At 33.2% G+C, this 59,675-nt stretch overlaps 3 protein-coding genes and 1 long non-coding RNA gene across 4 annotated transcripts; 1 reads left to right on the plus strand and 3 right to left on the minus strand.

The window, feature by feature from the left end:
- Positions 1–7,445: 7,445 nt before the first annotated feature.
- Positions 7,446–9,540, minus strand: LOC129881521 (uncharacterized). Its single transcript, XR_008765602.1, has 3 exons — positions 9,468–9,540; positions 8,929–9,005; positions 7,446–7,705 (listed from the first exon to the last, which is right to left on the minus strand). It is a non-coding gene; the product is annotated as an uncharacterized LOC129881521 (long non-coding RNA).
- A 4,137-nt stretch (positions 9,541–13,677) lies between these two features.
- LOC129882355 (protein DEFECTIVE IN EXINE FORMATION 1) lies at positions 13,678–21,523 on the plus strand. Its single transcript, XM_055956609.1, has 13 exons — positions 13,678–13,985; positions 15,685–15,795; positions 16,225–16,307; positions 16,564–16,681; positions 16,771–16,928; positions 17,613–18,160; positions 18,246–18,316; positions 18,939–19,195; positions 19,668–19,849; positions 19,929–20,212; positions 20,347–20,464; positions 20,545–20,727; positions 20,831–21,523. Exons 1-13 carry the CDS (start codon positions 13,852–13,854, stop codon positions 21,146–21,148), a joined length of 2,565 nt encoding a protein of 854 aa, XP_055812584.1. The 5' UTR covers positions 13,678–13,851; the 3' UTR covers positions 21,149–21,523.
- Positions 21,524–23,906: 2,383 nt separating this feature from the next.
- Positions 23,907–24,966, minus strand: LOC129882356 (uncharacterized). The gene is made up of 2 exons (XM_055956610.1): positions 24,306–24,966; positions 23,907–24,233 (listed from the first exon to the last, which is right to left on the minus strand). Exons 1-2 carry the CDS (start codon positions 24,388–24,390, stop codon positions 24,052–24,054), a joined length of 267 nt encoding a protein of 88 aa, XP_055812585.1. The 5' UTR covers positions 24,391–24,966; the 3' UTR covers positions 23,907–24,051.
- Positions 24,967–42,534: 17,568 nt separating this feature from the next.
- LOC129882358 (probable anion transporter 3, chloroplastic) lies at positions 42,535–49,763 on the minus strand. The gene is made up of 8 exons (XM_055956611.1): positions 49,236–49,763; positions 45,562–45,788; positions 44,798–45,149; positions 44,627–44,671; positions 44,229–44,375; positions 43,670–43,807; positions 43,486–43,519; positions 42,535–42,991 (listed from the first exon to the last, which is right to left on the minus strand). The coding sequence occupies exons 1-8, from the start codon at positions 49,650–49,652 to the stop codon at positions 42,822–42,824; spliced, it is 1,530 nt and encodes a 509-aa protein (XP_055812586.1). The 5' UTR covers positions 49,653–49,763; the 3' UTR covers positions 42,535–42,821.
- Between the last annotated feature and the right edge of the window lie 9,912 nt (positions 49,764–59,675).

Here is a 59,675-nt window from a genome sequence, read left to right on the forward strand (position 1 = left end):
AACATTAAATTAAAATATCACAGGAATAACAAGTTTATCATTAAGTATACTTGATACAATAATGTATGTGTAAAACTAATGTATCAATCAAAGGATAATATGTATCATTAATTCAAACTGATACAAGACTTGATCAGAAGGACAAGATGAATATTGCATCCTACTATAACTATTTATCAACATAAATGTAGCCATGCATTAATCGGGTGTGATTAGTGTATCAATATACATAGCCTCTTTGGCATGTTGCTTGGCAATATGAATTAGTGTTTCAGCCTTAACAACAACCACATCAATGAACTCATTATTAGTAAAATCCATTACAATGGGTGAACTCGAATCTTCAAATAATTGATCAGTACAGTGGGAAGGATCAACATAGAATTCTCGATCGGAATGTTTCATTGTATTTTAAATATTTATGTCATCAACATCCTTCATGTAGAAAAATGATACGTAACATAGATGAGCCTAAATAATGTCAAAAATACTTGATAAAGTAAACTACTACCTTCCAGACTTGATTATCTTGCTTTCGAACAGAGTTCATCAACTCAGTGTGATTTATTTGTATCAAAATTTGAAGATCTTCAAATTTTTGTCAACCTAAGAAAATATAAAATAATTTAATAAGAATTTGATTTAAACATATATGTGTGTGTGTAAAATAAAGTTGAAAATTACTTACGTTTTCTTCAAATATTTTTTTTTACTTTTTCAATATTTAAATTGATCGAATGTTCTTGCGGATTAAATAAAGGAGCATGAACATGAGATACACTAACAGTGGTAGTCAATGGTTCATTCGAAATTGAAAATGCTTGATTTGGTGGAATTAGAGCTTGTTCAGATTGTTTATTTTCATACACAGTTGGCTTAGGTCGATGAACTTTCTTTCTTCTCTTTCGTGGCGGTGTAGAGACTGAACTAAAAACACATCTTGATCTCCTTACCAGCTCCTCCGAATATTTTGTCAAAAAATTCTCAAAATTCGAGAGATTTGTGGTATCATTCTCTTCGCCTTGGCAAGATATTGTGGTTGCACCTGCTTTGGCTTAGCAGTTGATGTAGAAGGTTCAAAAGGTGAAACACCAAGAGTACCAGCTAAGTCAAGTACTGCCAATTCCTCCAGTGTTGATGAGTATCAGTGCACATATTCTGATACACAAATATGAATGATCAAACAAAAAAATAAATATGTGTATCAATAAAAGATAGAAAAAACTAAAATATGAAACTGAAAGATAATATATACAAACTTTACTTTGTAAATGAAGCAGAACATAATTAAATGCTTAATTTCAATAGCAAACAAATAGATTATGAAAATTACCTCGATAAAAATGCTCGACATAAACATATCAAATTTTGGCTTGACATCTATGACTCGCCAATTGTATATCCTAGAAATATAATTTCCCTCTTTGATTGCAATTTCTTCATTGATTTCAGAAGCACATTTGTAAATTCAAATATTGAGTGCATAACACCCCTCAAACCTCTTGTTATGAGCTGGTGGCTTCGCAAGTACCGCACAGAAGCTCACAAACTTATCCTCCATTCCACCCCAATATTTATATGTTGGAATTTGTGGAAGAATAGGTGCGCGAGCAAATACGGGGGGAAGAGTTCTAGCTTGGCGAGAGTGAAATTTGCAGTTTTCAAGGACATCTCAAATCTTCTTAGAGTCGCGTACCCCTATATCCATTGGCCCTCGAACTGGATCCACACCATCTCCTACATAGATAAGTGTACTCATGAGATGAAGATCACCCAAGTCTCGTGGATTAAGCCACAACTCGATTTCGTGCTGAACACTGACGGCAGCGCGTTGGGTAATCCGGGGGCAATTGGGGGGGGGTGGCATCTTAAGAGATCACATGGGTAAATTCATCTTCGCCTACGCCATACCGTTAGGGGAGGGAACCAACAATCAAGCTGAACTAGAGGCGGCAGTTTATGGGCTTAAATAGTGCATTCAACAGGGTTTTCAGCACGTTATCTTAGAAGTTGACTCGGAGTTGCTCACTAAATGGATCAATCATCAGACTAAACCTCCGTGGAGCCTTCACCAGGTAACTCAGGACCTTGTTGGTATTTCCAAATTATTTGTTCGCTTTTCTTGCAGGCATGTATACAGGGAGGCAAACTTCACTGCGGATGCTCTCTCCAAGCACAGTCATACTCTTACCACTCCAGGCCACTACACCACCCTCCAGCAGCTACCTCGTGGTACTCGAGGTTACTACATGCTAGATAGAGTCGGTCTGCCCAGCTTCAGACGGAGGAAGACCAAACGGATTAAAAAGCCTCCATGATCTACTATTTAGTGTTGCATCCTTGGATTGAGCACCCAATTGCAGTGTTTGTGATTTTCCATGTTATATCTTAGCCATGTTATTTGATGTTCATCGTCTATGCTAATTTTGTTGTATATATAGCATTTATGAGGATTCATCCCCATTTTTATTTAGATTTTTCCTTTATTTTATGTAAAGGGAGAGTCTCCCTTATTTATGCTTTCCTAGTTTCTTTGTATCGAGAGGAGTCATTTTCTTTAGGTGCATAGTTTCTAGGTTTTCTTTTCATGTGCTTGTATCGGGGATGAGTTGGCTGCCCTTAGTAGGATGGTCGGCTTATGAACCACCATAGGATTGGAGGTTAGGTCTATGTCCCCCTCCGTGTATTTTTCTGTTTTTATGTATAATACAGCTTGGGGGTGAGAGGCTCAACCCCTGGCCGCGCACGAGAGGTGGGAGCCTCGTGTAAGGTCTGTTCCCATAAAAAAAAAAATAATAATAAAAAAAAAAAAAAAAAAATATTGAGTGCATAAGGCATGCCGGCTAATCGATACACCTATTTTTCTTTCGTGAACTCTTGCCTCAGTCTTTTGATCAACTTGGAGAAAGTAAGTTGTCCTCAAAAAAACTGTTCATACCTACCATCTTCAACCATTGAAAAATCATCAATAGATATTGATATATCACCAAGTTGAGAAAATATGAATGTGTGTATAAAGTATAAGATTGTCATTTGAACGACATTTTGATTGTTTTCCCATCCGTCCATTTCAAATCATTGAGCCAAACGTACCTTGCTTACACTAGTTCTTGCACCCATGAAGTACATTTCAAACAGTCTGCTCAGAGTGGATTTCAGACATCTAAAATCATCAGCATTGTCTGTGCATTTGAGTCTTGTTATGATAGCAAATTCTTTGATACTAAAATGCAATATATTTCCTTTTGCATGACGGATGTGAAGCTCATTTGTATTATTCTGCTCCAACTTAAGAGGCAACAAACACTTTGTGATTTGACCTTGATAGTTATAATTAGGGATATTGAGGTATGACCCAAAAATAAATTCTTGAATAATTCAATACCTTCAACTCCTATGGAAACTTGAAATCACCTATAAAACTCACGTTGTAAGTTGAACCAAACTTTAATGAGTGAGCTGAAATTTTATTTTATAACATATTTCATAGACTGCAATGAAAGAATGTAAACATCAATTTAAAAAATAAAAAATTATATGGCTGACACATACTGACTAAGACACCACTAGGACTTCGCTGATGTATATGCGTGCATGATACACATAGATCCAGTCATAAGCTCAATATATCTATGTATCTAGTACATTATGTATTTGAAAGTTAGGTTCATTTAAAATTAATACAATGTTAATTTATCACTAATATTATGATGTATCAGGTACATCATATTTTGTATCTGATGAAATAATTTCAAGAATACATATATGATGAAATTTATAATTTGATAAAATGCATTTGATACATTTTGTTGATAATTATATATCAGCTAAATACGAATTTAACATTAAAAGAACAATAAATTGTACAAATAAAATTAGAATTTTATATATCAAATGATGCAGTTTAAATAACATACATTCGAATCTATGAATCATTAATGTATTAGGACATCAAAAAATTAGAATTTTATGTATCAGACGAGATCATTCAATTTAAAGAAAATAGTTGAATGCAATGAAAATTTATACCTTGGGTAGCGTTGAGCGAGAAATTGCAGATCCAATTTTTCTATCCCCTTTTAAGGAGTTTTTTCAATATTAACTTTAGAAGAGAATACATCCTCCTTCGACTTCTTTTTATCACATATATCCTTCAATTTCGCCATTGCTAGTTTATATAATTGATCGTGCACTTGTTTGGATCTATTTTCAGCCCATCCAACATCTTCATAGTCATAAACACATTCAATATTAGCTAATTCTAAATGGGTATTACCAATGCTAAAAGAAGGAGCATCATTCATATTTATCAAGACTTTGAATATGTAAAAACAAAAGTAAAATATGAACTATAAGTTGAAAAAAAAGAAAAACTACTATTGAGGAAGATGATATAGATTAACGGGAAAGAGAATTAATTTGAAATTCAAACTTGTAATCAACTGTTAAAATTGTGGGAATGAAAATACGAAGAAATTTGAGGAGTGGGGAACGGGGAGAGGAAAACGTGGGAATGAAAGAGGAGAGTGAATGTACCCGGTGGAATGGGATTTTTGGGTAAAATAAGAAAATTTTAAAATATTTTAAAATGTTAGAGAATAATGAAAAATATGATAAATAAAGTAGAATATATAGTTAATTTTTCCATAACATTAAGAGAAAATTTCACAAATAGTGGCATGCAATAATTTGACTATTTATCTAATGTAATAATAATTTAAAATTTTGTGTAGTTTCACAGTTCTCTAAAAATTATGTTGTATCATTTATGCATCTCTTTGAAATTCGCATCATAGCAATGATATACCAATTCACTTTGTATTAGGTAAAGGTTCATGTATATGAAAATGATTAAAAATAAAAAGATATAGACAATTAGAATAAGGATAAAAATTTTCCTTTTTTTTAATTTAAAAAATAAGTACCTCTAGACAGTGAAGTATTGATAAATTCATATTAAATTTATGATACATTGATCAAGTTAAATCATTGGTTAATAAAGTTGAATTAATATTTAAGTTAAAATTATATTACTTAAATAAAGTTCAAATTACATTGAGTTAGTCTGTTAAGTTGACAAGACGAGTCCAACTCATGTTCTTCAAACCTAAGGTCCTCTAAAGTTACTTTGAGATCAAAATACCCCTAAAACCTTAGTTCACACCTATATAAAAGGATTCATCAGATTAGAGAGACACACATAAATACATAGAGAAACATGGTTCTTTAATGGTGATCAGCAAGTCTTTCACATACAAAGAAATCTTCGTCTTCAAGGGTTGAGCTGCAAGTATATCTTCAATTTAAGAACAAAATAAAGCTCTTAAGTAGACAATCATAAAGAGAAGAATCAGGAGATTACATCTTTTTCATTAGATTTCATAAAGATCGTAACCTTCGCATAAATTATTGAAATATAAATATTATCGTTCAATGCTATTTTTCTTTCTTGATTGTTATTTTTCAGGAATGAAATTTCGTCACTTACAAATTGGCACACCCAATGAGACAATCTTTACCTCTTTTCTCTTTCTCTTATAAAATCAAAGTTCAAAATGACTGTCAAAAAGGTCAACTCAAAATCCACATCCGCAAAAACTATCGGATTCAAAAAAACATTTGCGTGAAAAACATTCTAGATGTTGCTGTAGGAAGCATGTGACCCATCACGAGGAACCAAGCCAAATTTATAGGACAATAAGCCTCACAAATGCAATCTAAATCTGTTGTTGTTTTTGGTTCATTTCCAAAAAGTGTGAAGTCTCCCACAAACATCGCAAAGAAAGGCAACGACATCATCAAATGATTGAGAGGCTTCTTGCCAAATTGAGCTTATCTACGTTCAAAAAGTCCTTCACTCTAATTTGCGATGATGTCTTAAGCACTGAATCTACCCCACATAATATATCTGCATTTAATGTTTGAAAAAATCGATGTTATTCTCCATCATCTATGATGGTGATGCATGCGATGGTAACTAACACTTTGTCCGTAAAAGAACAACTTGCGATCTTCACAAGAGCTATTGAAGGTTTGACCAAATATATTGAAGATCAAGATGCTCAAATCAGGCAAATTGAAAAGCATTCGCAAATACAAGAGACAATTATCATTCCGCAAAGCAAGTAGAATATGCTAAGGAGATTGAACTTAGGCCAAAACTCTTTTTGATTCAATATGTTTTAACATATATTTTATAAAAATTAATCCAACAATATAAATTAAACATAGATGTCAAAAATTTGGAATATGAGAAATATAAAAAGATACATTAAATATAAATATAAAAATACAAAATATGTTACAATATGAATATATATATCTTTTGCTTCATTCAATAATGAAAATGTATACAACAGTTTTTTAAAAAAATAATAATATATAAATACAATGTTGAAAGTATGATATAATGCTTCTTTTTTCAGATTTCTCTATTCATTTGGACATTTTTAATGATTTCGAAAGTTCAATGCTTTTTTTTCTTTTGACAGACCTTCACCCTTGGCTTGATCAAGTTGTTGCATTGATATGGTTTATCGCGAATCTTTAATCATATGTCGATTTTCAATACTGTAACATAGCCTATATTTTTTGCTTGCTCTTGTGTTATACACAAATCAAAAGATGATGGTTCATCTACAATTTTATCAAAAAAATGATATACCTTATGTAATTCTCGATCTCTTTGAAGAACTATTGTCCATCATTGTATTAGCAAGTACAGGTTTTTAAAGAAATCCTAAAAAATGAATGAAATAGATACACTTAAATAAAATACAATTTCAAAATGAAGTGTACAAAAAATACAATTAGCAGTTACCTAATGAAAATAAATCACGATTTAAAGGTTGAAATCGTGTATGTAAGGAGATTTGAAAAAAAATTCACTATTGCAGATAAAGAGAGAGAAAAATCAGAAGTATTATTGACAATAAAGAGAGAGAAAGATCAGAGGTTGGCGTGGATATAGTTATAAATGTGCGTCTATAATGACGTGTAAAATTGTATTTGCTATTTATTATTGAAATATATTCTTGTATGAAAAATATTTTAAACTATAGCTAGATAGATTGAATATATATATCACTGTTTGTTATGACACATAGTTTCTCCTTTTATTTTTGTCTGTTTCTTGTTTTTAATAGAATGAGCACACTCTCCATACCACTAGCATCAAAGGGTGTATATATTACAATTTAAAATAGTTTAGGGGGGTCTTGGAATTAAAAGAGACTTTTGAGTTATCTATTTGAGGATTTAGGACACAAGTTTTAAAAATTAGTGTCACGACCCAATTTTTTAGGTCATGATAACACCTACTATAACCCTCTAGTAGGTAAGTCAACCCGTCAACCCGGAACTTCAAGTAATGTGTTTGAGGGCAGAAACTATATAAGAGCATCGAATTATAAAAGTAAACAGAATGAATAAGCGGAAGTAAACCAAAACATGTTTTAAACAACTAAAGATCCCTCCCAGAACCTGGAAGTCACAAGTACAGAGCTGCTACAAAATAAAATACGAGTACAAGTCCCGAAAGTGGACCAAAAAGATACAAAATAACTGGCTAGTCTCAGAAGGCAAAAGACGGGCCATCCATGCTGAAGGAGACAAGAATGATCTAAAAACGCCAAGTACTCACCCTAGTCTCCGAAGTTGACTGCAACAAGCTCGATTTATCCACGGCGATAGCTGGTGCTCAGTCCTGCATCACGAAAGTAGATGCAGAGTGTAGTATGAGTACCAAGACAATAGGTACCTAGTAGGCATCATAGGCCGACTGAGCAAAAAAGATAAAAACAATATGAAAAAGAAGAATAACCTAAATAGGAGTCAACATAAGTATCAAAAGGGAAAAGAGTACTACCTATGAAAACTACAGCTAACTATACCCAACTGGGCCCCCATAAGCCCAACCGGGACACTCGTGCGCAAGTTAAATAAAAACTCGGATGAACCCCCATAAGCCCGCCGAGTACACAGAATAGCTACAACTACCAAGGCTAGGAACCAAGAATCTGCGATGTTAGGAGCCGAAGTATTATATCATTTCCAAACCCAGAATCTCTAAAAGTCAATCGATCTAGTGGTGACTTAGGGGTCGAGGCTGGGACTAGGACCCAGAGGCTCACCCGAATGTTCAAAGTGGTCAAGGCCGGGACTGGGTACCCGGATGCTTGCCATAATACATAAGTGCGGTCGAGGCCGGGACTGGATACCCGGATGCTCGCCGTAACACATCGATATGATCGAGGCTAGGACTAGATACCCAGATGCTCGTCATACTAGCAAGTCGGCGAAGGCCGGGGCTGGGTACCCGAATGCTCCCCGATAATTCAGAATGGAGGCCAGGATTGGGTACCCGGATGTTCATAGATATTTTATTCTATAGTGCCGAATATTCTCCTTTCCAACTAAACAATAATAGTACCGAGAATTTCCTTCCCAATGAGTCAACCAATATGCCGCCAAAACTAAAATCGGAGCCAAATTCAACGATCACGAAATTTAGTATTGCCGACGCATCACGAAAGTCAAGATTATACTGAGTTATAGATGATGGTATTTTTAAGAACAAGAGTAATGCCTAGCTAAGGCCAAACTGTCAGGCACTAGCCCGCTACACCATTCTACAAGGATCTAAGTCTACCAGAGCGATGCCGGAACATCTAAAGCAAGTTTACATCCTATACTAAGGCCAACATACCCTACCGTATCAACAACATGCTCAGTCAACTCTACTTATAATACTAACAAATAACAACAAGATATACATGTTTCTAAATATCCGAAAACCCGATAATACGCCTAAAGCATGATTTCTAACACCTAAGATATACAATCAAACTACCCAACCCAAATTCCAACTATTTCAATATGCTTTCACATATTCTGGCTCAATCTAAAGAAAGGTAAACCGTAGCCTACCTGTAGGCCAAACACGCGGGCTCTAAATCACTGTGCTAGAGCTTTTCCCTTTCAAACGGCCTCGGAACGCTGCCAAGCTGTCAAAAATAGAACCACAACGTCGATACGGTCGTTTACACACTAATTTCATAATTTTTGGAGACGGACCAATTTTGGGGTCGAAAATGGGAATTATGGGACCCACATACGAAATTCCAGATTTGACCCCCAAAATAGGTTCTAAACGTCACCCCAAGCACACAAATCAGATTTATAACATAATTCGGGGTGGAAAATTACGTAAGACGATCAAAAATCAATTCCCACATTTTAAAACTAAGAAAACGATATAAGGCAGCTTCTTTACACGTCGATTTCTCAAAAACGAAAATCTGTCAATCAAAACAAATTATACCATGATGTTCCTTGCGAAAAAACCCATAATCTAGCCTCAAGAATCACTCAAAATGGAGTTATAATGACCAAGATACACTCTTCCAAAATTCCACAAAATTTTATTCCGAAAATGACTAAATCAGTAACTTAAAATGCATTTTTACCTCGAACGAAGCTTCTCCTCACGTTTCTGAGATTACCACAAGATTCCTCACGAAATGCTCTTGAATTTAGACCCTTGAATCACCAAAATCGGGTTTATATAGGTCAAGAAACAATTACTCAAAGTTCTTCAAAAACTAAATCCGAAAATGGACATAGCTGCAATCGAAATCGCGATTTTTACCTGAATCAAATGCTCCAAATCAGTTTTCAATCTATCCAATGCGTTCTCCATAAAAAAACTCACAATTTTGCCTTTTGAATCACCCAATTTGGAGCTCTAGAACTCAAGAAATGAGGATTCAAAGTTGACGAGAAAATCTGAAAAAAAATCTGCACTCTTGCTGCAGATTTTCTGATTTTTGCCACAATTTAAAGTCTCCAAACAAACCTTCGGAATTCGTTCGAAACCCGATAAAAATAAAATGAATATGCTAACACACTAAATTCGACGTTCCGGACTCAATGGCGTATTCAGAATTCCCATACGAGATCATTTTAATAAAAAGTGGGTCCCACACCCAAGAGTCATTTTAAGTCTCATTCCACAACGAGCCTCGATATTAGTCCGGAAGCCTCGAAAAATGAACGAAGGGTCGTTATAGACCAAAATCAATATTTCGGAACTAACCACGCTGTCAAAATTTTCATTCCAGCGCGTTTTCCAAGAATATTGACCAAAGTCAACCATAAGCTAAGTTTCAAAATCAAAAGCGCCAAATGGCCCCAAACTCGTATCCATTGCCTCGATAGTCATTCCAATAGTGCTACTAGCCTAATTTGGTCATTCCGGAGCTGATAGAACCATCAGAATTTGAATTCGAGATCTTGTTGACCCAAAACTCGAAAAGTCGCAACTAAACTAACTTAGGCCTTCAAAATACCAAAATGGACTCGGGACCTCTAAAAATTCAACCAACACTTCTTCTAGACCAAAAACCATCTCCTGAATCCAACGGAGTTGTCGGAATTCCATTCCGAGCATCGGAACTCCAAAAGTTGACCAAAGTCAAACCTTGGCTTAAAGTTCCTCAAATTCTCAACTCAAGGCCTCAAATCTTCGTTACAGCTCCAAAACTGATTCCGTAAAATCTCTTAAGCCTATTTCGACATTTTGAAGCTGCTGGAATCGACGGAATTCCATTCTGAGACCTGTAGCTCCAATTGACCCCAAATACCACTTTTTAACACTTAAAGCTTATGAAACTCAAAATTTCCAAGGACTTAACTTTTCATAGGATTTTTTAAAAATCAACACCCGGTAACAATTAGAAATGACTCGGGGCATCTAAAGGGATGGGTAAAGTGGTTATTTTACAAAAATTCTAAAAAAATGACCTTGAGGGTCATTACAATTAGGTAAAAGGGACTCTTCATTAATTAGTGATAATGACACATATTTTAAGAACCCACAAGTTTTTTTTTTAATTTACAAAATACCCCCTCTTTTTTTTCCCTGCTCCTCATCCACCCCTCAGCCCCATCCTCCCCCAACCTCCCCTCCTCCACGTCATCATCACCCCCAAACAACTAGCAGATGTTTAAACATTTATCTAAACAACTAACAAATATTTTCATATTTCGATCTCCAAAATAATTAGCAAATATTTTCATATTTCTCCAAACAACTAGTTGATATTTAAAATATTCTCATTGTTTTAACTAAAGAATCATAAAAAACACTTAAACAACTTAGAGTTGTTTAAATATCTTCTGGTTGTTTGAACTAAACAACTTTTGGTTGTTTAAACAATTTTTGGTTGTTTAAACAACTTCTGTTGTTTGAACTAAACAACTTAGGGTTGTTTAAACAACATCTCTTGGTTGCTTGAACAACTCCTGTTTATATAAACAACATATCCTCTCTTCTCTTCTCTTCTCTTCTCTTTTCATCAATTTTTTTTTTATAATTTTCACAATCAAATCGAAGTGAAGAAAAAAATGAGAATGACCACATCCGAAGAAGAAGAAGATGAAAACACAAAAAGTTTGAAAAGAAAGGAAAAACGGGAGAAGAAAAAAGGTAAAGAAGTTAAGGAAGAAGAAGATGAAAGGATAAAGGAAGAATAGCGTTTAAAAAAATGGAGAAAAGAAAAGAGAAGAGAAGAGAGGAGGGAAATGGAGAACAGAAGTTTTAAAAAATGGAGTAAATGAATGGAATTTAGAGTTTTATTAAAAAAATTTGATTTTTTAATCTTTACCCTAAACTTTTAAATATTCTAATTCAACCCCATCTCTTCATAATTAACCTCTAATTAAATATTTATAATAAAAGAAAAGGAAAAAGAAATAGAAATCCCTATCCTTCATTGCACTCTCAAAGATCCCTTTTACCTCATTTTTCCTAGTTTAGGAGATAATAAACCTTGTAAAAAACAGACATATGCTTGAAATTTTGATTTAAATTCAAAAAAATACTTGTTCTTTTTTTGAAAATTTTAAGAATTTTTAACATATTTTAGGAAAAATTACCAAATTACACACCTTATATTCTTATATTTTTAATTATTTTCTGCCATTTGTAAAAATTTCAAAAATCCCTCTTCTAATATAGAAATGATACTGATACATCGCGATTTGATACATAAGTCATTTTCATTATACATTGCTAGTTGATACAAACCAAATACAAAATGTATCAGTAAAACATAAGTTTTACTGATATTTTTGTTGTGTTTATGATATAATAGGTGTTATAAGCTGATTAATAAGTTTTATTGATATTACAATGTTTGGTTTGTATCAACTAATGATGTATTATGAAAAACTTATGTATTAAATCGCGATGTATCAACGTCATTCGTATGAATCAGAAATCTGAAAAAAAGGGAATTTAGGTAATTACCAAAAAAATCAGAATAAATTGTAATTGGACTTTTTTACTATGAAATTTATGTAAAATACCCTATTTTTAAATCATTCTTTTTGTATCAACGAGAGTATGGTTATTTGTTTTTGCTGTCTTAACCTTTCTTTCTTTTTATTTAGTGAATCAACATGTAGGTTGCATAATTTTTCTTAAATCTCTGTACTTTATACCTTTAATCTTTTAATTTTATTGGTTTTTTTTTATCAAGTCAATATGATCCAGAAAAATCTTGAGGCTAATAAATAAGTGTTATTTTATATATATATAGAGATATATTGATAATTTCTATGCCTATAACATGTTAGTATTTTTTTTTATTTGTATTGTAAAAATTTATTTTTTTGATTAAAAAATATTTTAAAAATAAATATAAAAAATTAATGTTTATACCTTCTATTTTGTTTTCTCTCTTTTTTCCTTCTCGCGTTCTTCTTTAGAATAGTTTGTTAACTATAATCACGAGTTTCTTTTTTTTTTTTTTCCGTTTTAACTATCTTTTTTCTTTATGTTTTCCCTTCCTCTTTAAAATAACAAAATCATCGCCAGAAAAAAAAATACTATGAATTAATATTCATAATTTTAATACCTCTAATATTTAAACATTTTTTTCTTTAAATAATTTAAATAGTAAAATTTGCCTTATATATTTTTTAAAAATAATTTGACACTTAAAAAATTCTTTTTGAAAAGATTAATCGAACACAATTTGTTTATTAAATACTAAACACTTCTTAAATAAAATTGTCAAATTCAAACTGATTTTCTCCAAAATTATTTTTCTAAAAAGTAATTTTGTGACCTCATAAATAATATGACTTGTTTTAAATTATAAATTTTAAAAATATTTTTTCTTATTTACTGTATTCTTTAAATTTAGTGTCAAGTCAAATATATCGCCTAAAATGAAATCAAAAGAAATATCATTTTTGTTGGTTCAAATTTTATTATCATGTCTAATTTATAGTAACTGATAAATATTAGTTAAATTTATTAATTGTTACTTAAATTTTATTAGATTATCTCATTTAAATTTATTGTTAGGTAATGAGGAAATTTTTAATTTTGTTTAACGATCAATTCGATGTAATCGCGTCATTACCTTAATATTTTTTTCTCATTTTATCTTTATTTATTATTTAATAATTTTATTTTAAGCTTTACCCTACATATTGTATTCATTAGAACATTATAATACGATACAATATAACACAATATAATATAATAAGATACGTTATAAAATAATATCTAAGGACAAAACAGAGTAAAGAATTAAAATTTGTATACTACTAAAATTGCAAATATATTAAAATTAAGGGTTAGCTCTGCAACTTCCAGATTTCAGCTCCAAAATTCTTCACTCTTCAATCTCTCGTAAATCCTCTGGAAAAAAAAACCCTAATTGTTAGGGTTTTAGTAAAACTCTTCAATTCTTGTCAAAATTCACTTATTTTTTTTGGCATTTTCGAAGTTTTAGCGAATCAAAATTGCGAAAATTGTGATTCAAATCGACGATCTAGATGAAAACTAGGGTTTTTATACTCTGTTTTCTCATCCTTTCGTCGAATTTCTCTCATTTGCGATCAGAGGAAACGAAGACTAACAAATTCCGAGAACGCGAAGCTACAGATGATTCCAGTGCTTATCCAAATATGTAATACTTCGATTCACTCCAATCTCCCTCTGTGTTTACTTGCCAATACTGTGGAAAATTTGTTGTTTTTGACTTAATTTTTCTGTAATTTTAGATGCATTTGTATTCTCTAGTGTTTAATGAGTATTAGTTGTATGTATTAGCGTGAATTTTTATCAATCTCCTATTTTGTGTAGCTATGTTTGGAGTTTAGATGATTCAGTTTTACTAATTTTGTGTATTTCGTACGTTATACAATCTCTTTTATATTGGATTAGACGCACCGTGGAAAAATTCTTGTATGCTGATTTGATTTTGTTGTAAGGGAGATCTTTGTTTCCAACTCTTGCTTCCTTGGTATTTTATACTCTCTCTATTTTAATTTATACGACATAGGTTGACTGGCTACAAAGTTCAAGACAAAAGGAAATACTTTTGAAACTTGTTGTCTAAAATATGTCAAATTAAATATGCCATAGCATTTGTGTGGTTATAAAAGCTTCTCATTAAGGGTAAAATGAAAAGTGCAAGTTAAATTTTTTCCGAACTTAGAAATGTGCCTTTCATTTTGGAATAGACTGATACGGAGTTGTGCCATTCTTTTTGGAACGGAGTGAATAGTAATTATTGGAAGTATTTCTGCTTATTTTTCGTGATTTTCTTTTATCAGTGCTTTGTTTAGTGATATTTGCAGTTAGTTGATGATAGACTAAGAAAGAGATAAGAGATCTTGAGAATAAGAATAAAGTTGAGACTGTATCTTTGAGGAACAAAAAGGGTAAAAAACTATGTTGCTCGGACTCTTCAAAAATGTCTATGGGTGCGTATCGGATTCTCTAAAAGTAGTGTATTTTTGGAGAATCTAACACGGGTGTGGCATCGAAAGTGAAGAGTTGCCCTCCTTCCACCTATTGGATGAAATTTGCCCCTCTTCCACCTAATGGATCAAAAATATCCTTAACGTAGTAGAAGTGTCTCAAAAAGGCCTCCTTCCACCTATTGGATCAAATTTTTCCCTAATGTTATTTTCAGGCTTAATTGTACAATTATATGCATTAGTTACATTTTAACTAAATACGTGGCCTTCATTAAATACGTGCCCATGTCCTTCACTAGTTCTCACAATGAGATGAATTTAGTTGATAATCATACTACCATCAACTCCCATGAAAAATTGAAGCTTATGGCTAGCTCTCAAGTACTGAAATGACTGTGATATATACAATATATACTTTTTTGGTAAACATTAAGCTTGAGGTAAGCAACTCTGCAATTCTCAACATTGTTGAAAGAAATGACATAGCAATATATGCTAGTTCAAATTTTATGGGACCAATAAATAAGTCCACGTATTTAATTAAATTTCATATAATTGTGTCGTTAATCAAGGGTCAATTTTAAGCCTGAAAATAACTTTAGGGGAAAATTTGTTCCAATAGGTGGAAGGACAATATTTTTGAGCCATTTCTAATACATTGAAGGCATTTTTCACCCAATAAGAGGAAGGAGGACATTTTTGAGCAGTTTCTAATAAGTGGGGCACATTTTTTTTTATCCTTTTCCGTTCGAGGAATATGCTCTCATTCTTATTTCTTTTTGGTGGACCTATGAAGTTCCAGTTTGTATGGAAATTCTTCCTCTTCCTGTTAAAAAAGCTTAAGCTTTTCTACATATCAAAAAGACAATTTTTTTTTTAAGTTTTTAAAAATATATCCCGCAGAGATGAGGATGAATTGCTGAATACACAATGCCCCCAGCATTTGGAACTAAGATGGCAGACAGAAGTTAGTTCTAGCGTGTATGCCTCGCCCTTGATAGCTGATATTAACAGGTAACATGATACAAGCTTCTGATTTTTGTTCTGTAATTAATTTTGTTTTACATGTTCTGTATTTGTTTCTTGGATTGTACTTCTTTAGTGGTGAGAGTTCTGCATTAACTTACTGTCACAAACTAGTTTAATCAATGGAACTGCGATGAAGAGAAAAAAGAAAATTAATCATATTGATTTTCTTTTTTCTGGTGGCTGGAACGTGTAAGAGAGATAACCAGTTGATTTACAAGATAATGAATGTGTCTTCAAGAACACTCCCCTCTCATCAAAGAGACAAATAAAAGCAAAATATACCATTATACCAGTTCTACCAAATTTGACCAGTATGAGTTCTTGAAGTTTAACAATATCATTGCAATGTTTTCTTAATCTATTCCTTTTGGCTTGTTTATTCATCCTAACAATATTCTTCAATCTCTATGTTAGTGATGGGAAGCTTGAGGTTGTAGTTCCCTCTTTTGTTCATTACTTGGAAGTTCTGGAAGGTTCTGATGGAGATAAACTGCCAGGTATAATTTGTGGGAGGCTGTTAGTGAGAGTAAATTCAAGCATTTTTATGAAAATTTAAATGAAAACTATTTGGTTGGCTACAGAAGACTGGAAACACCCCTTACCCGGTGCAGTCACCCAAACTAGCTTATAAATTGGATTTGAATTCAAATTTAGCATGTCGAAGGACAAAATAATGCGTTATATGAATATTGTTCTAGATGAATACTCATGAAATGTGACATTTCTGTTAATTATATAACTTCACCTTATCAGGATGGCCAGCTTTTCATCAATCTACTGTTCATTCCAGTCCTTTACTGTATGACATTGACAAGGATGGAGTGAGGGAGATAGGTTTGGCCACCTACAATGGTGAGGTGCTCTTTTTCAGGTAATGCTACAGCATCTTTCTTTATATTGTCTTTCTTTAGTAATCAGATATTTTCTCGGTTTAACATGACATGGTTAGCATCTAAATAGGGTGTCAGGATACTTGATGTCTGATAAACTTGAGATTCCCCGGTTGAAGGTCAAAAAGAATTGGTATGCGGGTTTGAGTTCAGTCCCTGTGGACCGTTCTCATCCGGACGTCCATGATGACCAACTAATCCAGGAGCATCTGATGGAATCTGTAGCCCGTAAGTATTTCCCTTTTTGCGTGCAAGTCAAAAGGGGCATAGAAATTCTTGGATTTTTCTGTTGATACATCTTTCTTTCCTCTTCTAATGCCTAATTGTTTTTCTTACATATACAAAACTGAACCAGAATAGGATCTCAGTGATCTTTTCTCTTCCAAGTGTGCTGTGACACTTGTTAGAAGTATGAAGCAGCAGCAATTGAACTTCCTTCATTAATTTCATAAGTTAATGTGTAGTAGTGGAAATCAAAATTTATTGCCTCTTAAACTATGAATTATCCAGTTTGAATTCTTTCGTCTGGTATGTGTTGTGGTTTGTCACTTGTATTTTGGTACCTTGGGTAACATTGCACATATAATTGGGCATCTTATCATGTTTCATGGATTTTTTTAAACTTATAGAGAGAGTCTGCGCTCCCTGCTTATATATTTTGTCGGATTTAAGTGTTTTCCAGTGGGATTCAGCCTTCTGTATCTGCTTAGATTTAAAAAGCTACTATGGAACAACTAGTTTCTTGAAGTGATCATATCTTTGTGTTTCAGGAGATACTCATGCATGTCAGTTAATTAACATTTCCCTTCCTATGATAATCCCTTTGGCCTCTTGAAGTGGAAAGCCATGGCTTTGACCTGCATCAACTTTTACTATATCCTATGACATCATAGATCTGAATTTTTATTTTAGGTCATAATGCATCTAGTCACGGTGGCAACCATTCAGACTCTACGGCATCGGCAGTTCACAATGAGACACATTCTGTTCTGGAAGAAGTCCACCATGATGCATCTAATGCTTCAATATCTTTGCCATCAGAAGTTTCACATGACAACTCTTCTAATTTAGAGGACCAAAAGGGAAAAAATAACAGTCTAGGTGATGCAGAAACTAACATGGTTAACTTGAACAATAGTATTCTGAGTTCTGAAAATGAGAAAATTAGGAATTTGGAGAACGGAACCAATACTGTAAGAAGGCTTCTTGAAGATGATGTGTCAAAAAGATCTGAGGAAGATGTTCAAGCTGCAACTGTGGAAAATGAAGAAGGTCTAGAAGCAGATGCTGATTCATCTTTTGAGTTATTTCGTGACAGTGATGAGTTGGCAGATGAGTATAATTACGACTATGATGATTATGTTGATGAGCATGCGTGGGAAAGTGAAGAATTTCAGGAGCCAGAACATGAGAAAGTAGAGGATTATGTGAATATTGATGCTCATGTTTTATGTACCCCTGTAAGGCTTTTGCAAGGTTATAATATAGATATTTATTAAGATCCTGATGGTTTTAAACTTTTAAGGGTCTTATCATTTGTATCAGGTCATAGCTGACATTGATAATGATGGGGTGTCAGAGATGATTGTTGCAGTTTCCTATTTCTTTGACCATGAGTAAGTTCTCTCTTATGAGGTGCTATTTTTGTTCTCAATGCTGTCTTCCCTCTGCTGACTATGTGTCACTGCTGATAAGCTTTCTTTATTGTGTCATTAGAAAGTTACCAATTTTTCCTGGTGCAGTGCATGCTTTTCACACTTGCAACACATTTTTTTTTATGGTCACTTACAGAACATGTTATTTTTGGGGAAAATGGTTCTTATCTATCATCCGATAGTTGCTAGGGTTGTTGAACATGCTGGAATTAGGTTGTTACTTATCTTGAATCGGCTCTGCATTGGATAGGTTTATTCTTTAAAGCATAAATTTGTGAGAGCTGACCTGTGAGCATGTTGTTTAATGACTTTTGATTATATATGCCAGCGTACATCCTTGCAAAATGATGATGCTAGTGCTATTAGTAGAGTCTAAGATCTTTTGAGTGGTTCCTATTTGTCTCAGCCCTCTGCTTCTTGATGTCTCTCATCTTTGCTAATTGAGGACACTTAAATTTCTTATGAAAAACACATATGCTTTGAAGTAACTCATGTGTCTTAGTTTTATGTTGAAAACAACCCCTTTGTTTGCTTCATTTTAGGCGTCTACTAGCATTAACAACTATTGATCTTTAATCAACAGGTACTACCAAAATTCAGAGCATTTGAAGGAGCTTGGAGACATTGAAATTGGAAAATATGTATCTGGTGGTATTGTTGTTTTTAATCTAGATACCAAGCAAGTTAAATGGACTCAACAGCTGGACCTAAGTACTGACTCAGGGAACTTCCGTCCCTACATACACTCTTCCCCTACGGTAGTTGATTTGGATGGTGATGGAAATTTGGACATTCTAGTTGGGACCTCTTATGGCTTGTTTTATGTCTTGGATCACAAGGGTAATCGGCCTTCAAGTGTTTTATCTTCTTATTCTTTTTAAGCAACTTAAAACTTTCAAAAAGCAAAATATTTGTTCTATGTTTGCCCCCTGCCCCTCTCTGGGTGTATGGGATTCTTTTTCCATCATGAGAGATAAGTCGACCTGTAAATACCCCCTTTTATGCCATGATATTTATACTTTGTGCCATTTTCTTCTGAAGCTTGCATGTGCCCTTTCCCTGCTAGTTTCCTTTTAGATTGACTAAGCCCATGAGTTTGAGGTCCTGGATGAAACCAATAGGATGTTGATTGGTGCAACTGTATTCTATTGACTTGTGTTGTAGACATGTCTATCATGGAGAAGAAAATTAGCAAGAGCGTCCTTTTGTAGTCTGATCTGTTTATATTATTGTGCATCATAGCCTTTACAAAGCAAAAATATTATTTGTGCATCGTCATAATGTTTGAAGGTTGAAAGATTTACTGTGTCAGGGAAGGTGAGGGATAAGTTTCCTCTTGAAATGGCTGACATCCAAGGAGCGGTAGTTGCAGCTGATATAAATGATGATGGCAAGATTGAACTAGTTACTACAGATTCACATGGCAATGTTGCTGCATGGACTGCACAGGGCACAGAAATTTGGGAAAAGCATCTTAAAAGCCTTATTCCACAGGTACACTACAGTTTCCTGTCTCCTTAAATTTTCAACTAGGCTGAGTGTGATTTGAATGCAATACTTTTAAAACCCCCAGGGACCTGCCGTTGGTGATGTGGATGGAGATGGCCATACCGATATCGTTGTTCCAACAGTTTCAGGGAATATTTATGTTCTGAGTGGCAAGGATGGCTCCATTATACGCCCATATCCTTACAGGACTCATGGTAGAGTGATGAATCAAGTTCTTCTTGTTGACTTGACTAAACGTGGGCAGAGGAAAAAAGGGCTTACAATCGTCACTACATCATTTGATGGTTACTTGTACCTCATAGACGGACCTACATCATGTGCTGATGTTGTAGATATTGGTGAAACATCGTAAGATATATCCTTAGATTCTCTATTTCTTTTTCCTGCTGTTCTCTTTTAAAAGGATAAAGTCTTTTTTTTTTTAAAAAAAAATAATAAAACAAAACATATTTGGACATTTGTTTCTCTGCTCTTGTTCACAGATACAGCATGGTCTTGGCTGACAATGTTGATGGTGGAGATGACCTCGATCTTATTGTGACTACCATGAATGGCAATGTCTTCTGTTTCTCGACACCTTCTCAGCATCATCCCCTCAAGGTACTCAACAAAATCATCCTTTTTGGCTTTTGCTTAGTTAAGATCTTTGATTAGTAGTATCTGCATGATATCAACTGCAGTCATGGATATCAACTAACCAAGGGAGAAATAATGCTGCATACCGATTAGATCGTGAGGGAGTCTATGTTACTCCATCATCAAGAGCTTTCCGCGATGAAGAAGGCAAGAGCTTTTGGGTTGAAATAGAAATATTTGATAGGTACAGATACCCATCTGGATCTCAAGCTCCATATAATGTCACGGTAAAAGAGCTTTACCTTGTAGTCAAGTTTGCCTTCTATTAATATATCTCTCATTGCTCACTAGTGAGTAATGTTCCTTTTTTATTTCTCCATTACTACACAGGTGAGTTTGTTAGTACCTGGCAATTACCAAGGTGATAGAACTATTAAGCAAAATAAGATATTTAATCAACCTGGAAAACATCGGCTTATGCTACCAACTGTTGCTGTGAGGACTACTGGTACAGTGTTGGTGGAGATGGTTGACAAGAATGGGCTATATTTCTCTGATGATTTCTCCTTGACATTCCATTTTTATTATTATAAGCTGTTAAAATGGCTTCTGGTTCTTCCTATGCTGGGGATGTTTGGTGTGCTTGTCATTCTTCGTCCGCAGGAGGCCATGCCATTACCATCATTTTCACGAAACACCAACCTCTGATGTTGCATTCACATAAATCACAACTCATTTCCATCGGGTTATAGAAATGAGGCATCTTCTCCAGCTGGAACTTTGAACTGACAACAGCTTTGTGGCCATCAGGAATGTTCAGCAGTTCAACTGTGAGTAGATGTATGTTGAACTGTATAGGAGAAAGGGACAATCACTTTTGATCCTACCTGAATCTGAATTGTGAGTATACAAGTCAGTTTGTGACATTGTACCCTTCCCCGGGTGTAACGTACTGATAATTGTTGACACATTCAAGTGAACAATCAATGATTATTTATGGAACCACAAGTTTGTTCAAAGGTGGATACTTTTACTTATAGACTATAGTATGGTATTGTAACAACTGAGCTAAGTTCGAGCCATCTTATTGAACCACATTTTTTTCCTTCTGTGAGATGGTTCCTGGCAATGTTTATCGCGTATGTTCGAGTTCACTATGTTTTTGCCAGTAAAATTGATCTTTTTATTGTATTACTTTCCTCATTACAATTGAAGAGAACCAGAACCGAGACGCTGGAACCGATCGTGGATTTCTTGAGCTGTTTATATTCCCTCACCAATTTCATTAATTCATCATTTTCCCTTCATTACAGTTGAGATTTCAATTGATGGTGCCAACATTTTCTAATCAAGATATGGAGGTTATACGATCTTGTGTGAAGATGAAACATAAATTTCAATTCTAATATAATGAACTTGCTTCTTTGCCCTTTGCAACATAAACTAAACCCGTAATGTACTCAACCCACACTGCACGTGCTATGCTTGTAGGCTTGTAGCACTGGACCAAAGCCCTAGGTACCTAATTTAACCTCTACAATGGCCAAGGTAGACATTGAGTCATGAAAAAACGAAGATTTTGACCTTGAGAGTGCATAAACAAGTGTCAATGGAGAATGTAAGATAAATATTGGTCGATTTACATACATCTTTACAAACAAACTCTGTCCATCCAACATTGATCTGATCAGATACCACATGAATACGAAAAGCAACAACGAGTGGAACAGTTCTCCAAGGACAATGTTCCAGCCTGTATTTGTTTTCCTAGTTCCTAAAGTGATAATGTTGATGACTTATGCAGAGACCTCCTACAAGAAGATAAATCCAATACGGAAAATGATCTTATCATTCACAATGAGTTAAATTGAATCGAGAAGCTCGTAATGGACAGGTTTGAGTTGTCAGTTAACTGTCAGCTGACCCAATTATGAAGCTATAATAAGGGGTAATTCGAAGTTACAAAACAAGTTTTGAGCAGATACTGGCCATGGGTTGAGAATGGGAACTGAACTCTATGAGATTGAATCTCGTGAACCATCAGCTTTCTGGCTTATTGGTAAGGTGAGAGCTTCAAGCCCTGTTTTTCTAGTGACTTACCCTCCACACAAGGTCCACCTGACGGATGGAAAAGACTATCCTACGACAAGGTTTTACATAGGCTATGATGGATACATTGGAATATATCACCAACCTTAAACATGTATACATTTTGAATTCTTCAGAGTGGGCCGGTAGGCCGGGAGTGCCATAACATGCAACTATGTTGCCACAAAATGTAAAATTGGAGTGACTGAACTAATAACCTGTTAGCTGCACATCATTCTAGTGCGCTAGTGTCTACCCTAATAGCTTATCCTGCATAGCTAACCAACTTTGGCAAAAAGATACTACAACACCTTGAAGTGAGTGAGAAATGCTTGATAAGAATTGAACATGGAGTCCATGTACTTGCACTAGTAACCTTTCCCATGTAAAAAGGACAAGGCATACACAGTATTTTAGATATTAACTTTAAGATGTTCAAGAATGTACTCCAAGGATGAATAAGAACAAATATCTAATACTTCCTACTAAACAAACTGTTGAAGTAGAATTTAAAAGACCAAATGGAATAACAAAGGTAAAACAACTCTTCTGCTGATTTTGGCCATCATGACTCAAAAGCTATTTCCAATTATAACTCAATTAGATACAACAGAAGATTTTGCAGAACCATTGAGGCGGGAATTTACCTTAGTAGAGGTTCTAAGCATTCCACAATCAGGTTGGTCAAGCGAAGGGAGTAAGTGAAAACTGCCATACTGTGGCTGAGCCACCTTCCCCCAAAGGATGGTAAATTGAATCCCCTTTTGACATAGGTAAGTGTCTAGCATAGTGGCAAAGGGGTTCCAAAAAATGTTTTAGATCGTTGATTCAACTCCGAGCTATGACATTTTAGCCTTTTTTTAATCTCCTTCCCTCTAACCCTAAGCTTCATCCCTGCTTCCATAGTAGGAGCAATCAGGCTTAAATGTGAAGAAGAACAAAGCAATACCTCATAGTATAATCCTAAGCTCACAATCATACTCATCTTACATTTCGCCACAACATATACCCACGAAAACACAAGGCCTTTTCTTTTCAAATTGACAGTGAAATTCTAAACAAAATCAAATCACATACTTTTTGTTATAACAAAGGTGTCGGGGGAAACTTGTGGTCATCTCAACTATTCCACTAAGTATCTGCTACCTCCCATTGGGTATCATGTACCTTTCCCCAGCAAAGCTTAGGTAGATGGGAAGAAACACTTAGCTTTTTATGTCTCCACTGGGATTTGAACCCCGATCTTTGATAGACAATCAAAATCAAATCATCTGTGAGTAAGAAGAGCTACACTCCCTTACTTGGTAGCATCAGAAAATTTAAGCCATGCATAACATATGCTTAACAATAGGTTTGTATCGTCAAGGAAACAACACTAGTATAGCAAAAAACATGTTCCATTGCAAAGTTAACAAAAAACAGTAGATTTATATACAAATCTAGACAATCCAAAATCAGTATGTGAATTTGATCCAATTACAAGTATATCCAACAGAAAAAAGACAAGAGAGCTTACTAAAGCATTAATAGACCTGTAAAACAGGCCTTTTCCCAAGCCTTTTGATTTCTCTATCCATTTGACCAGTGAGCATTAAACCAAACATCTTGAAATCACATAACAAAGACCAAAAAGGGTGTCTAAATGTTGCAGGAACATTTCCTTCAACAAAAAAATGACTATACCAAGCCAAGCCATATCCAAGAACTGGCACAAAAATCACAAACCATTTATTAAACAGCACTGTGTAAACCAAGCATAAGATACTGCAAAGTGTACCAGCAAAATGCCAACGCCTTGTTGCTGGTTTTGAGTGATGATTCATGTAGTAAGGCCAAAACTCCTCCATGCTTCTGAAATTCATAGCTCCCCACAACTGCAAACTTAATCAAACAAACAAGAAAATTGGAATTCTTGATTAAAAATCAGATCTTGGAACTAATCATTAATAACCCATAAATATTTTATCAAGAAAAACAGTTCAAGAACCCCAAAAATGTTTTAGTTGAATCAATTTTCTTGGGGTTTTCAGAACCAAAAACCCAGAAATCTATTCAACAAATTAAGGCTTTGGGTACGACAAAAACCCAAAGTTTGGTTGCAAGATCCAAGAAAAATTGGTGTGGTTGACCAAGTATGTGGTTTTTTTTAAAAAAAAAGATGTAAAATTGTGGGCTTTGCTAAGTAATATATTTGTTTGGGAAAATTAAAGATATCAGAAGGAAAAAGTGGGTGCCTGTAGTTTTAAGTTTGGAGGCTAAGTGATCAAGAGGAGGCTTGAAGTTATCATCTTCAAAAAGTGATTTTGTAATAATGTTCCTTATCAAATTCTAGATGTGTGATGGACAAAAGAATTTATGAGATTTCAGAATTATGTTGATTGGTCCCATTTTTATCTTGTTCTCCATGTTGAGTTGTTGACCAGTGTCATTTTGTCCTGTTGGCCTCTGCTCAAGGAAAAAAAAAAGGAGAATAAGTTGAATGTTATATAGGGGTGTGATTGGTCGGTTTGATTCGGTTTAATTTTATATATTATTGATTTAGTTTATTGATTTTTAATTTTTAAATATGCTAAATTAATAACAAATCAATAAGATATTTCTTATCGATTTTCGATTTTTGATTGTTAACGGTTCGATTTTCAGTTTACCCAATAAAAAAATGACCATAAAATAAATATATGACTTTTCACTTTTCTAACAATTTGGCGCGATGTAGTGAAATAAGCAAATCAACTGTAAATGTTTTGATATAGTGAAACAAGAAAGATAATGAGAAATTGCATCAATAAGAGCAGACGCAGTACGAAGGCTACATCAATTACATGTTACATCCAAAACATAATATGAAATTTTTGATGTTAATTAAATTACAAATGTTTACAAATTTGCAAAAGCTACAATTACAAACTAATCTTTAGGTTATGAGAAAAAAGAGTAAAGACTTAAGCGGTGCGAAGTAGTACTGTAAAATGGGTAGACCGTGTAGAGTAATAATATAGACATATAGTGTCTAGTTAGGTTAATATTTAATATTGGCGGAACCCATCGATGGCCCCCTAAAGTTGACACCAACTTTCACTTAGATACCTCAACTAGGCTTTGTTCCTTTTAGACACCTCAAGTAAGGCCCCGATGTGTCATTTTGATACTTTTTTGACAATCACCCAAATATATAAAGTGTATGTAATGCACTCGCCGATGATGTGTCAAAAGTGATGAATTAAACGAAGACACGTGACATATATATATATATCAAAAATAATTCTCAAATAATACTTTTGAGTAGAAAAAAATGATCAATAACTTGATGACATGCTTGCCCAAATGACTGTATGTTATATTTTGGGAAAGATGATGAAGGCTTGCAAGAATGCAAAAAATGCAAGATATCTAGGTGGAAAGATAATAAAAAAAAGCAACCTGCAAAGATTTTACTCTACTTTCCACTAAAGCCGAGGCTACAAAGACTGTTCATGTGCTCTAAAACTGCTGAGTCTATGAGATGGCATTCTTTAGGGGGTAACCAAGATGGATTGATGAGGCATCCTAGGGATTCTCAGGCTTGGAAAACGTTTGACTTGCTTCATCCTGAATTTGCTGCTGCCCCTAGAAATGTACGACTAGGCCTAGTTAGTGATGGTTTTACTCCTTTTGGAGCAATGACAACAACTTATAGTATCTGGCCAGTGATTCTTATTTCATGCAACCGTCCTCCTTGGGATTGCATGAAGCAATCTTCATTCGTCCTTTCAATGATCATTCCAGGAAAAAAGATGTCAGGAAATGATATAGATGTCTACTTACAACCTCTTATCCAATAGTTGAAGGAATTGTGGTTTGATGGAGTGTAGACATTAAATTCTTCAAAAAATGAAACATTTAAAATGCGAGCAGCTTTAATGTGGATGATTAGTGATTTTTCTAGGGCTTGGTAACTTATCTGGATGGAACACATACACTCAATTTGCTTGCCCCATATGTAACTTTGATACAGACTCTTACAGGTTGAAGCATAGTAGAAAATGCTGTTTTATGGGTCATCGTCATTTTCTTGAAAGTGGCCATTGATTCAGATTACAACGTCTTTGTTTTAATGGAAAAATCGAGCAATGGGAGCCACCAATTACATTATCGGGATCAGACATCTTAAAACAAATGGAGGGCATTCATGTCAATTTTGGAAAAGCATCCGAGAGTAATAATCGTAAAAGAGCTCGAGGAAAAACTGTTGTTGAAGATGAATCGAGACAATGGAGAAAGAGAAGCATATTTTTTGACCTTTCTTATTGGGAATCTAACTTGTTGCGTTATAATCTGATGTTATGCAGATTGAGAAGAATGTGTGTGAGAATGTGATATACACTTTGCTTAATGATTCTGAAAAATCAAACGACAATCTTCAAGCTCGAAAGGATCTTAAAGAAATGGGTATAAGACAAGAACTTTGGCCAGATGAGAATGGAAATTATCATCCATCTTAGTTTACTATTTTGAATACCAAAAAAAATGGTTTTAAGAAAGATGAACATTAAAGAAAGTCAAAATGCCTGATGGATATGCGAGCAACATTTTAAGATGTATCGACTTGAAACAATGAAAGATCTTCAGAATGAAGAGTCATGATTTTCACATTCTCATGCACCACTTGTTACCAATTGCAATACGTAAAGTTTTGCCTGATAAGGTGGCTGCCGTGCTAATAGAGTTGAGTTCATTCTTTCGAGAACTATGTGCCAAAAACTTAAGTCTCTGATCTTGACAAGCTCCAGTCTCAATATGTTCACACTATTAACCACTTAGAGATATTATTTCCTCCCACTTTCTTTACAATCATGGTTCATTTGACTCGTCAGCAAAATTTGGGTGTTGAAGTCCTTTGTGCGGAACATGTCACAACCAGAAGGTTGCATAGCTGAAGGACACGTCGCTGAAGAGGCTCTTACCTTTTTTTTCCCAATATCTTCAAGGGGTCGAGACAAGAATTAATAGGCCACAACGTGTTAATCATCTGGTATTTTTCCACCAGTTGCTAAAGGAGTAGGAGCTGAAACATTTGAGTTGTCACCTATGGTGAAACGTCAAGCACATCGATATGTGGCACTCAATTGTCCGCAAGTCATGCCATTCAGGACTAGCCCTTTGGTATGGTATTTGACTATATTCTATTCTGCTGTTGGTGAATTTTTACATTTTCTTGTGGCAATTAGCAAATACTAACTGTTATATAGCTAATAAGAGTAAGAGTGTTCATTGAAGATTAGATTCACTTCTGCTTTAACAGTCATGATGCCTGAAATATGAAGATGCTCGAGTTTTACGCATTTAATATTGTTGACACTCAATTTTATCCCAACTTTCTTTCAAACTATTTCTTTACACGTCTAATGATTTTAAGAACTTGAGAGCGCAGTAGCTATTATACTTATCCTTAATTTTTATTAAACAAATTATCAACATGTTTATTATATGTTATATCGCTATCTTTATTCAATTTATTATAATTTTGCAAAAAAAATGTCATATTTATTGTATCTAAGAAAGTATTTTTATAAGTTTTATCGCTTAATTTTTGTGATGTCATGTAACTTTATTTGAGTATGGATGATTACCTTTTAACATAATATTCATTTACTTAGATGCGTATTAATATAAATTTTAGGAAAAATTACTTAACTACACTTCATTACTTACTATATTTACTATTATTCCCTACCATTCTAAAATATTTCAAAAATCTCTATTTATATTCAAAATCCACCTTCATCCAGATACATCACTCTTGAAACCCAAGACATGATTTTCTTTCCTATTTTCACTCCATCTCTTCCTAATTTCACTTCCTCAAATCACTGCAGTTAATTATCATTTTGAATTTCAAATTTTGTTCTCTCTCCACTCAATCTCAACTTCCTTTTACTCTATAGGTAATTTTCGTTCTTCTTCATCTTCAGTTATTTTATTTTAATTTTTTTTTGTATCTTCTTACTTCTGATACATATGGATGATGCACCTTTATTTAGTATTGGTATTATCCAATTAGACATGCATAATACTGATTGTCTTCATAATGTTGTTGAAAATGCTTTGACACCAATCAGATTCGAACCAATAAAGGATCAATTAAATATGGCGAAGCAGAATTCTAAGAAGGGGAAGTCGAAGAATGATGTATCTTCGTCTTTCAAAAGAAATGTGAAAAAAAAAAACCAAAAAGGGTAGAAAAATTGGATCCCAGATTTTTCGACCCACATTACCCAAGGTATAGATTTTCATTGTAAATTTCTTAATTTTGATTTTTGATTCTATAATTGTAGTTCATTGAATGTTGATAATTTTTTTTTGATGTATCGTGTTCTAAATGGTGTTTGTTGATACATAAAAATCCTAATTTTGTTATTAATTTCGGTTCTTATTACAAGTCGAACAACATAAGGATATACAGAGTTTAAAGTTTTAAAGTGCATCTCGAAATGTTTGTAATCAAATTTATGTACTTTATACAAAAAAATAATACATGATACATTTGTTTAATTAAGGTCTTAAGGAGTATCAGGTATATTTTTTGGTTTGATGTGTATCTGATACATTGGAATCATCATTATGTATCAAATTTATAAACTGGTTATGATACATATTTTAGCTCTGTTTATCTGATATAGTTTGATCTATTTTTTGATAAATAATTTGGACTAGTGTTTATGTATCAAGAACATTACTTTTGTATCATTGTAGGAGGTTTTGTAGAAAAATCCTCAAATCCCGATATCTCTTGTTGTTGCATTGGCTTGGACTTAGCAGATGATGTGGAAGGCTCTGAATGTGAAACAAGTATATTACCATGTATACACCTAAATTAAAGATGGCTGAAGAGAAACAACCTGAAACATTGCCTGAGCTAACTAAACTTCCAGTCCCAAGTTCTGTTTTACCAACTTTTTAATCTTAATGTTCATGGATTTCAAGAAAATAGGTTCATTCCGAGGAATAATTTATTAGGGACAACAAATCTGCAAATGGCGAAGAGAAAGAATGTTTAATCTTCGAATTCTGGGTCGGAAGTTGATGAACCTTTTGAAAAAACTTTAAGAAAAGAGGGAAAAAAGTTATTTCTGTAACTACACGCCCAAAGTTTATGTATCAGAAATCTTAATTATTTTTTTTGAATTTTGTAGTAGTAGAATGTACAATTTTATTTTTGTACCAATAGTAAATATTTTTTTTAGATATTCAACAATTTAGCAGACTATTATCATATTCGAATTTAAGATGAAAGTTTATGTATCAGATTCTCATGTATCAAACTTTACTGTTTCTGATACATCTACAACCTATATCAATACAGAATGTTATGTATCAACCACAATTCAGTTGAAAACTGAAACAATAATATATCGAATGTATCAGCTATTCTCATGTATCAGTTTGTGTATCATATTCTCATGTATCAGAAGCTTTACTGCTTCTGAAACATCTACAATCTATATCAATATAAGATGTATGATCAACCACAATTCAGTTGAAAACTAATATAACAATCTTCAATGTATCAACCCTTAATCTATCGAATGTATCAAATATGGTTATGTATCAACTATTCTTAAGTATCAGCTATTCTCATGTATCAGTTTGTGTATCAGATTCTCATGTATCAGAAGCTTTACTGCTTCTGATACATCTACAACTTATATCAATACAAGATGTTATGTATCAACCACAATTCAGTTGAAAACTAATAAAACAATCTATCGAATGTATCAACTATTCTTATGTATTAACTGTTCTCATGTATTAGTTTGTGTATCAGATTCTCATGTATCAGAAGTTTTACTGCTTCTGAAACATCTACAACCTATATCAATACAGGATATGATGTTATGTATCAACCACAATTCAGTTGAAAATTAATACAACAATCTTCAATGTATTAACCCTTAATCTATCGAATGTATCAGATATGTTTATGTATCAGCTATTCTTATGTATCAGTTATTCTCATGTATCAGTTTGTGTATCAGATTTTCATGTATCAAAAGCTTTACTGCTTTTAATACATCTACAACCTATATCAATACAAGATGTTATGTATCAATCATAATTCAATTGAAAACTAATACAACAATTTTCAATGTATCAACCCTTAATCTATCGAATGTATCAGATATGGTTATGTATCAGCTATTCTTATGTATCAACTATTCTCATGTATCAGTTTGTGTATCAGATTCTCATGTATCAAAAGCTTTACTGCTTCTGATACATCTACAACCTATATCAATACAAGATGTTATGTATCAACCACAATTCAGTTGAAAACTAATACAAAAATCTTCAATGTATCAACCCTTAATATGTCGAATATGTCGAATAGAGCAATACAAGTGTCAGATAGAGCAATGGTGGGTGAAGAAGAGAGTACACTGGATGGAGGAACCTATTCAGAACTACTATTTGTCGGCGACGATGATGGCGGCCTAGCAGGATGTTTCAGTTTCACTACTTCATCTTCCCCAAAAATGCTCTGTTTTGGTAATGATACTCCGATACTTGAAAATTATTCTGTACAAACACAAGAAGCAAAAACCCAAAAATCTGGACTCACATGCAGTGGAGATTCACAATCTGCTTGTTCAAGTAGCAACATCAGCCAACCCAATGTATGTAAACAATTTTAATTTTCCTTATTTTTGTACTAAATCTGTCGAATGGTCATTATCAGTTACTCTCATGTATCAAACTCAAATATAAGATGAAAGTTTATGTATTAGATTCTCGTGTATCAAACTTTAATGCTTCTCATGTATCTTGAATTGCTTGATAAATTTTGAATTTTGGATTGAAGTTTTGGTACGATCCTATGCTTTGTTTATGCTATGTTTTTTTTACTTTTTCAAGTCCCTTATAACTGTTATACTTTGTATGGGTTAATTCCCTTATTTTAGCTAAGTAATTGATTGAAACAAGGAATCCTACCTTAAATTACGTTACTATCCATAAATAAATCAACAACATTAATTATTATACACCCAAAACGTGATGTATCAGAAGAACCACTAATGTATCAGAAGAACCACTAATGTATCAGAAATCTGGAAGAAATCAGGAAAATCGGATAATTTAAAAAAAATAAGGAATAAGTTATAATTGAGTTTTTTCACTATGAAATTTAGGTAAAGTATACTAAATTTTATCAAAATTATCTTTATTCTTGATTTTGGAAATCCAAAAGAAATACAAGGAAGAAAGTATTTTAGCTAGCCCAATTTTCTTATTATTGATCTGATTAAATCAGCCAACAATGGCCCAAAAAGGGGCCCAAATCTGCAACCCAATCCATGGCACTCCCCCTCCATGTCATCGCCACGCAAGCATCCAAGTTAGCGCCACATACGGTGCCAACACTCCAAAACACATGCCTCGCCACATGTGTCTTTTCTATTGGCTAGTTATTTCAATTAAAAAATCCTAAGTTCTCAAATACCATGAACTACCTATTTTACCCTCATTTAACCTACCTGAATTGTCCTAAATACCCTCGAATTTTAAAAAAATTTCCTCTCTCTTTTTCTCATCAGCAGCGTAACTCTCTGCCTTTGCAGAGGAGTTCTTGGCTCTTTCGCCATTTTTGACAAAGCTCTATCTCCATACCTTAGGGCAGAGATTGTACATCTATTTCGAGCAAATTTTGAAGAAATCAAGAGGAGAATCTGAGATGTTTGACCGAAGATTTCAAATTTCATTCCCTTTTTCGCAATCCAACCAAGGGAAGTAAAAAGTTTACCTTTTTCTTTCCTTCTTCTCGCCATTTTGGCATCAAGGTCGATGTATCTCTCTCTCTCTCTGGTTTTACCTCTGTTAGAGGTCAATGAACCCTTTTGAATTCAAATAGCACTTAAATCCCGCCCAAAGGAACCCCCATTGGACCCTCAACTTAGTCGCTATAAATAGCAGCCTTGTGCATTCACTTTTGGGGCATGTTTTTGGAGTCGATTTTCAGCTATTAATACATAACCAACTACTTGAGACACCTTTTAGTACTCTAAAAAAGTTCTGCCTTTTCCATCTCTTTGTTGTCTCTGAATTCTTGTACGTGTTTGAGTGCGAAGTAGGCGGAGTTCGAGCATAGATTCATAGTCAAGAGAACTCCAGTTCGCTGTCCTGAAACAGGTGAAACTACTGCCTTATTATCTTATTTTTAGTATGGTTCTTAGATTTTATCTGAAAAGCATGTTGTCGTTCCATCTTTTATTTCAATGGTATGAAGATATGTCTGGATTTCTTAAATCATGTTTAAAGACTCTGCAAATCTGTATGTCTTTGAGATTTTTGTGAAGAAAGCATTGCACCAGTAGTTTGTTGTCGACTAGTTTGTGAAATCTGTTTATATATGTTGGCAGCCCTCGTTTCTTTTTCTTTTTTTAAATCTGTAGCAGTGCTTTATTTAAACTAAAATGGATATACTATGCACTTGACATTTAAATATTTAATTAGAGATGCCGTTCCTCTGTTACGATCATGCATATGAACATAGAATATCTACTCGACAGGTTCAAATGTATATCTTTTTGATCTTATAACGAGCAGATTTTTTTTAGCTAACAACTTCTTATTAAAGTTATATAAGTTCCACTCATTGATAGTAACCATGATTCAACTATTTACGTGATGTATTAGGCCTCTTGATCCCATTGTTTTAAAGAGCAGATTCAAGTTAGTAAGAAGTGTCTACTTATGTAAAAGTTGATTTTCCAATACTGCATCACCATAACCCATTTAAATGTTATATATCCCTTGTTCATCGAAAGGAAGTTCTCTGTGAAATGTTTTGTGGTTGAATTCTATTTTTCAAAAGGAAGCTTACTTTACAACTTTCTCTGTTTTGCATATAGGAGTTGACTCATTGTTGAAATCAAAACTTGTTTTATCTTTTGTTAGATTAGGATATGATCCGATGAATATTTGTAAAATGTTTATCGTACAATATTTCTCATTTTGTTCTTCCCTCTAAGAAAATGACTTTGTTTGTTTGTAGCATATTCGTATATATTGAAAGAAACCCTTTTTTTTTTTTGGCATGCTCCTCATTTACTGCAATTTAGGCAGCCATCTGACTTGCTTTGATTTTATTTAGCTTTCCTGCAAACATTTAAAAGGAATCAGATTTCCTCTTTCTAATTCTTATTTTTTTTTTTGTTTTCCTCTTCGCATATGTACTTGGAGCAACTCGAGTCTAAAAACTAGATTCTCACATCCATTTGGAATCTCAAAATAAGACTCGATGCTATCTTTCATCCAAGCAAGGAGTCGATCATTCTATATTCTTAAGTCATATCCCATGGAAAGAAAAGCAAGCAACATGTTTGGGGTGCTTGTGGTGTCCTGTTTCCTTTCATTCATTATTCTTTATGCTTAATTTTTTATGATCTTTGATTTATTGACTTGTTGTGGATTTATGTTATGAACTTGGGATAAGGTTTATACCCCTGGTAATCTAAAGTTAGTAGTAATATTTTAATTAATCATAGAACATCTTGTTTATCTAAAGAAATAAATTAGTATCCTAAATTTGATTTTCCGTACATTTTCTTGATCTTGAAAGTATATTCTCGTTAAAAAAGAAGCGGAATTATTATTTACTTCTATATTTAAATAATCATATTTTAAGCAAATCAAATTTATTTTGATCTAATCATGAAGGCACTTGGTTTAATATATGTTATTACATCTATTTTAAATATTTTGTGTTTTTGGTTAGGATGCGCAAACAATTCACCTTTTAAATCTATGTTTTAGAACTTCAAAAAATGTAACTTTGGAGAGATTTAAAGTGATGCAATTTAAATATCAAAAAAATTTGATTTTGAATGAAGATATACCTTTTTAGCACTCTTAAATGCAGATTTTCTTAGTATGAAACATTGACATGTTTAGAGTTTAAAAATGCAACTCTTTTTTGAAGACTTTAAATGGTCTTATTTGAAGATAAAACGTAGCTTTCAAGTGATAAAAAATATATCTTTTTAGGAAAAAATGTGTGTTATATACTGTTGAAAATTTGACCTCTTTAGCTTTAAGAAACCTTTTTTTAAAAAAAAACTAGTTTTATGAAAAGATTTTTCTAATCAAATGTATTTGATTCAGCTATTTGTTTTCAAACGCAAAGACCCAACAATTCATACACATTCCTTCAAGCTCTTTGACTTGTTTAAAAAAAATAATCAAGTCTTAATTAATTTAATTCTTTAAAAAGTTACGATAACTTTTCTTTCACTTTTTGGAATCTTTATATTTAAAGTTAGTATATTTTAAAACTTTCTACTTTGAAATTTTCTTAAGGTTAATTTAAATCTAGTTATCATAGATATTGATATTTCTCTAAATTTTTCAATAATATACTTTTGAATCCTCTTTTAATAAATTCAAGTCTGGTTGGTTAACCATTTTTAATGGATCTTAAAAGATGTCTAACCCCCCTTTTTTTAGGATAGTTAGAACCCTTACAGAGCTGTGTGTATGTAAATTGTTAAAATTTGAAGGAATTTTCCCTTTTTACCTTCCTAATATGTGCTTATGTTGAGTTGCCAAACAGAGCTGTTAAGTTGCTAAAGATTGAAACAGTTGTTCTCGTGAACATTCTTAATTTATGCTGGTGTTTGCCAAACAGAAGTGTTAAATATTTTGGTTTCTTTTGCGCAGCACCAGGAAAAGTATAGGTATAATATTTAACTTATTGAAGCTCATTCTTGTGGTATCAGCAAAGAAAATTTCTACTGTAGTTGAAAACCCTGATATCTCACTACTGTAGTTTTCTTTAGTAAGACTGTCATCGTTTTATATCTAATGCTTGTGAATGTATTGAGCAATTGTAGAACTAGAAGACTAGAACTATCTGTTGCAATCTCTCTTTGCAACTTTGACCCCCAATAAAAGGCAACCATATGTATTTGTTGAATTTCTTTGCCCTGTTTCAAGTAGTGAATTTAAAGATCATATATGAAGAAAATGGAAGGGTCGAAAGCCGTCAAGTACGGATATAGAGAAGATAGTTAATAAAGAATTTATTGATTGGTTTCCTACTTTGTGTTAAGACATAGAACTTAATACTGTAAAATCATTTGAATGACAAGCATGCTTTTTGGGCGGAATGGGTACTATAAGTAATAAAGGGAAAGGGAACTGTACAGAGTATGTTGGGGTTGAAATGAGAAGGATCAGCCATTCTGTGTTTTTTTTACTATGCCTTAAACCATTGCACATAAATTTTTTGGAAATTGATAATTAACAAAGGAACATTACGACAGTTTTATATGTATATTACAACCGTTTCTACAAAACCATCATAATATGTTTGTGACAAACGAAATTATGACATTTTCACGAAACGTCGTTAAAGTTAAACCGTCGTATTCCGTATAAATAACCGCCGCAATAATCCCTATTTTTTGTAATGTCTCCTCTTAATATGTATTCATTTTAATACAAATCAGTTTGTTTTTGTATTCTTTTTCTCCAAAATCAGCGAAAAAATACACTTTCTCCTCTCTCTCAGATCTCGGTCGCCTCTCTCCTCCCTCCTTTCCTAATATTTTGCAATTATCTATAATTAAGCAAACTATAGGTATAGAGTCCTATTTAATGCTAAAATGTTGTTGATTTGATAAATTTCCCAAAAAATATTAACTAAGAGAGATGTTTGATTATTTTACTTTATTTATGTCTTAAGATGTAATCTTTTTTCATGAAAAATTTACTCTATTTGTGTGTCGTGATTGAGATGTTTATAGTTTTCTAGAAAATTTATTATCAAGGATAAAATTTTAAAAAGATAATTAATTTTATCTGATAGCCAAGACATTAAGAAGCCCATACGACTTTACGAAATCAAATTTAGGCAAGTAGAACTCCCGAAATTGTTCTTGGCGTTAAAGGGTTGTTTTAGAACGTCAAGATTTGAGGTTGTGTTGTGAAATGGGGGTTTGAGACGTAAAATCTGAGTTTCAAGCCTACTAGATCAATTTCATAAAACTAGCATCACTAACTTCAAACTATTATTTATTTTCACCTGGTGATTATGCATATTAATTTCAAGCTTAGTGTCTAGCATCAAATGTTCATAACAACACAACTTCACACACTACCCTGGCTTAACATCTATTAGATAACAATTGAGAAACACTAGTCCACTAGAATCTCATACTAATAGTAGTCGATCTTAATCTTACAATCTATCTAATTATAGTACATTAGCATATCCTTCTTTCTCACAGCACTTCTACTTATCTATCCATACATCTAAACTATATTCATAGCTCTATAAGCATCAACCAGTTCCTCTTCAGAATCACAAAGTGAAGTCTAGATCTATATATCAATCCTTAACCACTTTATACTTTCATTAAAGACTTATATCAAGAACTCTTTTCCAAGTTCAGCCATAATCTAAGTCATCTTAACCAATGACTTCTTCTCTAACTTCTACCATGAGATCTACATCAACTTACTACCTCTAAGTTAATAACTGAAGACGTATATATATATTCCTACTATTCTGGCTACTACAATTCTAGATTCACTTCTAATTTTAGGTCATTTTACTAATAAATCATAACATTCCAAATGGGCGTTCTATGTAACGAAGATTACAGAAGAAGTTGAATACAAGTCATATTTTTGACTTAAGAACACGATTCACATAAATAAGGACGTAAGCTTTAAATTTGATGAGCAAAAGCACATTAATGAGCTCTTCTCAAGCCCTTTGTTCGATATTTGAAATGTTGATAGTTCTATTTGAGAACACCTTATCGATAAGAGTTGAGATTTAATACTTCTATCACCTTGAAGATAAGGAATAATTAGAGGAATTGAAGCAATGCACGAATCCGCATAGTTTCTTAGGGGATATCCTTGTTGCACGATTTAGAGTATGAAAGAAGGAAAATTATTTCTTAAATGCTCTATACTCTCTTCGTTATAAGTGTGGCACACTTCACACCCATAAAAAGGACTCTATTGTACATGACTTTTTAGACATTCAAGGACTCTTGAACTTAGTTCTATGATAGCAAGTTTTTCATGATCCAATTTTATACTTTAGCCGAGACACGGTATTTGGAACCACAAGTGATCCCAACTAACCCTTGTCATAGTATATCTAAGCATATCATATGAAAAGTGAAGCGGAAGTTGTAAAGTAAAATCATAACTGAAATAGAATCCAAAAATAAGTCTATGTAATGATCTTGAGGGTCATTTTTGGAAATTTATGTGAAATTACCATTTTACCCCTATCATTAGTTCCCCCGAGTATTATTTATTTAGTTTGTGTGGTTGAATGTATTAAAGTCTTAATAGATAATGAAATAGGCATATTCTTGAGTTCTATAGAATTAAGAGGTGAAAAAGTGGTTTTCGGTACCAAATGGAGCTACGAGTCTCAGAACGGGATTTCATCAGTTCCATCATCTCCAGAATGGAAAAATTGGTCTAAGAGAGTCGTCGAAAACAGATTTGGGGTTGATATGTGAATTTGAGGTCTTAAGTTGAAAAGTGAAGTTTTAAATGAGTTGGTTTGACTTCGGTCAACGTTTTGAGACTGAAGCATCTAATGAGAATTCTGTCAGTTTCACTGCATTCGGAACGTCGAAGTTGGTCTAGTAGAGCATTGACTTAGAGCCACGGGATCTTAATCGTCGTTTTGAGTTTTTAGGTCAAAAGTTGAGTTTAGGCAAATAAGGGGTTCAGTAGGTATTTTGGTCAAAACAACTTATTTTCAGAAATATGACGATTCCATTGAGTGTGAAATGTCGAATTCAGTATAGTAGCATATCCGGTTTATTTTTATTGGATCCCGAATGATTTTTGAGGGTCCAACTAAGGGAATTTTTTTGGATGGTGTTTTAGCTATTGTTTCAGATTTCTAGTGCACGTTCATTTGTTCTTCGCGATCGCGAAGAGTTCATAGCGATCGTGACCTGCTCAAATTTTTTTTATGCTATCGCGACTCTATCCACACAATCTTGAATGTTTATTTCTCTATTTATCGCGATCGCAGAAGGTGGGGACGTGATCACAAAGTGTATTTTCCCTGTGCTTTGCGATTGCGAGAGTAAGTGGCTCGCAATTGCGATGCACAAATTGTGCGTGAACAGTGTTAAGTCGTGAAAATAGTTTCATTTTTGAAAAACCACCATTGTTGTTGATCTTGAGCTTTGAATAGGCGATTTTGGGTCAAGTTCTTGAAGGTTTTTGTGTGGGTAAGTTCCTTTTTCAGTTCCCTATCATTTATCTATAATTTCCTTCCTTTAATCCTTGAATAAGTCTAGTTTTAATTGAGATTTTGGGGGTATTATTCTTGAAATTTTAAATACGATTTTCATTGATTTCTACCTGTTCTTGGCCTATCTTTATGGGTTTTCACCCACAAACGCTCCTCAATGAGTAGAACGTGTTTTTGAAGGAAATTTTCAGATATGACCATTTTCAAAATTAATCAATTTTTAGACTATTTTACCCCCAATTCCAAAACCTATCAATATGGGTTTCATTGGATTTCTTATGACGCGTATATTTCATTCTTGATAGTGGGTTGTCATTTTGGACATTGAATTCGAGAGTTGATCACCGATGGAGGTGTTCGAGTGCGATTTCAGTTATCGAGGTTGATTTGGCTATCCTTCTTGGGGATGAGTTGGGGTGATTAGTCAAATTCTATGTTGTAGACTTTGGGATAGGATCTTAGTGTAGTTTGAGACTGATAATTGATATTGTGATGCCCGTGTAGGGCTTATATGCGCTGTGTAGCCCGTGTAGGGCCTTATGTGATATTTTATCTGTGATTGAGACTATGTAATTTATGACTTGACTGAGTATAGATGAGTAGAGGTTATTGATTGGTAATGTCTGTCTTAGGGGTTGAGTTAAGGGTTTTGAGCATGCGTAAGTAGTGGTATATTATTGAGAAATGGATGGATACTTAATTGATGTATTTCCTTCCCATTATTATATGTTGAGGGTGAATATCATGCTTAGGTTAAGTTTTGAGAACTTTGAACCTTATGCCACATGTTGAGTTGAATATTACCTCCATGCCTTATATTGTGATTGCATTCATCCTCACTCATACTGTTATTGATCATTGGAAAGTTGAGAATTGTGAAAACCCTTTTGAGAAAGAAAATGTGACATCTTTTATATCCTTGACCACGAGATAGGTAGCAAGTGAATGATACATTAGTATCATGAGTCCTTGGCCATGCGTTGGGTGGCGAGGTAGTTGATACATTGAGATTTTGATGAGTTATATGATCTGCGAGACCTCTATGGGTCCTGCTTGGTAGCAAAGCTTAGCATGTGTATACGATAGGTTGTGCGACAGTCTTGATCCCATCGTAGCATTACATAATTGCATTATCATATTGCATCGCATTGCAATGATACCTGTGATACTTGACCTATCTGTCTAATTGTGATATTGAACTGTATTTATGTGTTTACTTTACTCGCGCCGTTCTATATAAATTGATGGTAGCGTAGCCGGAGTGAAACTTTTCTGCGTGTAGGTGCAATCGTTCCTTAGTTTGTTTCATAGCTTTTAATTAATTCCTTATACTCAGTCGTTTAAACCTACAAATACATTTTCATCTGATCAATGGTAAGATCTTGGGATCCAGATCGCCACAAGTCCATCTTTCATTTTAGTCTTTTCTATATTCAAAGACTTAAACTGTGTATTCAGACCCAGATTTTTATTTAGATGCTATTTACACTTATGACACCAGGTTTTGGGAATTATTCGTTGTTGTTACCCTTTTATCATATTTATTATGGCCTGATTTCCCTTTTGGGAGTCTCGTATGATTTTACTTTTCGTCTTACGCATCGGGATGAGATTTGGGATGCATGCTATCATGACCTCGGTTTCTGAATCGTGACAGTCTATTACAATTGAATACTAATGTTTGAAAGCCTTTAAACTGAATAAAAAGATTTGTCGGGACAAGCCCCCAACTAGCCATAAAATAAGTCTAAAATAAGGTTAGAAACAATTAAATTATGTCTTTAAATGAGGAGGACTCATCAATTGTTAAACTATGGCTACTCTCAATCACCAAGCTTGAAAATGATCACTCGTTTCTACATCACATGAAAAATATAGCGCAAAAGAAGTATGTGATCAGTACAAGGAAGGTACTAAGTATGTAGGAACAAAAACAAAACTAAATAATTGAATTCATATTTATATCATAAGTTGTGAGAGATACCACGATAAATCTTTTAACTATACGCAAATATCAACTGAGGAAAATGCAGTTAAAGACCATAAAAATTATTTCTGAAAGAAAATGTATATCTAAGGCCATGCTTTTTGAAATCATATTTGAAAGGATGCATGTGTGAAAATCATGCTATCTGACATTATATCTATCACTATATACATAATCATATATGTTCGAACCATAAAAAAATATAATATCTAAGTGGGGAATTTCTTATAACCGACATATATCATGTGAGCTCATGATGCACCGACTTACAATTTCAGTGAGGGAGGCCTACCCTATACCTTGCCAATGTATGGAATCTATCTAACTAATGTGGATCCACTAACTGAGCCTCAAAGGACTAAAGGAGTTGACCAAAAAAGCGGCATACTCAAATTCTATGGTGGTACATAATTATGGACTTGAATTTTCTGAACCCGCATTCTTTTGGTGCTAAATAATCCTCTCAAAACAGTATACTTATATTAATATGCTCGTAATTACGTTGTGTATCTATCTTAATAAAGTGTGAGACTAAGTTCATATTTGTGAGACAAAGCTCAAATTCTTCTTTCTAAAATCATATGTTGAAATCTCTTCCTAAAATATATCTTTCAAATCATGTTCATTCATAACTTAAATCATGTAAAAAATTCTAGAACATGCATATCTTGTGATTTCTCAAAATAGCTTTCATAATAACATAAAGACTCTAAAATCATACTTTGAAATATAAACTTCATGAATAACAATATCATGTCAAGAACTAATAAGGATGACAGTGGAAATCCTTACTAAGTATAAAAAGGAAGTACAATAGTGAAGAATCCATAATCATGAATAAATAGTTCAAGAAATCATATAATTTAGGTCATAAATATGGTGAATTTGAAAGTTGGTTTTATAACCCTAACTATGAAATTAGATTCATGAAAATTGAGAAGTTTTAGACATTAGGGTGAAAGGAATTCCTCATTGGAGTCCTACATGCCTTAGGGACGAAACTTGAAGAATAAGAACCTTATAAAACTCAAAATCGACAAAATTTTCCGTTCTGTCGTTGTTTGAGTGACGGGTCGTTGCTGAGGTGATGAGCTGTCGAACTTGACCAAAAAACGACCTTATGGTCAAGTGTGACGCCCTACTGTGACAGATTGCCACTTTGGTCGTCACACACTGTCAGGTTGGAGCTTCTCTAATAAATCAGTCATAACTTTTTACTCTGGACTCGGATTGATCAATGATCAGTGGAGTTGGAAAGAAGACTCATAACCTTTAATTTGGTAGGTTGTGGGTCACCTAACTCATATTTTGAGAGATATGATCATTTGAAACTGATCCTTACATGATTTCATGCAAAAAAACTTAGCCGGTAGAAAGGCTTTGAACTTGACGTAGTACTAGAAGTTCCTTATGACCCTAAACCACATACGATACACTTCCCACACTTGGTGTCATTGCCGAATTTCTATATTTTTGTCTTGCGCTTTTATTGTTATTATATACCAAAAATATAATTCTTGCGATGAATTTATTCCCAATAATACCTTTTAATAAACCACTATAGCAAGTAACTTTCCATTTATTTTAAATTATCAATTAATGTTATTAAATAAGATTATCCGTAATTATCTTTTGAAGGACTTGATTGTGTAAATAATTCTTAAACCTAAGTGCCTAGATAAGACTTGAACTCATTTAAAAATTAAGTGGTCTGCACAGTGTAGGAATTGGAGTAGAACAATAATGCTTCTAAAGTAGTCTATGCTTCTAATAAGTAATAATAACTAAATGCTTACAAGGGTCAAAAAGAATAAACAAGTAAGCTATTCATCTTTGCTTCATTACTGAAAAGATGAAATAGTAAAACTAAACATGAAAAATAAATAAATATATTGTTCACTCACATCCCTAAGACTTGAGTGAAGAAAAAATGGAATATTTGTAAAAGGATGTACTTTGTGGTCCTTCCTACTATCTCTTAATGAATTTATAAGCCATGATGGAGAATCTATTAGACTACAAAATATAGTCTAAAAAACTCTCTCTCCAGTGGCATAGATATTCCAAAAGATGGCTGTAACAAAGTAGAGGCAAGCAGTGAGAGTTAAGAATGCTTGGAAGGATCCAAGCCACTGTACAAAGAACCCTGTTCCAATTGTGCTGATTATAGCTGCCAGTGTCCCTGCTGAATTAGAAATCCCTGTTTCACAAGTAGAAAACATGTTAGCTCGTATTGAGGTCGTCCGAATTACATATACAACGTTTAGTTTTCAGTATAAGATCTGCCAGAACTAATATAACATCAGTAAAACCAATACAACATTTGACTACTGGTATATGGAGTATAGTACTGGAAACTTAACGTTGTATTACTAATTTTGGTATAACTTATAAAGGAACCTATGTATAATGCTAAGATTCGTGCATTTCTTTTGAACATGTTCTGAAAATGTTTTTCTTCAGTTGAGGATCTATGGGAAACAGCCTTTCTACCCCACAAAGGTAGGGGTAAGGTCTGCGTACACCCACCCTCGCCAGATCCCCTTTGTGGGAATATACCGGGTATGTTCTTGTTGTTGTTTGTATTATTATTCACCGCATAAATAATTCCTGCATTATAATCCCCTTACAACTAGACTGTAAACGAAATGACCCCTTAAGAGTAGCAGAAGAAAGATTAGTACAAATACATACCGTGTAGAAATCCTGCATACTGAGGTGCAATATCCTGTCCAAAAAGAATACGCAAGCTAAGCAAATTGACTTTCAGAGTAAAGCTAACAGTCAATAAATAGCTTTAGAGATTTTAGTTGAGAGAAGAATCAATAGTGTCTTGTGAGATTATAGAAGGGCATTCAATTGAGTTATGTTGCCTTACTTGCATATTAAGTAGAAAACCAGCTTGGCTGAAAGCGCTGAAGCTCAAGGCTATAGTTATCAGCACTGATGCAACCTCGGGCGTTTTGGCAAAATTCAAGCAGAGCAAAGCCACCCCGGGTCCAATGAAACCAATAGACTGCAATGTTTAAAACCAAATAGACATGGGAATTTGATAAAAGTTCAATACAGATTTAGAAGAATAGTAGACTAAGATTTTGGATTAGCAGTACCCCTTCCAAGAGCAGAAAAGAAATGGATTATCAATATAATTTTCATATCTTTAAATGATAATTGAGGAATAGAAGTGCAAGGAGATGACGAACTACTCATGTGCTATATAAATGTAATAGATGACTTGTTGTTCATGACTGTTTTCTCAAAGAAGGTGTAATTCTTTCAAGAAAACACCCTATCATTATAGGCAGTTATTTTGTGATCTCTATAGACAATGTAAACTACAAATTTAGTATAATCTCACCCAAAAAAGTTAATTCCCCTTGCCCTTTAGCCCAACATAAAAGGAAAAACAATCCTGTTTCAAAAGGTAGATAAGTTACCTGCATGACTTTCCTGACAAAGGTCAATGAGTACCCTGCTTTGATTAGGAAATCTGATGCAGCTCCGGCAACATAGCCAGAGATTGCCATTGTACCCCAAGGCACTGCACTGAACCAAGCTGCTTGCTTCAAATTCACATTAAAAACCTAGCAACAACGGAAACAATTTCATTCAAACAGATATCAGGAAGAATTTCCAAGGTTCTCCTAATAATAGGCTCTCAGTCTAAAACACTTAAGGTCCTAGTATTTTCGCAACCACAAGTTAAAGAATGCAACTTATAACATATTCTATAGAGGGAATATCTTTTTAATCTTCTAAGCAAGATGAACCCATGCAAGATCTTCTGTGTTGCCAAAGGCGAAAAGGCAGATTAAACAAGGGAACCAAGACTCACCGTTTTGAAATAAACAGGCATCCAGGAGAGAAGAACAAAATATCCCTGCAACAAGTTAAAGAGTTTTAAAGGTCATTATAGAAGCTTCAAAGTTCAACATTTTATCACCAAAAGTAACAACATTTATGCTCTAATACCAAAAAGGAACCGAGTCATAGAAAGAGGCAGTACCCAATTATTAGTGATGTTAGCGAAGATAATAGCCCAAGTGGGCATTTTTGACAACAGCAGTCGCAATGGTGGAAGTTCTCCTTTTTTTAAAGAAGGAGAATCTGATTTCCCTGCTTGGATTAACCTCAACTCTGCTTTTGTGATAGAATTACTTTCTTGTGGATCATTTGTTACCCGGCTAATCCATGTTGTAAGCCAGAGAAGCCCAAGAGATGCGAAAAGGATGAACGGACCAGAAATTCCAACTGAGGTCATAAATAATGGGGCTAGCACCAAACCCACAACATTTCCAAGATGGAAACCACCCATGGATATTCCAACAGCAGTTGCGCGTTCATGGCATGGAAACCACCTGCATAATTGGAAGCACATACAAACTCAGCTACTGTTGAACTTAGAAGAAAATTTTCTCAGTAACATAAAGCCATAGGTTTCCTGCAGTTCGTTTCAAGCTATAGTCAAAATAAATGTACAAGGAACCATCAGATTTTAAATCTTAGTCTTTGTAGGAGTATTCTCAGTTCGCCACAAGTCGAAACTGAGCAAATAAATAATGGCTCCCAATTATTCTTTAAGTACAGATAATACTATAACATATATTCATCTTTTTTCGAGAAAAGAATATTATGTATATTCTTAACCATATAGTAAGTCAAAACATTGTTGTATTTTGGAAAAAGAAAATACGCAGAGTTCTTGGCTCTGTCAAATTGAGGCAAATTATGGTGGTATGTGTTTATGCTACAATGAGAAATTCAAATTACCTGGACAAAAGGGTGTTCATGGAAGGCAAAGCTACTCCTTCAGCAAGACCAAAGAAAGCACGAATGGCCAATAGACTGACTGTGGAGTGATTTGCTGCCCATGGAGTAAGGAGAGTGGCCAGAGACCAAAGAGCAGCACCCCACGCAATCACTTTCTTTCCTCCATATTTGTCAACTAACGCTCCTCCAATCACCGAGGAAAATATGTAACCCCAAAGGAAAGATGACTAGCAAAGCAACAATTATTTCACCGTCAGCATCATAGACAATAAATATGCTCAATAAATGCAATGCCTAGTTATAACTCTTTATCGATAATCTTGGCATTTCTTGCTATGTATGAATGATGGGCAGGTCAACTGTGTTATGAAGAAGAAGAAGTAGCAGCTCGTAAGAGGTTTAATTTGATACTTAAAATGTCTGTTACATACCAAACTGACATTACATGCTGCATCAACCTACTTCACTAATATATGTTGTTTTTTAGAGCATGAATATTACTATCCCAAAGATGTGCAATCAACAGAAAACCTCAAGTATGAATCATAATTATACTTGGATATGCCTTCTTGAAGTTGAGATGTCCAAATAGGAGCATACTTTATCCTTGCTCAGACCCTAACTTTCTAAGATTTCAAAGCCATCAAATATGGATGTGAACAATTAAGATGTGTCCAGAATTATTCTTCACAATCATCTGCCCATCTACAGTGCTAGAGGCTTATGTAATCTCCATGAGTTGGCTGAAAATGATCATCGCCTCTCAAATAATCAAATTTTTAATAACTCTGGTACTGTTGAACTGAAAGTTTGAGTTCAAACATCAATCATGATACATTATTAATTTTCCTTTGTCCTGATTGACGAGACTCGCAACGGAGTTAACGACAAGCTGGAGGGCTGGAGACAGACGTTGGAGTCTAAAGGATTTAAATTGAGTAGGACCAAGACATAATACTTGGAGTACAGGTTCAGTGGCCAGCCGCGTGAGGCTGACGGGGAAGTGAGGCTTGGTACCCAGGCCATTCAAAAGAAAAGAGGCTTCAAGTATCTTGGGTCTATTATTCAGGAAGATGGGGATATCGACGACGATGTTTCACACCGTATTGATGCAGGGTGGATGAAATGGAGGCTCGCCTCCGGAGTGCTGTGTGACAAGAAAGTTCCATCAAAACTCAAAGGCAAGTTCTACAAAGTGGTGGTTAGACCGACTCTATTGTACGGGGCGGAGTGTTGATCAATCAAGAAACTTCATGTTCAGAAGATGAAAGTCGCGGAAATGCGAATGCTGCGGTGGATGTGTGGGCACACTAGGATGGATAGAATTAGGAATGAAGATATCCGAGACAAGGTGGGAGTGGCATCGGTGGAGGACAAGATGCGGGAAGCGAGACTGAGATGGTTTGGGCATGTGAAAAGGAGAGACACAAATGCTCCAATGCGGAAGTGCAAGAGGTTGGCTATGGACGGTTTCAGGAGGGGCAAAGGGAGGCCGAAGAAGTATTGGGAAGAGGTGATTAGACATGATATGGCACAGTTGCAGCTCACCGAGGACATGACCTTAGATAGGAGGCTGTGGAGGACTCAGACTAAGATAGTGGGCTAGGTGGCTTATCTTTTCTCCATAGTAGTCGTAGTTTTGCTCATTTGTTTATTAACATTTGATTACTGCTTATATTTGTTGGTCCGGTTTACTTTGGGTATCCTATTTATCTATAGTAGTTAATGCTCCTTTCTTTCCGGTATTTCCTATCCTGACTTTCTCGCTCTCATTTCTCATATTTTTATATTGTTTTTGATATGCTTGGCTCTACTGACCTATGTCTTGTTTTCCTTGTTTCTCTTCTCTTGTTCTTCTCTCTTAAGCCGATGGTCTTTCGGAAACAGCCGTCCTACCTTTCAAGGTGGGGGTTAGGTCTGCGTACACTCTACCCTCCCCAGACCCCACATGGTGGGACTATACTGGGCTTGTTGTTGTTGTTGTACACTGGAGAAATTCTGATTGTAACTTTAGCATGACACAACTACTGGATAATTTCATTACTGAGGGAAAGAACATCCCTCAAAAAAGAACAAAGTGGATTATGTGAATAACTGGATACAGGTACGGTGAAACACTTAAAAGATTATGTGAATTCTCGAAGGGCTTAAAATAAGAAGCAAACATGCATCAGAATCTTCATAACAAAGTAAAAGACCAAAACAAATAAGTATTCATGCATTACATTGATAAGATAATTAACAGAAAGACTAAATGTTTGATCAGTATTACATTATCATCCAATATATAAGGCCTAAATTAGACTAAAGGAACTTCTTGTAAGCTAATAAGACAGACTGGTTTCCTTTCTATCTCTTTTTTTTTCACGAATGGTTGAAGTACTTCATATTCCTCATTGCCATTTTGAAGTGTTCAAAGTTAATCTTACTAGTTAAATTGGTCATTTTAGCAACTAAAATAACTCTCAACACTTAAAAATGATAGATGATCTAAGTACTTTAAAGTTGGAAAATGACAGAAAGAATCACCAGATAATTGAGATTTAGTAGCCTAAGACTAAATAGAGAAACAAAATTATATTTCTGGTCATACTTGTCTTGTATACTCCATCAAAAAGAAAAAGAAAAGAAAAGTTTTATTTCCAAAGCTACCAGTACAAAAGAAGGCCTCCCTCAAAGAAATGATTAATAAAACTTTTTGGAAATATGTATAAATTAAATGAGTAATAGACATACAACAAAAAGAGGCATAGTGCTGAAAATGAAGAAGATTAGTAGGTGGCTTTCACTTTCAATTGTTGATAGGTAACTTCTACGGTCTACCAAAAACAAATGTTAGAAGCAGGAAAAATGACTTGTCCTTAAAGTTGTGACTTAAGAGTCAATAAAACCAACAAAGGGACCCAAACAGAAAATAAACTCCAAGAAATACTACACAAAGGCCACAATAGAGGTCCCACCCAAATCAGAATCCATCCCCACTTTCAGGCTGAATGTGAATTTCCTAGCAGACAAAGCTGATGATGCAGATATACATTTTTCTACAGAGTTCATCACATTTGAAAGTCTCACCGCCTATGAGTTGTTGAATAACTGTGCCCACTAAAGCTTGAGAATAAAAGAAAAAACACCTATCATTTTTTATCTCAATCGGGATTCAAATGATTTTTTTCACACAATTTATTAACCGCTAGACGTAGCTTGAATGGAAGTTCATCTCTTTAAAGTTTAAAAAAACAATATGCAATCTTCCACTTGAAAGAGTTAAAATCTAACACCACTTGGGAAAGCGGGGGGGGGGGGGTGAGGAAGGGCAAGCTGGCCACATGTTAGGCTTTTCTTGCTTTCCATTGATTCAGTAGTACTTCATTTTATTAGCAGATTTGGCAGGTAAATAACAGCTACCATTCTGATCAACCACAAATGCACAAAGACTGGTCCCCCTCATCCCCACCCCAAAATTAAGTGTGTAATATTGGAATAAACTATAAAATGAGGAACTGCACTAGGTATTATCTCAACAAAACACCGAGTGCAATCCCACATAGGTATGAGTAGCCTAGGATGTACGCAAAATTTACTTCTGGAAAGGCTGTTTTCGATAGAATCTCACAATTCGAAGCACAAATATAAGAAAATAAGAACATAAGCCATTAAATAAGCAAAAGAAGTACCTGAACAATACCCAAAAAGGCATTGCTCCATCCATGTTTAGCAGCTAAAGGAACAATAGCAACAGACATAACAACTCTATCAGCATTACACAAACACATAACACAAGCCATTAAAGCCACCACTTTGAATCTCTCTGCCACCTTAATCTCTCTTTCTTCATTTCTACCACCAACGAGCAACCCCCTTTCTATCCCCTCTGCTGTACACTTCACAGTAAATCCCCTCTGCTTTTTCTCCAAAAAAACTCCCTCTTTCAATCTTTCTCCACCACCAAAAAGATTCAAACTTTTCCATTTTTTTTGGATTTTTGGCTGAAATCCTAAATGGGTCTTCCTAAATTTGATCAATCCAAAATGGGTATTTGAAAAAGATGAAGAATGTGGTTGAATTTTATTGATAAATCTAACAGCCTCCATATGGGAGGAAGAATCTTGAATAAAGGAGATAAAAGAATGAGTCTTTTTGTTGTAATGTAAATCCTAAAACAAGCTCTTTATATGAAACATTTTGATATTACTATAAATTGAATGCATTTATATAGAGAAAGATTGATTTTCTGGTGAGAAAATAGGAAGAAAGAAACGAGGTGTAAAGAAGGAAGGGGGAATTGCGTGCGCGTTGGAGGTTGGTGAGTTCTTAAAACTCGTCAAGGAGTCGGACTTTTTGCTCTTTGAGGGTAGTTTTGTCCATTTAAAAAGATTTACCTAACAACCAAAAAAAAATTGGAAATGTTGGTAATGATAATAATCTCGAGATATGTCATAAGATTATTTAATTTTGTCTGTAATGGATATTATTTTGTGGCACGATTATTTTATTTCATTGTTTTAGATTATCTCATATTGAAATTGGATAAAATAATCGCATGAAATATCTTTGTTTGTCCCCTCCCATCAATCAAACATACTTATTTTAGTACTCAGATATATACATAACATGATACTTATCTGCATCAGGTTTTATATAGAATCATGTATATATATATATATATATATATATACTAAAATTAAGTGATTTAATAAGTTGAGAATGTTGGTTGATTAATCTTGATTAAATGATAAAAGTCTATCTCCAAAAATGTTTCATTCATTTGATTAATTTGGTGTAGCAAAACTAATTGAATATTAAATGTTAACAAAGAAGCAAGCAATTCTAATTGAACATTAATTAGAAAATTATTGGAATTCAAACTTCTAATATTATATAAAAGTTTTTAAAAAGAAATCCCCTGTAACAATTTAAAATGTGACATCTCAAAAATACATATCCACAGTACATATTAGGGGTGTACATGGACCGGGTTGGTTCGGATTTTTTACAAACCAAACCAAACCATTTGTGTCGGGTTATTAAATCTATAAACCAAACCAATAAAAGTCGGGTTTTTCGATATCAATTTTTCTCGGATTTTTCGGATTTTTTCGGGTTTTTCGTTTTTTTCGGGTTTTTTTGGGTTTCTCGGATTTTTCATAGTATCTAATAAAAAGCATAGAACAGTACTTCTTAAAAAGAGTTCTAGTACAAAATATCAACATATAAGATGGAGGCAGAACAATGTTTGAAGTTTTAACTTTATAATATAACTTTATAAGATGAGCTTTTTTTGTATATTATTTAGATGAGCTTCTCAAATCCAAATCTAAATGTAAGAAAGAAAACAAAAATTATGAAAAATTTTAAAAAAATATTTATAAATTACATTTTAATAAATATTTTTATGTATAACATAATTTAAAAGTAGTATATCTATAATCGGGTTGGTTTGGGTTTGGTTTGACTTTTTTTAGTTAAAACCAAACCAACCCTATAATGGTCGGGTTTTTTTTCCAAACACCAAACCAAGTCAAACCAAACCACTAGTCGGGTTTTTTTTTCCGGTTTGGTTCGGTTTGTCGGTTTGGTGCGGTTTATCGGTTTGCCCTGTACAGCCCTAGTACATATTATACATTTTCTTTTCTTTTCAAGAGAGCAAACGATGCACCTAATATATATTTACATTGATTAATTAATTCGTATAAAACTATTATTAATTTAATCTACCATCTTTTTCATTAATAAATTAAGTAATATAGTTTGATGTATGTGTTGGACTTTTAAAAAAATCTTTTCATTACGTATTATACGCAACACTTAAAAAATTTAAATAAATAAAACATTTGAACAATGAAATTGCATTTGTTAATGATGTAATACATTATAATTGAATTGATTAGATTAAAAGCACAATCACAGAAAATTTTCTTTTGATAGGAAAAAGAGATATGCGATTAGATTAGTACAATTATTAATAACATTATAATTAGTATTTTAAAAAATGCTGACATTTTCGAATATGGTCCCGTAAAAAAAATAATCACAAGGTTCCATTTTTTTTTCCTTCTTTAATTAATTACTTATCAATTATGAAATGCTAAATCTATGTTCTCTAGATTCACCTAACCTTTCACATCCTGAAAAGGTGGATGGCAAAAGGAATTCGAATTTATTATTAGTGATATAATAAGTTCTGGTGCCTTGAATTAGAATAAATTAATTGAATGTTTTTTGCATTACAGGGTACAATTTAAATGTTAATATAATTGAAATTGACTATGAAGAAAAATAAGGTGACTTCTTAGCCATCTATAAAGCTAGAATAAAACATGTGGATAATCAGAATTCAAATCTCACTAAAAAAGAGTTTAAAATAAAATTAGATAATAGTTCTCATATAATTTTCTTTTTAACAAGACAAATGAGTTGTTTGATTATGAGAAATATTCACTTTTTTCTGAAATAGTTTTTCTCTTTATTTCAAAATCAATCTTTCAATTATAAAATTTTCAAATCTAAATTGGTATTGAATTTCCAAATATGGATCAGTGCTTCAATTCCCATTTGGTCATAGCTTTGGAGCTTGAAATTTGAAGTTGTGTTTGGACAATGTTTTGTGAGTGAAAATGTTTTTTCTCTCTAAAACTAATCTAAGTCAGTTTTTGAGAATTTGAAATTTTATTATCAAATTTTATGATTAAACAAATATTGTAACATAAATTTTTAAAATTTAATTTAAGATCGATTATCAAGCGCGTAAAAATAAAAATAAAAATATCTAAAATTTATGGTCAAATGCGAACCAAATTATCCCGTATTTAATTCAAATATCACCATTATTAAATAATTGAATTATTTTCAAAAGTGGTTGCATGAATTCGACATTGCAAAAGGGTAATTTCGTCCATGCAACTTAAGTTGTCTGGAATTTGAAGTGTGATACGTTGGCAATACGTGGATTTGACTAAGTCCAATCATTTTTTTTTCTTGCTTTATTTAAGGTCAGTCATGTCAACTGCCAACAACCCCCTCCCCCTCCCGCCCCCAATTAAATTAGTTAAAAGTATTTTTTAAAAAAAAAATATTACGAAGAAAACTAAAATAATTAAAAAAAAAACTAATATAGTAAGTCACAAAAAAGATTAGTAAAAAATTCATGTAATTACTTTCTCATATCATTCAATGTTTATAAGTTCACATATTAAAAGAGATCGCAATCAATAAAATGTTTATCTTATTTCTTGGGAGATTAAGGCAATGTCGATTTAAGTTAATTCAACATTTTTCTACCCATTGTATATCCCCTTTGAGTTTTTGAGTGAATGGGTCCTCACTCTTTTAAAAGAGGGATTTGTATCTAGGGCAAAAGATCATGATGCAGTAAGAAGAGGGGTTTTTATTTTATGCAATGATTAATTTTTATTTTGTTTTAGTTTGAAAGTTAATATTATATTATAAGCTAATGTGTTATATGTGTAGTAGTTGTGACTACGTGGTTAGTTTCATTACTAGTGACTATACCCATGTTATCAAATTTTATTTAGTTATTCATACAAGGATGAAGAAACTAGTCTAGTAGATGCTACTTCTGTTTTGTCTGCTTCAATACAATATTTGACAACATCCGAGGGAGGTCGCACAAAGGAAGATGGGTTGCTAGCTGTTTGGATCCTTGTTTTGCTATAGCTTCAGCTACCTTGTTGACTTGTCTGAAAATATGTCGGATCACTGAATTCCCTAACTTTTTCATTAAGGATCTGCAACACATGTAATGACTAATTTAATATGATCATGTCGTTATTTTTTATTTGATTATTTAATAATCATATTTTAATTTTTTTTGTAATTACTCTATTATGTATCTTTTTTTTATATAATTTTATTATTTAAAAATTATTTATGCGTGACGTTATATAACGATAGAAATGATATAGTTTAACCAAAGGAATTGAAGTAGTTGTCGTGGCTAAGGGAAGATACCTCAACAACCATTTTAGGTGGCTTCCAAATACTACTAATAGACTTTTATTTAATGAATATGATTCATCATACCATCATATATGGCCAAATAGTGGGGTCACAAATTCTAGTTTATAAGCATATAGTAGGACTATTCATATTTGCCCCCCCCCCCCCCCAAAAAAAAAAGCAATAGGGAAAATTCATATCTGACTAATTTTAACACACTTTTGCTTTTCACATTATAATCTAGTTTTTGTGTCACGATCCACCAAATTCGAGTGTGATGGCACCTATTCTTTTTCACTGAATAAGTCAGATTAAAATCTAACAATTCGATAAATAAAACGAAACAGTCTAAATAAGTAAATAATAACCACACCCCCAGAGATTAGTTGTCACGTGTACGAGCCACTAAAGAAAGTAAAACTGAAATTAAATACAAGTCTCGATATGTCTTAAACTCTTAAGTAGAGTAAAGCATAAAAGTACAGAAAATCTGAGAGTATGTTGAATGTCAATAGCTACCTCTCCCACAAATCCTGAAAGCCTCGAATGATCAGAAGGAGATGGTGATCAAAGTCCAGGCTCAGAATCTACACAAGTGTAGAAGCAAGGGTGAATACCAAACAACGCGGTACCCAACAAGCTAACTAGAAAAACTAAGTATATCTAATAGAATACACGAACTCCTTTTCCAACCCAACCGAACCTCCAAACTACAACCTGCACAGAAATCAGCACAACCTAACAGTTTATATTAAATAGTTCAATAAGGTTCAGATCACAACTCAATATCACAAGATATATCGTACAAATACTCAAAAGTCACAAATAGGCATCAAACTGTCAACACAGATATGCAGAATATGTATATGCACACTCGATGATTATGCATGTCAGCAATTGCAGACAAAGACCTATGCATAATAAACTCTGATCGAAAATGACATCGGTCTCATAATCTCTAACCAAAAATAACCTCGGATCCACAACCTCGCCGAAAATGACCTCGGCCATATAATCTCGCCAGAAATGATCTCGACAATGTAATCCCGTCGGAAATGACCTCGACAACATAATTTCATCGAAAATGACCTCGGTAATATAATCCCATCGAAAATGACCTCGACCTATTAATCTCTCATCGGAAATGACCTCGGCCTATCACTCTCTCACCAAAAATAATCTCGGCCTATCAATCTCTTGCAGGATATGACCTCAGCCACATCATATCTCTGATCGAAAATGACCTCGATTTCATAATCATATACCTCTCATCACAGTATTTTAGAACCAATTAAACTATCAAGTATTTCATCAAATACACATAAATATCTAGATTACGGCATATAATATTCAATACTTAATAATATCACACATTGCCTTTTATTAACCCCGTCGATTTATTTTAGATTAGTTCATATCACAATTAATACATAATCAGTCGATTAAATTTATGAGAATATTTTATTTAGATACTTTAATTAAGTCATGTTTCAATTGAACATAGCAATTTTTAATAATGTATTTTTATGACACTTTTGTTCAAATTTTTGAAAATCTTTTTGCATGTGTTCTCATTCTTTTATTAAGTAATTAAGTTGACTACATAAAATATGCCATTTTTTTAAATTATACATCTTCGCCTGAGTGAAACATAAAATCTCATACACTATTTACTCGAGGTTAGTACGTATAATTAAAAGAAATAACATATTTTATGGTTAACTTAACTATCTAATAGACATATAAAAATACGTCTAATTTTTAAAAAAATATTTGAATAAAAAATATTTAATCAAAATACTTTAATTACTAGTAGGAGTTAAAATTTTCAATTAGAAGCTTAGTGTGAGTATCTACATTAAATATTCTAATAAGTTGAACTTTATATTTATTAGATTATTAATAAGGTAATCTTGGGTACTGTAATGATGAGGAGCAATTTTTTTTCTTTTTCTTTTGAACATTTTTCTGTTATCCAAGATTATTATTTTTTTGATATTGCCGGCAATCAGTTTAAGTAGTTTAATCTAATTATGTTCTCCAAAAAATAATAATGTTGACACGTGTCCTGTCTAACGTTAATGCTAAAAAAAGTAGACAAATTTCTACCAAGTTGAATTTACCTAACACCAAACAGGAAAAAAAGAGCAAATTAATTGGCACGTACCATGCTTCATCTTACAAACTCTTATATTTTGGCTTAACACTTGAATAAATTTGTGAATGAAAGATCATTTAGCTACTCGAACTAAGTTATGTTTTGATTGAATTTATTAAGGTATTGTATCACTTATTATTAAAGTGAATATATATAATTAAAGAAAATGACATATTTTATGTGATTAATTTAATTATTTAATAAATAAATAAAAATACAAAAAAATAATAAGCAAAAATTTGAATAAAAAATATTTAATCGAAGAAATTCATTATATTTTCATGTCACTTGTGGTGGTGAATAGATCTCTACCTTTTTTGAGTTTATTTTATATTAACCTACTATATAATAAAGATTTTTTTTACATTAAATTAAGAAAGAATTACATATAAGTACAGTCTACACAATAGGTCAACATATAACTTTGCGAAGTTATAATCCAAAGATAATAGGATAAGATTCAATATCCAACTCCAAAATAATGTGATAATAGAAGTGCTAGAAACATTAAATATAGTAACGGAGATGGAATAACAAGAAATTCCCAAAGTAATACTATAACTATCAGTATGAAAGACTTAAGTAATACCACCTTCAACCCTAATCTATATCATTCATAAATTTCTATCTAAGGTCATATATCCGATAAGTTGGATATGTGACATGTCTTGTCTAATCACCTTTCTCCGATACTTTTTCGGTCTGTCTCTGCCTCTATTGTAACCATCTATAGCCAATTTTTTACACCTATGTACTAGTGCATCCGTGAATCTCCTCTAACATGTCTGGACCATTCAAGTTTCTCTTTCCGCATCTTATCCTCCATCGAGGTTACTCCTACCTTATTTCTGATATTCTCATTTCTAATCTTATCTCTCCTAGTGCTCCGACACATCCACCTCAATATCTTCTTTTTCGCAACTTTGAACTTCCGCTCCATATAATATACGGTGTAACCACCTCTTTGAAGAACTTGTCTTAAAGTTTTGATGACACTTTCTTATCACATAAGACTCTGGATACAAGTCTACATTTCATCATTCATGTACCAATACGATTTGTGACATCCTTGTCGGTCTTTCCATAGAATACTTAAAACACTTTTATACAATACTATACACTATTATACAAAAACTGACTTTGTCTTCTTTCTTGAACCTCTTCTAAAATTTAACTCAAATCACTTAATTTAAATTTTAAACTCCTCTTAATGTTTCAATCAATTGGAACAACATCCGATCCAAATAACTAACAAATTCTAAAAATTCAATTTTTGAAAATTGAAGCTTCAACCGGCCTTCAACAGTAGACTTCTATTTTTCAAGTTTTCAATCAACAATAGTAAAAAGGAGATTGAATTTAGTTTAAAAAGAACGCAATTTAGATATTAAAACTGTCAAATTTATTTATTTATTTTAGAAAAAACTCAACTTTGAATCTTCAAAGAAACCAAATAATGACCTTCTATAGAGATTTCCATTGTATTCCATTCCTAGTTAAAGTTTCACTGACTATTAAAAAAAAAATTAGATTAGATATGAATCGATCAAGATTCTAGATAAAAGAGAAGAAGAAAAAAAAAAGAAAAAAAAGAAGAAATAGGTCTTTAATTAAGGCTGCAAAATCAAATACGAATCATATATTTGTAACAATAGAAACAAAATAAATTCAATTCAAATTGATTAGACGTATTGTGACGGTTTTTTTGAGTAATATATTTGAAAACGTCAAGTGAAAATAAAAAAAGAATTCATCAAATAGGAAAATCAACTTTGTATCAACCTCACAAACCAATCATTAGTCAATCGTCTATTAAATTAAGTTCAGGTACCTTTTAAACTACTTGCTAATCAGATTAAGTAGTTGTTTGAGTGTTGAACTGTATTACTTACTACTTGATATGAGATTATTATATATAGAGATATGTGAGCCACGTCAATTTAATGAAATGGTTTGTTGGAACCACTCACTAAAATAATTCATATGAAAAATATAATTTGTCAAGTTAAGATAGAAAATTTGAGAGAAACAAAGGTAAGAACACAATTATAAAATAATTTATTTCTTGGCAAAATAATGGCACTAGATAAATAAAGAGATAAGTGTCAAAAACACACCTTAACTATTTTTTTTTGAGTTTCATACCTAAATTATTGAAAGTGTGAGTTTCATACATAAACTATCGGTTATTAGTTTGAGAAACACACATCTCACTTTTGTTTCACTCTCATTATGGTGTGTGTACTACACTCTCTCTTTCATTTTAATCAATTTGTCACATCACACTACACATGGACAAAATATTCCACCTTAACAAAAATTAAATAAATTATTAGAATTAGTTAAAATTAAAGATTAAAGTATTATTGTATCCCGCCCCCAAAAAATATAAAATATTTTCTTACCTCGCTCCACCACTTTCTCTCACCATACCCCCCCCCCCCAAACTAATTTTTTAATTTTATTTTATAAAAGTTTTTAAAAAGACTCTTACTTCATCTCCTCCCCCCTTCAAATAATAATTAAAAAAATTCTACCCCGCTCCACCTAGTCCTTCGCTTTTAATTTTTTTTCTCGTTTTGTGTTAGATATATACATATGATTTTAGGAAAGTATTTTTTACTTGCCACAAGTTTTTTATTAAAATAAAATTTTTATTTCTGTTATATTCTGCATGCAAGTAAGAAAAAGTATTTTCCTAAAAATATATGTACATATCTAGCAAAAAACGATAAAAATATATAAAAAATTAAGAGTTGAAGGTTAGATGGGGTGGTATAATTTTATTTTATTTTTTAAATAAAAATAATAATATTTTTTTAAGAAAGAGTGAGGGAAAGGATGAAGTATGAATTCTTAAAAATATTTTATAAAACAAATTTTAAAAAATAAAAGGACGGCGTGGGGGGGGGGGAGGTGGTAGAGTGCGTGAGCAAAATATTTTAAATTTTTTTAAAAAAGTAAATTTTTTTATAAAAAATAATTTCTTTTTTGGGGGATAAAAATACTTTATTCCTTTACACACACCATTAGGGTGTGTTTCTCAATTTAATAAGTGATAGTTTAAGTATAAAAATTAAACTTCCAATAATTTAGATGTGAAACTCAAAAAAAGAGAGGATAATTTAGATATGAAAAATATATTTCGTCAAGTTAAGATAGAAAATTTGAGAGAGCTACGCAGTACGTGCTGTTGGAAGCAAAGGTAAAAACACGATCATAAAATAATTTATTTATTGGCAAAATAATGGCAGTAGATGAACAAAATATTATTAGGACTAGGGAAAAATTCAAATATGCTAAAGAACTTTGAGAAAAAATTCATCTATGTCATTCATTAAAAGCTGGGCTCATATGTGGCACAAAGTGCTCATTCGTGTCATTATTTATTAACAGAAAAAAATATCATCCATTTTGACATACCACTTTTGACACGTGACCAACAATAAAAAGGGGAAAGTCACTAATTAAACCAGTAAAATTAATTATTTTTTTACCTAAATTAATTTACCCATTCAAATTTAATTTATCCGAACCACATTTCCTTTTAACTCACCCCAACACTTAATCATTCATTCACTTCTTCAGTCATTCAATCGATCTAAGAAATGCATTTGTGTAGTGTGTGAATGATATTTTCAGGGCGATCAACTACATAAATACTCATCTTGTGAGGAGATTGGTGGAGAAATATAAGAAAATGAGGAGCGATTTACATATGGTTCAATGACTTTAAAACAGCATATGATAAAATTTCGAGAAAAACCTCTGGAGATGCATGAAGGCTAGAGGTGTACAAATGACTTTCATAGAACGATGAAGGATGTGTACGATGGAGCTAAGACTCAAATTAGAATAATGAGAGAGGATTCATAGCACTTTCCAGTCGAGATAAGATTGCAACACGAATCAACGCTTAGCTTGTTCCTATTTGCCTAAGTAATGGATGAATTGACGCGGTTTATTCAAGATGAGGTGCCATATGTTATTTGCATATGAC

This window comes from Solanum dulcamara, chromosome 3, assembly GCF_947179165.1.
Source record: "Solanum dulcamara chromosome 3, daSolDulc1.2, whole genome shotgun sequence".
NCBI lineage: Eukaryota > Viridiplantae > Streptophyta > Magnoliopsida > Solanales > Solanaceae > Solanum > Solanum dulcamara.

What these genes read in the sequence shown, in the direction of transcription:
- LOC129882355 (XM_055956609.1), top strand. Translation starts at nt 13,852, where the DNA reads ATGAAAACTAGGGTTTTTATACTCTGTTTTCTCATCCTTTCGTCGAAT. An exon ending in CTCATGTTTTATGTACCCCT is followed by an intron (nt 18,161 to 18,245) that starts GTAAGGCTTTTG and finishes CATTTGTATCAG; the next exon opens with GTCATAGCTGACATTGATAA. An exon ending in AAGCTCCATATAATGTCACG is followed by an intron (nt 20,728 to 20,830) that starts GTAAAAGAGCTT and finishes ATTACTACACAG; the next exon opens with GTGAGTTTGTTAGTACCTGG.
- LOC129882356 (XM_055956610.1), bottom strand. Translation starts at nt 24,390, where the DNA reads ATGAATTTCAGAAGCATGGAGGAGTTTTGGCCTTACTACATGAATCAT. An exon ending in AAGGCGTTGGCATTTTGCTG is followed by an intron (nt 24,234 to 24,305) that starts GTACACTTTGCA and finishes TTTTTGTGCCAG; the next exon opens with TTCTTGGATATGGCTTGGCT.
- LOC129882358 (XM_055956611.1), bottom strand. Translation starts at nt 49,652, where the DNA reads ATGGAGGCTGTTAGATTTATCAATAAAATTCAACCACATTCTTCATCT. An exon ending in TTGTCAGGAAAGTCATGCAG is followed by an intron (nt 43,808 to 44,228) that starts GTAACTTATCTA and finishes TAAACATTGCAG; the next exon opens with TCTATTGGTTTCATTGGACC. An exon ending in GTTTTCTACTTAATATGCAA is followed by an intron (nt 43,520 to 43,669) that starts GTAAGGCAACAT and finishes CTTTTTGGACAG; the next exon opens with GATATTGCACCTCAGTATGC.